Raw genomic sequence first — 69,970 nt, 5'->3', positions numbered from 1 at the left:
TAGAATCAGGAATATTTAAACCAAACCTCATAACATGGTCTCAAAGGACATTTGAAATGCTTTTTCCCATGGCAGTAACTCTTCCCTTCTCTGAGCTGGTAAAAAAGCATCCGTAACATTGTCGTTTCCAGTTTCTAAAACCACACTGTGTCTGAATTAGGTTTGGCTGTTCTGGTAGAAATCCCAAACCACCAGTGGCTTGCAATGAACTGTCTCTCTCCTGTGCAAAGAGAGGAGAAACAGTGGGAAAGGGGGGTCCGCTCCTCACAGGTCTCAGTGACCCCGGCCTTTCCCAGCTTGTCGCCCCACCAAGCCTAAGCTCTTGTCCTTGTGTTCATTATCCCAAATGATTGTACTCATATTACTAGCCGGCAAAGTAAAAAAAAAAAAAAAAAAAGGTAAAATAAGGCAAAAGGCACCCGTTGAAGAAGGTTTCCAGCTACTGCCAAGAGAATGTGCGTGTGTGTACGGGGTCAGTCAGTCATCTCTGACCCCGTGAACTGCAGCCCACCAGTCTCCTTTGTCCGTGAGACTCTCCAGGCAAGAACACTGCAGTGGCTTGCCATGCCCTGCTCCAGGGTATCTTCCTGACCCAGGGATTGAACCCGAGTCTTCTGTGGCTCCTGCATTGCAGGTGGATTCTTTATCACTGGGCCACCAGCAAAGCCCGTCAGGAGACTCTTCTGCTGCTTACATCCTTCTGGTCAGAATGTCATCACTTAGCTACAAGGGGGGTTGGAAAATGTAGTCCCTTTTTTTCCTGAACAGCTGCACTCACAGTTAAAAATTATATTTCTAGGGAAATGTCCTGGTGGTCCAGTGGTTATCGCTCTGGGCTTTCACTGCCCAGAGTCTGGGTTTAATCCCTCGTTGGGGAGCTAAGAACCCGCGAGCCATGCGGTGCAGCCCTCCCTCCCCACCACACAAACCTTCAGTTGCATTTCTGTGGCATACGCTCTAGGTCCTATGTTCTTAAATTTAATGTCTCTTATCAATTTTATCTGGAATTTGAATCACCATTTGAGATGATGATACGAGACGGTATAAAATCAGCATTAGAAATGCCCTGTTTTGTGATATTCACACTCTTTTACCAGTAATTCTGCTTTTGGTAGTCCCTACACTAAGTAATTAACTCAAAATTTCAGAAAAGCTTTTAAACAAAAATAATACTCATTGCATAGTTATATATAATCATGCATAATAAAAGGAATCAGAATGCCAAAATATGAGAGACTGATCAAATAAACTATGCAACATGTCCTTAAGGAAATAATATGCATCTTTTAAAAATTATGTTTATAGGGAATTCCCTGGTGTTCCAGTGGTCAAGACCTGGTGTTTTCACTACTGGGGCCCAGGTTCAATTTCTGGTCAGGGAACTAAGGTCCTGTGAACCACATGCTGTGCAAAAAAAAAAAAAAAAGTTTACAATGAATTCACAGTAACTTAGAAAACTGCTTACTCAGTTAAATAAAAATATAGGGATATAAACTTGCAGTACAGTTACAACTAACCTATATATAAAAAAGAAACACAGAAAACAAGCACACAAAAATCAAACATCAAAATCCAAACCCCAGTGGCTTTTTGGTTAATCAGAATTTTGATGACTGTTTTTCCTACATTTATTTATTTTCCAATTTTTCTTCCTTCTTAATATTATATTATCTCTGGGCTTCCTAGTTTGTTCCATTGATCTATATTTTTGTCTTTGTGCCAGTACCATACTGTCTTGACGACTGTGGATTTGTAGTAGAGCCTGAAGTCAGGCAGGTTGATTCCTCCAGTTCCATTCTTCTTTCTCAAGATTGCTTTGGCTATTCGAGGTTTTTTTGTATTTCCATACAAATTGTGAAATTATTTGTTCTAGCTCTGTGAAAAATACAGCTGGTAGCTTGATATGGTCATCAAGACAGTATGGTACTGGCACAAAGACAGAAATATAGATCAATGGAACAAAATAGAAAGCCCAGAGATAAATCCACACACCTATGGACACCTTATCTTCGACAAAGGAGGCAAGAATATACAATGGATTAAAGACAGTCTCTTTAACAAGTGGTGCTGGGAAAACTGGTCAACCACTTGTAAAAGAATGAAACTAGATCACTTTCTAACACCATCCACAAAAATAAACTCAAAATGGATTAAAGATCTAAATGTAAGACCAGAAACTATAAAACTCCTAGAGGAGAATATATGCAAAACACTCTCCGACATAAATCACAGCAGGATCCTCTATGACCCACCTCCCAGAATATTGGAAATAAAAGCAAAAATAAACAAATGGGATCTAATTAAAATTAAAAGTTGTTGCACAACAAAGGAAACTATAAGCAAGGTGAAAAGACAGCCTTCTGAATGGGAGAAAATAATAGCAAATGAAGCAACTGACAAACAACTAATCTCAAAAATACACAAGCAACTCCTGCAGCTCAAACAACTAATCTCAAAAATATACAAGCAACTCCTGCAGCTCAATTCCAGAAAAATAAATGACCCAATCAAAAAATGGGCCAAAGAACTAAACAGACATTTCTCCAAAGAAGACATACAGATGGCTAACAAACACATGAAAAGATGCTCAACATCACTCATTATCAGAGAAATGCAAATCAAGACCACAGTGAGGTACTATTTCATGCCAGTCAGAATGGCTGCAATCCAAAAGTCTACAAGCAATAAGTGCTGGAGAGGGTGTGGAGAAAAGGGAACCCTCTCACACTGTTGGTGGGAATGCAAACTACTACAGCCACTATGGAGAACAGTGTGGAGATGCCTTTAAAAATTGCAAATAGAACTGCCTTATTGCCAGGATCCAGCCCTGGTGGATCCAGGGTAATTTGAAGAGGAGATGGAGTAGGCGAGGAAAAACTTATTTATTTAGAAATATAAAAGAGAGATTAGGAAGAAATAGTGTAGTAGGAAATTTAGTGGAGAAAAGAGGCTGAATAACTTGGTTTACCTGGAGAACTAATAAAGTTCCAAGACAAGGAACTTGCACCATCTACGTTAGGCCACCGGTGGCCGTTTGAATAGCGGAGGGTGCCCCGCCTTGGGCTCCCTCTCTCATGGATCTTAGAAGCCGGGGCAAGTAAGTAGACATGGTGAGCCTCCACGCCCCAGATGGGAATTCAGCCAGAAAATAGATTAAAGAAGACACGGGGGAAACCAGTCCAGTGACTGGCCCATTCTCTATTGTCTGGAAAGGCCTTATATACTTTTGATTTTACATAGAGATCAATGGATAATACAAAATTACGCAGCATCAGCCGCCCTGACTCTTACTGAGACCGGGCTTTTTCTCTGCATACCTAGTTGTATACATAAGTCTTAGGTGATTTACATCATCTTCCAGCCAGAAGGCCAATTAACATTTTACGGCCCTTTTCTGATAAGGGTTTGCCAACCCGAAGACTTATTTGCCTTAACAGTGTTGTTCTTCCCAAAGTCTGGTGCCACTCTCAGAAAGCACTAAATAAAGTTACGTTCTTACATAGCAAGGATACAACACTTTATAACAAGAAAGTGGAGTACAGTGATTTATAACAAAGAGAAAATTAATTAACTCAAAAGTCTAGTATTGTTAACATCAAAACTACTATATTCCTATTTCTGCATCCCGATTACATTGATTAATATCCTCCCAGGTGCCTAAAAGATAAAGGATATGGAGGCCTGGCAGCAAACATTAACTCAACAATGGAACCCTTCACCAAACTAATTCTTAGCTCTAATAGGCTCTATACCTTTAAGATGTTTTAAGCTTCGTGCCTCTCAAGGTTGGGGGCGGTAAACAATCCATAAGTTGTAAAGTCTGGGCAGACCGGTCAGATAAGTTAGAAAGCCATCAAAGGGTTTTAAGCAGAGACATTCTTTTTATATGCAGGAGACTGTTAACTGGAGCTCTGAATTAACTCTTCCCAGAGAAAAGGTGGTAATATCAGAAGAGTATAGTATAGGAGATAGTAAAGAGACAGATTTTGGTTTTGGGGTAGATGCTCAGACAGAGGACCCCTTGAGACCTGAGTTGCCTTGCCCATCAGGCCTCTCCGCATGGGTGGGATCTCCTGTGCTGGCTTCCGGCACCGTATGACCCAGCAATCCCACTGCTGGGCATACACACCGAGGAAACCAGAATTGAAAGAGACACGTGTACTCCAATGTTCATCGCAGCACTGTTTATAATAACCAGGACATGGAAGCAACCTAGATGTCCATCAGCAGATGAATGGATAAGAAAGCTGAGGAACATTTACACAATGGAGTATTACTCAGCCACTAAAAAGAATACATTTGGATCAGTTCTAATGAGGTGGATGAAACTGGAGCTTATTATACAGAGTGAAGTAAGCCAGAAAGAAAAACACCAATACAGTATACTAACATATATATATGGAATTTAGAAAGATGGTAATGATAACCCTGTATGTGAGACAGCAAAAGAGACACAGATGTATAGAACGGACTTTTCAACTCTGTGGGAGAGGGAGAGGGTGGGATGATTTGGGAGAATGGCATTGAAACATGTAATCTATCATGTAAGAAACGAATCACCAGTCTATGTTTGAATCAGGATACAGGATGCTTGGGGCTGGTGCACGGGGATGATCCAGAGAGATGATATGGGGTGGGAGGTGGGAGGGGGGTTCAGGACTGGGAACTCATGTACACCCGTGGCTGATTCATGTCAATGCATGGCAAAACCAATACAGTATTGTAAAGCAAAATAAAGTAAAAATAAAATTAAAAAATATATATATCATATTAGAAGTAATAAATCCATCCTATTCTTTCGTCTCTCTAGGTACCTACATTCTACCCACCTCATCGAGCTCAGTTTAATTCTTCCTCCTAGAGAAAAGCTTTCCCTGGTCACCCCCTGTCTCTTTTGTACTACTGTTATTACCACTCAAAATGGAGAGCCAGCTTTTTTGACTTGCCATCATCAAGGGGAATTCTCTGCTGGAAGAGCTGGGGTCTCAAGGGGGCTAGATGTCCCCTTGCCCTGCTCCTTGGCAGATATGACGCCGTGCCATGGTCCAGGCACACTAATCAGGCGAATGAAGCATGGGATATGCTTTAAAATGGTTCATTTCAGGGGACGCAGGCTAGAATAGGCAAAATAAATTTGTTCGTGAGTTGATAATTGTTGGAAAAGAGTGATAGATGCATGGTGATTCAGTATATCATTACCTCTACTTTTGTTTTGAATTTTCCATTTTTAAAAATATATATACTTAGAATTTATTCCAGGTTCTAAAACTGGCCAGTTATGCAATTTCAACAGTTCATTTAATTAGGGTTTTAACAACTGGGAACAAGGCCATCAGTAAATTTTAAGGCAGGAGGCAAATGTTATCACCTGCCCCAGTAAGGGCTGTTTCAATTGTAAGCGAAGGAAAATCTGATTCAAAATGGTTTAAACGATTTATTGGATCCCATATATGAGAAGTTGGAAAACACTTCTCACTTCAGCTTGTTAACCTAAAACAATAAACAACCAGTAATTTTTATCAGCAAAAAAGGGGTTTATTTGGGGGCAGCAAAAATTACAGTTTGTGACATGCAATTGTGGAAAACCACACGCAAGTCCCAGTAAAGCAAAAGAGGAAAACTTTTATAAGGGAGAAGGGGAAATGGAGAGGAACTATTATAAAAGTCCATTAGAGGAAAACGGAGTTTTCCAGAATAGAGGGTTTTCATTGGCTGAGCTGTTACCAGACAGTTCAGTTCCATCGCTCAGTCATGCCCAGAGCTTTGCGACCCAATACACTGCAGTGTGCCAGGCCTCCCTGTCCATCATCAGCTCCCGGAGTTCACTCAAACTCATATCCATCGAGTCGGTGATGCCATCCAACCATCTCATCCTCTGTCATCCCCTTCTCCTTCTGCATTCAATCTGTCCCAGCATCAGGGTCCTTTCCAATGAGTCAGCTCTTTGCATCAGGTGGCCAAAGGACTGGAGTTTCAGCTTCAGCATCAGTCCTTCCAGTGAATATTCAGGACTGATTTCCTTTAGGATGGACTGGTTGGACCTCCTTGCAGTCCAGGGGACTCTCAAGAGTCTTCTCCAACACCATTCAAAAGCATCAATTCTTCGGTGCTCAGCTGTCTTTATAGTCTAACTCTCACATCCATACATGATGACTGGAAAAACCATAGCTTTGACTAGACAGACCTTTATTGGCAAAGAAATGTCTCTGCTTTTTGATATGGTGTCTAGGCTGGTCATAACTTTCCTTCCAAGGAGTAAGTGTCTTTTAATTTCATGGCTACAGTCACCATCTGCAGTGACTTTGGGACCCCCAAAATATAGTCTGTGCAGCCTATGACTATGGGCAAGAATGCCTTATAGGAAAGGGAGTAGCCATCATAGTCAACAAAAGAGTCCAAAATGCAGTACTTGGACTCAATCTCAAAAACAACAGAATGATCTCTGTTCGTTTCCAAGGCAAGCCATTCTGTATCACAGCAATCTAAGTCTGTGCCCCAGCAAGCAATGCTGAAGAAACTGAAGTTGAATGGTTCTGTGCAGACCTACAAGACCTTCTAGAACTAACATCCAAAAAATGATGTCCTTTTCATTATAGGGGACTGGCGTGCAAAAGTAGGAAGTCAAGAAACACCTGGAGTAACAGGCAAGTTTGGCCTTGGAGTACAGAATGAAACAGGGCAAAGGCTAGCAGAGTTTTGCCAAGAGACCACACTGGTCATAGCAAACACCCTCTTCCAACAACACAAGACAAGACTCTACACATGGACATCACCAGATGGTCAACACTGAAATCAGATTGATTATATTCTTTGCAGCCAAAGATGGAGAAGCTCTATACAGTCAACAAAAACAAGACCAGGAGCTGACTGTGGCTCACATCATGAACTCCTTATTGCCAAATTCAGACTTAAATTGAAGAAAGTAGGGAAAACCGCTAGACCATTCAGGTATGACCTCAATCAAATCCCTTATGATAATACAGTGGAAGTGAGAAATAGATTCAAGGGATTAGATCTGATAGACAGAGTGCCTGAAGAACTAGGAGGTTCTTAACATTGTACAGGAGATAGGGAGCAAGACCATCCCCAAGAAAAAGAAATGCAAAAAGGCAAAATGGCTGTCTGAGGAGGCCTTACAAATAGCTGAGAAAAGAAGAGAAGTGAAAGGCAAAAGAGAAAAGGAAAGATATACCCATTTGAATGCAGAGTTCCAAAGAATAGCAAGGAGAGGTAAGAAGGCCTTCCTCAGTGATCAGTGAAAAGAAACAAAGGAAAACAATAGAATGGAAAAACTAAAGATCTCTTCAACATAATTAGAGATACTAAGGGAATATTTCATTCAAATATGGGCACAATAAAGGACAGAAATGGTATGGACCTAACAGAAGCAGAAGATATTAAGAAGAGGTGCCAAGAATACACAGAAGAACTGTACAAAAACATCTTCACAACCCAGATAATCACAGTGGTGTGATCACTCACCTTGAGCCAGACATCCTGGAATGTGACACCAAGTGGGCCTTAGGAAGCATCACTATGAACAAAGCTAGTGGAGGGGATGGAATTCCAGTTGCACTGTTTTAAATCCTGAAAGATGATACTGTGAAAGTACTGCACTCAATATGCCAGCAAATTTGGAAAACTCAGCAGCAGCTACAGGTCTGGAAAAAGTCAGTTTTCATTCCAATCCCAAAGAAAGGCTGCCAAAGAATGCTCAAACTACCGCACAATTGCACTCATCTCACACATTAGTAAAGTAATGCTCAAAATTCTCCAAGCCAGGCTTCAATGGTATGTGAACCGTGAGCTTCCAGATGTTCAAGCTGGATTTAGTAAAGGCAGAGGAACCAGAGACCAAATTGCCAACATATCCGTTGAATCATCGTATAAGCAAGAGAGTTCCAGAGAAACGTCTATTTCTTGCTTATTGACTATGCCAAAGCCTTTGACTATGTGAATCACAACAAATTGTGGAAAATTCTTAAAGATATGGGGATACCAGGCTACCGGACCTGCCTCTTGAGAAATCTGTATGCAGGTCAGGAAGCAACAGTTAGAACTGGACATGGAACAACAGACTGGTTCCAAATAGGGAAAAGGGAAAGGAGTACATCAAGGCTGTATATTGTTACCAGGCAAGGATAATAATTTTTCTTCTTTCTGCAGGTAGTTCAGTTCAGTTCAGCTCAATTCAGCCGCTCAGTCATGTCCGACTCTTCACGACCCCATGAATTGCAGCACACCAGGCCTCCCTGTCCATCACCAACTCCCAGAGTTCACTCAAACTCACATCAATCGAGTCAGTGATGCCATCAGCCATCTCATCCCCTGTCGTCCCCTTCTCCTCCTGCCCCCAATCCCTCCCAGCATCAGAGTCTTTTCCAATGAGTCAACTTTTCGCATGAGGTGGCCAAAGTACTGGAGTTTCAGCTTTGGCATCATTCCTTCCAAAGAACACACCCAGGGCTGATCTCCTTCAGAATGGATTGGTTGGATGTCCTTGCAGTCCAAGGGACTCTCAAGAGTCTTCTCCAACACCACAGTTCAAAAGCACCAATCTTTGTTGCTCAGCCTTCTTCACAGTCCAACTCTCATATCCATACATGACCACAGGAAAAACCATAGCCTTGACTAGAAGGACTGTTGTTGGCAAAGTAATGTCTCTGCTTTTGAATATGCTATCTAGGTTGGTCATAACTTTTCTTCCAAGGAGTCAGCGTCTTTTAATTTCATGGCTGCAATCACCATCTGCAGTGATTTTGGAGCCCCCCCAAAATAAAGTCTGACACTGTTTCCACTGTTTCCCCACCTATTTCCCATGAAGTGATGGAACCAGACGCCATGATCTTCGTTTTCTGAATGTTGAGCTTTAAGCCAACTTTTTCACTCTCCTCTTTCACTTTCATCAAGAGGCTTTTGAGTTCCTCTTCACTTTCTGCCATAAGGGTGGTGTCATCTGCATATCTGAGGTTATTGATATTTCTCCTGGCAATCTTGATTCCAGCTTGTGCTTGTTTCAGTCCAGCATTTCTCATGATGTGCTCTGCACATAAGTTAAATAAACAGGTGACAGTATACAGACTTGGCGTACTCCTTTCCCTATTTGGAACCAGTCTGTTGTTCCATGTCCAGTTCTAACTGTTGCTTCCTGACATGCATATATGTTTCTCAAGAGGCAGGTCAGGTTGGCTGGTATTCCCATCTCTTTCAGAATTTTCCACAGTTTATTGTGATCCACACAGTCAAAGGCTTTGGCATAGTCAAGAAAGCAGAAATAGATGTTTTTCTGGAACTCTCTTGCTTTTTCAATGATCCAGCAGATGCTGGCAATTTGATCTCTGGTTCCTCTGCCTTCTCTAAAACCAGCTTGGACATCTGGAAGTTCACGGTTCACGTATTGCTGAAGCTTGGCTTGGAGGATTTTGAGCATTAGTTTCCTAGCATGGTAAAGCAGTGTCACTTCCTGCTGGAGACTCAGGATCCCTCTCTCCTGTTGGGATCTGAACTGTTTGCGCATGTACTCACACTCAGTCGCTCAGTGGTGTCTGACTCTTTGCAACCCCAGAGACTGTAGCCATCCTGATTCCTCTGTTCACAGGATTCCCCAGCTAAGAATACTGGAGTGGGTTGCCATTTCCTACCACATGCCATGTCCTACCGCACGAGCTCTCCTATTTCTGCTCTCCTGACTCGTTTTCGTAGGGTTTCCCTTTATCAGGTTTCACGAGGTGTTGTTTGACCCATGTCCTACCGCACGAGCTCTCCTTTTTCTGCTCTCCTGACTTGTTTTCGTAGGGTTTCCCTTTATTAGGCTTCACGAGGTGTTGTTTGGCCCATGTCCTACCGCACGAGCTCTCCTTTTTCTGCTCTCCTGACTCGTTTTCGTAGGGTTTCCCTTTATCAGGCTTCACGAGGTGTTGTTTGGCCCAGGGCTCAAACACGCCGTTGCACTGGCGCACTGCACCTGTCTCTCGGCTCTGCCTTCTGCCAAGTTCGCTTTATCCCTGGACTTCACACGGTGCTTCCGCAGGCTCACACCTGCTCTGGTTCAAGTCCAGCAAAAACAAGACAGCAGCCGCTGCTGTTGCCACCCACTCTCCCATAAACACACACTCACACACACTATTACATTCATTTCTGTATCCCAGCATCACCCAACACCGTCCATGTGCGTGTAACAGGTTCCACAAACACTTCTAAATGTTTTATTGAACGGAAAACTTTTTGCCAGTGTGCAACTTCATGGCCAGCCAGGCAGACTTGGAAAAGGAATTTTGTGACACCATGGAGAGAAATTTCTTTAGACGATTCTGATGACCAATGTCTGATAATCCCATTGGGGGTAATACCATTTGCCAGGCTTCCCAAGAGGTAAGTCTTTCGAAAAAAAAAGGAAAATCCTCTTTCTGTGGAATGATTAACAATAACAACAGCTAGTGTTGACTGAGGACTTAGTTTATAAGCTCTGCATTTCTTCATCATAATAACCCTTTTATTATGTTAACCTCATTTTCCGAATAAGGACCTTGAGGCACAGGACAATTAAGTCAATGACTGTAGGTCACCTGGTTAGTAGTGACGTGAGCCAGGATTGAATTCTGGTGACAGAGCTTGCTCTTCAACCCACTTTGCTTCTTGGTCTTGTCAATACTTCTAAGCACTCTTTTGAACATTCTCCCTTGCGAGTCAGCCTCCAGCATCCAGCAGTTAGTGTTACAAGTTCTCACGGGGGTCTTCCTAGGCCCTCCGCTTGCAGTCTAGACCTACTCCTGAGAATTGCATTAAGGCCCCTGGGTTCAGTTGCCATCAGTATCAGGACCACGTTTGCCTGTATACAGTTGACCCGTACCACGGATGTGGAACCCGCAGGTATGTGGAGGGCCAGCTTTGCACACTCTATCCTTGGATTTTGGTATCCTTGTGGGCAGGGTCCTAGAACTGTTAGGGGAACCTGTGACTGAAACTGCCTACCCTGGCCAGACACGATGTAACCACTTGCGTGAGTTATTTTACAACAGGAGGTCCTGTAAGGAAAGAAGAACTAACTACTACCAATCAGAAGAATTTGGTCGAGGTCAAAAGGAGAGAGGAGACTCCAATCCAGATGCCCAGACTTCTCACTGGAGTCCACCTTGGCTGAGTGAGGCGCACCACCAGGAAGGACCCTGAGGCAGAATGATTGGCCAGAGACAGCCCTCAGGGTAAGACCTGAGGCTGCGAGCCACGTGCCGGAGTTCTCCTGGGTTCCCTTCCCTTGCTACTGTCCGTCCAGGCACCGCTTCCCAACAAAGTCTCTTGCTTTGTCAGCCTGGGTCTCCTTAGACAACGGATTTCTAAGTGTTGGACAGGAGTCTGCTCTCAGGCCCTGGAAGGGGTCCTCTTTCCTGCAACAGAACTAATTCCCCATGGATACAGAGGGACAACTGTACAGCTGAAAAAGTGACTGTACTAGCTCAACCAAAGGGGGGCTTGCTGTCTAGTAAGATTGAAAATACACAATCCGGGGCTGGCACCGCAGCCTGCCATGTCATCAGCGTCCAAGGGACCCTAGATTGTTCCCCTCTACTTCCCTCATGTGTAGCTTTCATTCTCAAGCTCTTTTTGCCTTAAATAACAGGATAGATGCTCTGCCCCCAGCTTCAAATCCATATCCCAAAGCAGGTATATGGGGGAATGACAAAAATGCACGAAAGTCCAATCTATCACTTTGTATAAACTTTCCTGAAACTCTTACCTGGTTACTTCTGTTTACCTGTCACTGGTCAGAACTGGTCATTTCCAGCAGTCAGGAAGTCAGAGAAAGTATCTTTTACCTGGGACATGGTGTCCTGAACAAAGTTAAGACTCTGAAAGAATGAAGAAAATTAATATATATGCACACACAGTGGGATACCATTTAGCCAAGAGAAAGAAGGAAATTCAGCCGTTTGCAACAACATGGATGGAGCCTGTGGGCGTTGTGCTAAGGGAGACGAGCCAGCCAGACAAAGACAAACTGTGTGGTGTCACTTGTATGTGGAATCTAAAAAGGTGACCTCTTGAAAAACAGAGCCGAATGGTGATTAGCAGGCGCTGCGGGTGGGGGGAGCCAAGTGGATGGGGGAACTGGGAAGATGTTTAAGGGTGCAAGTTTGCAACTGGTAAATACGTTCTGGAGATCTAACGCACAGCAAGTAACCATCATCAACAATGCTGTAGCTATAAACTTCAAAGTTGCTAAGAGACTGAATTTTAATAATTCTCATCACAAAAAGAAATGACAATTAGGTAACATGATAGAGGTGTTAGCAGACACTACGGTAGGAACCATATTGCAACATACAAATTATCAACATAACACACTGCATACCTTACACAGGTCATATATCAATTAGATCTCAATTGGGGAGAAAAAGAAGAGAAATTATATTGGGGAGCCAGTTAATATGCCATTTATATACCACTGATCCCAAAGGTATAATTCGATCTCAACCCCTGCAAAACTGAAGTTGAGTTTGTGCTGAACTCTCTTCCCTGTTGCAAATCTATCCTCACCACTTTAGCTAGTATTCAGCTTTGTTTATCTTTGATATCATCTGTTGTTCAGGCATACATTCTCTGCCTTTTTTTTTTTTTACAGGATCCTTTGATCCTCAAATGTCCTTTATTTTCCATCGCAAAATCAAAGACTGTGGTTTCCTAATGTTTCTTAAGTAGGCTTCAGGCCCTTAGGCTGGAAAATCAAAAGTTAACTATTTCTTTCTGCCTGCAATCCTGTTTTAACAACTCCAATTCTTCCTATGACATTTAAGATGTTTCTGGATCAGTAGAGAAGAAAACCATGAAGATGACTATTTCAAAATATTATCTTGCTGTAGATACAGAATGCTTGTGGCAATAAATATTTGTTGTTTACTTACTGTTACTGGTTTATTATTCCCTGGAGAAGGAGATGGCTACCCACTACAGTATTCTTGCCTGGAGAACGCCGTGGACAGAGGAACCTGGCGGGCTACAGAATGTAGGGTCACAAAGAGTCAGGACACAACTGAGCGACTAACACTTTCACTTTCAGATGGAAGACATGCACAGGGCAAGGCGGGGGGTGAAGGGCACAGACCTTCCGTGTCCGCTCCGGGTGCATCACCCTCTCAGCACGTGATGTGGTCACCAGTCTGAAAGCTCTTAGGATCCTGTTGTATGGGGGTTTTGTGGAGGTTTCATTACACAGGCATAGTCTTTGCCCACAAGTTGGGGAAACCCGAAACACAGGGGCTTTTATTACTGTTCGACTCTCCCACCACTGCTAGGAAAACAGCACGCAGTTCAGCTCACCTTGCTGATTTGTTCTTGCCTTCTTTGAACAGGGGCTTCCCTGGTGGCTACACTGGTAAAGAATCCGCCTGCAATCTGGGAGACCTGGGTTCAATCTCTGGGTTGGGAAGATCCCCCAGAGAAGGGAACGCTACCCACTCCGGTATTCTGGCCTGGAAAATTCCATGGACTACATACACAGTCCATGGGGTCGCAAATAGCCGGACACGACTGAGCAACTTTCACTTCACTTCACTTCTTTGATCAGAGTGGTGGCCTTCCCAACAGGATGCTATCTGTTCACCTGATGACTGTGATCCATAAACTAAGCAACTTTTTGTTGGTCAGTTGAGAATGGTTTACAAGGCATTTACAGGGCACTGTCCAAGTAATGGCAGAATCTGGCAGCTCCTCATACAGTTTTAAAGTCAGTCCTAGGGGAGAAGAGGCTCCTTGCTTGTGAGTCCTTGCATTCCACTGATAGCATGATGCTGTATAAACCATCTCACTTTCAGTTCAGTTCAGTCACTCAGTCATGTCCAGCTATTTGCGACCCCATGAATCACAGCATGCCAGGCCTCCCTGAGTTAACTCAAACAACTCCCAGAGTTAACTCAAACTCATGTCCATCAAGTCAGTGATGCCATCCAGCCATCTCATCCTCTGTCACCCCCTTCTCCTCCTGCCCCCAATCCCTCCCAGCATCAGGGTCCTTTCCAATGAGTCATTTCTTCACATCAGGTGGCCAAAGTATTGGAATTTCAGCTTCAGCATCAGTCCTTCCAATGAACACGCACGACTGATCTCCTTTAGGATGGAATGGTTGGATCTCCTTGCAGTCCAAGGGATTCTCAAGAGTCTTCTCCAACACCATAGTTCAAAAGCATCAATTCTTGGGCACTCAGCGTTCTTCACAGTCCAACTCTCACATCCATACATGACCACTGGAAAAAGCATAGCCTTGACTAGACGGACCTTTGTTGGCAAAGTAATGTTTCTGCTTTTCAATATGCTGTGTAGGTGGGTCATAACTTTCGTTCCAAGGAGTAAGTGTCTTTTAATTTCATGGCTGCAGTCACCATCTGCAGTGATTTGGGAGCCCCCAAAATAAAGTCTGGCACTGTTTCCCCATCTCCCATGAAGTGATGGGACCAGATGCCATGATCTTCATTTTCTGAATGTTGAGTTTTAAGCCAACTTTTTCACTCTGCTCTTTCACTTTCATCAAGAGGCTTTTAGTTCCTCTTCACTTTCTGTCATAAGGGTGCTGTCATCTGCATATCTGAGGTTATTGATATTTCTCCTGGCAATCTTGATTCCAGCTTGTGCTTCTTCCAGCCCAGCATTTCTCATGATGTACTCTGCATAAAAGTTAAATAAACAGGGTGACAGTATACAGACTTGGCGTACTCCTTTTCCTATTTGGCACCAGTCTGTTGTTCCATGTCCAGTTCTAACTGTTGCTTCCTGACCTGCATATAGGTTTCTCAAGAGGCAGGTCAGGTGGTCTGGTATTCCCATCTCCTTCAGAATTTTCCACAGTTTATTGTGATCCACACAGTCAAATGGAAAAAAGAATTTCACTTTAGTTTATTTTAATTGTAGTATAGTTGACTTTTTAAAATTTCCATTTTATTATGGAACTCTTCTGGGCAATGCGCTCCCTGATAGTGTTTTTCTGATGTCATCCAAGACATCACAGGCATTTCAGGTATCAAGATTTTTTTCCTATCCTTAAATCTTATGGGCAGTTTTGATTAATGTTTGATAGCAAGCTAGTATTGCCCCTCAGATGGAAATTCACTAACCTGGCAGGTGCTCACAGGCTTTTGCAATGAGTCCCAGTCTCTGCGCCACACACAGCTACTGCATAGAGAATTTGCCCATGTCAGGGCTCCGGTCTGTACTCTATACTGTTTGAGCTCAGGCAGTCTTATTGGTTCCAACTTAGCACATCCAATGAATACTGCCTGAAGGGTCGACTTACACACTTTCTGTTTTCAGAAACAGTTCCCTAGTCAGACACAATGTCCAGCCCCATAATCATTCAGATAAAAAGGATGCAACCACTTCAAATATACAAATTTTCATCTAAACTTTCACTTTAACCCCATCAATCCTCACATCTCTAACTGTAGGTAAGGGAGGCGGTCCCCGCTTAGACATGATATCCACCCCTCAGAATGTTCATGTAAAGAAGATACACTCTTTTCACATAAAGTCCATGTCAGCCTTAGAATTTTCACCCACACCTTCATCTTCATCCTATCAGCCCGTTTATCACTGTATTCTTTCCATCTCACTGAAGCCTGCCTCAGGCGTCACTGATACATTTTGGTACCACAGTGCATGGGGCTTCCATGTCAATGAGTCCTAGGGTTTTCTTCTTCATGCCCTTATTTCACCCACTTAAGTACATAAAGTCTTGGGTCCCCTTTGCAGCAAGGGGATGAGCCTGGGGACTCTGGCCTTTTGTCAGGTGTGTTAAAGAAAAAAATCCAACTGAGTAAAATTTAAGATCTTACTGGCTTTATTCAGAAATAAATTGGGGAGCCTCAATCTAGCAATACATAGGAGCTTCAAAGAGCTGTACAAGGCAAGAATTATAGGCAGAAGGGAGCAGGAAGAAGGAAATTACACTGGGCATTTGCAGCCTGGTTAAGCAGGGTTTCTTTCCTCGCATGGAGGAAAGGGAAGTCTTAGAAGCGCTGGGCCAGGTAACTTGCACTGAGCAGCCAAAAGCTGATGGCCTGCCTAGGTTCTCCTTTCCTGGGAGAGCCCAGCATAAACACTCAGTGCAGTTTTGGTTTGCTGACAAGTGGCTTAGCATGAATGACTCCATCTTGGCCCTAATCTGGTTACTTTAACAGCCTTTATCTTGGTTCACTGCCTAGCTATTGCCCCATCCCAGGTCAGGTTTCTCATTGCAATTCTTCGTATGCCAGCTTCATAAATTAAAAAAAAAAAAAAAAAGTTCTTCAAACTGAAAGTAAATAGAATGAACTTATTTGGGTCCCACCAGGGGTTCCCTTTTGGACTTATTTGGAGCCCACTGGGGGGTGAGGGGGGTCCCTTTTGTCCACCCAACCTTCAATCCTGCTGTATTAAGACTTTTGTTTCAATCCAATCCAATGTCCAGTTTAATTCATCTAATTTCTGAAGTCTTCCACCCTGCTGGGTGGTGTTCCTTGACCCTCCGCCAACTTCAACATTTCCACATCCACTTGTTCATTAACCTGGTGTTTTATTAGCAAGTGCAAAGCCCATGAGGAGAAGCTGAGACAGCGAATTCAAAAAGGCTTCCGGGGTTATTGCTGATTTCGCAGCAGGAAAGTCACCTATGGTGCCCAGTGAAAAGGGCACCTCCTTTCAGTTCAGTTCAGTTCAGTCGCTGAGTCGTGTCCGACTCTTTGCGACCCCATGAATCGCAGCACACCAGGACTCCCTGTCCATCACCAACTCCTGGAGTTCACCCAAACTCATGTCCATCGAGTTGGTGATGCCATCCAGCCATCTCATCCTCTGTCGTCCCCTTCTCCTCCTGCCCCCAATCCCTCCCAGCAGCAGAGTCTTTTCCAATGAGTTAACTCTTCACATGAGGTGGCCAAAGTACTGGAGTTTCAGCTTTAGCCTCATTCCTTCCAAAGAACACCCAGGACCAATCTCCGTTAGAATGGACTGGTTGGATCTCCTTGCACCCCCCTTAACTATGGCCTTTATCATGACCTGGGTAACAGGTTGAAAATTAATGAACAGAACCCTCATTTAAAATGGAGTCAGGAGGCCAGAAGGGGGAGCTCTCAGGCACTAGCACTTGAAGTCAATTGTAGACCGTATAGGAAGCGATATTACCCTTGTATATCCAACGGGCAAAAGGTTAATACTTTACACCAAGCGCGAGGAGGAAGAATTTCTCCTTGTCCAGCAACAGCCCAGTCAATGAGAACTTGTCATAACTCAGCCAATGAAAAGCCCCTGTATTTGGAACTTCCGTGTTCCTCCAATGGGCTCTCTTTTGTTTTAATCTGGTGGTCAAGTCTTTTATTTATGTTTTTATTTTTGGCTGTGCTGGGGTCTTTGTTGCTGCGTGGGGACTTTCTCTAGTTGGGGCTAGCAGGGGCTACTCTTCGCTCTTTGTTGAGGCGTGTGGGGTGTCTCTCCGCTGTGGCTTCTCTTCTTGCAGAGCGCCGAGGCTCAGTAGTTGCGGTGCATGGGCTTGGTCCGCTTGCCCTCTGGAATCTTCCTGGAGCAGGGATCGAATCTGTGTCCCCTGCATTGGCAGGCAGAGGCTCCAGCACTGGACCACCAGGAAAGTCCACCAATGGACTCTATCTGCAACAGCTGTTCCCAGCTCCTCCTTTTCCTGTATTAAAAATAAAACCAAACAAACAACATTTTTTTTCTTTTTCTCAAGACCTGGTGCTTCATCAAGGATTTTATGCCCTGAATTGAAGTTCTTTGGTGTTCCCAAATAAACCCATTTTTCTGCAGTCTTATTGTTCTATACTAACACGGGCATGGCAACCCACTCCAGTGTTCTTGCCTGGAGAATCCCAGGGACAGTGGAGCCTAGTGGGCTGCCGTCTATGGGGTCACACAGAGTCAGACACGACTGAAGCGACTTAGCAGCAGCAACACGGGCGTATTCAGCAGGTAAACATCCCCAGTTATCATAAAGTCGGTCCCACACAGCTTGCATCAGAACATACCAGCTGTCTCATGTGTGATGTTCATTTGGAATTTATAGGGAGAGTCAGATAGCCTCCCTTCTCAGGGTAAACAGAGTTTATGTTGGCTTTCATTCACCAGACTGGTGTTTCCTTGGGAATAACCTACAAAGATTCTGGATCTTGTATAGCCATCTGTGATTATTCCATAGTGGTTGGCTTTCATTCACCAGACTGGTGTTTCCTTGGGAATAAACTACAAAGATTCTGGATCTTGTATAGCCATCTGTGATTATTCCATAGTGAGCTGTGGGTCCTCCATCAACCTAAACATGCCCTTCCACTTTGCAACCTTCAAAACCAAAGACAGTGCCCCTAAATTATTCTCGTAATCTATTCTACTAATGGTTCTACAGGAAGCTGATACACCAAAATAAGGCAGATTCTTCATACTATCCCCTCTTGTTTCCATAGTTTCTTGATTTTGCCCTCCACCAGTGTGGACCACCTCCATGGTGACCAGAGGTATTAGAGTTGCTCTGTTTTCCCACATAATCAATCCTTCCTTTTGGGGTAGCTTTGAGTCTAGAGGCTGAAGCTCAGACTGATAGATATCTGAGTTTGGTTCAGCATCAAGTTCTGATTCAGCACTCTTTTAATTTCATTTTAGTCTTTACAGGTAGTAATAACCAAAGGACTGCGTATTTGACTTTTTTTCGCATTAGTTTGTATTTCCTATGTATCCAGTGGACCAACTCCCCATGAATTTTTAACTTTTACTGTTAGTATCAATAACTTATTCTAGCACAGCAGCTGCTCCATACTGTGGGTGACCACGTGACCACCAGGGATTAAAGGTTCCTCATACCCCATTCTTTCACTTTCCCCTCTTCCCAAACCATGTTTCACTGAGCAAAGACTGTTTTAGCAAACACCATATTTTCTTCATACAATGAAAGAACTGATTTAACTCATAATACTTTTCATATCAAATGTGTGGGGTTTTTTCCCTCACCAACAACCAATTCTCTTTCTCTAACACCAATTAGGTGTCTTACAATTCAACTTAATTCTGACACTAACCACCTGAGTTAGCATCAGAAACCACAGGTTTAAGGGTTCTGTCTCATAATTCAGACACTAGTCACAAATGGGTGGTCAGGGTACCCACAGTTCAGTTCAGTCACTCAGTCGTGTCCCACTCTTTGCGACCCCATGAATCACAGCACGCCAGGCCTCCCTGTCCATCACCAACTCCCGGAGTTCACTCAGACTCACGTGCATCGAGTCGGTGATGCCATCCAGCCATCTCATTCCCTGTCATCCCTTTCTCCTCCTGCCCCCAATCCGTCCCAGCATCAGAGTCTTTTCCAATGAGTCAAGTCTTCGCATGAGGTGGCCAAAGTACTGGAGTTTCAGCTTTAGCATCATTCCTTCCAAAGAAATCCCAAGGCTGATCTCCTTCAGAATGGACTGGTTGGATCTCCTTGCAGTCCAAGGGACTCTCAAGAGTCTTCTCCAACACCACAGTTCAAAAGCATCAATTCTTTGGCAGTCAGCCTTCTTCACAGTCCAACTCTCACATCCATACATGACCACAGGAAAAATCATAGCCTTGACTAAACGGACCTTAGTCGGCAAAGTAATGTCTCTGCTTTTGAATATACTATCTAGGTGGGTCATAACTTTTCTTCCAAGGAGTAAGTGTCTTTTAATTTCATGGCTGCAGTCACCATCTGCAGTGATTTTGGAGCCCAGAAAAATAAAGTCTGACACTGTTTCCACTGTTTCCCCATCTGTTTCCCATGAAGTGATGGGACCGGATGCCATGATCTTCGTTTTCTGAATGTTGAGTTTTAAGCCAACTTTTTCACTCTGCTCTTTCACTTTCATCAAGAGGCTTTTTAGTTCCTTTTCCCTTTCTGCCATAAGGGTGGTGTCATCTGCATATCTGAGGTTATTGATATTTCTCCCACCAATCTTGATTCCAGCTTGTGCTTCTTCCAGCCCAGCATTTCTCATGATGTACTCTGCATATAAGTTAAATAAACAGGGTGACAATATACAGCTTTGACGTACTCCTTTTCCTGTTTGGAACCAGTCTGTTGTTCCATGTCCTATCTAAATTGGCTACAAATTGGGGGGTTCCTACAAATACCTCTCCAAGTTTCAATAATTCACTAGAACAACTCACTCAGGAAACATTCTTTCTATTACTGGTTTATTACTAAGGATACAACTCAGGAATAGACAAAGGGAAGACATGCATCGGGCACAGTATAGGGTGAGGGAGGGCAGTTTCCATGTCCTCTCTAAACACATGGTTCTCCCAGCACCTTGATGTGTTCACCAATCCAGAAGTTCCAATAACTAGAAAGTTTCATTTGAAATACTATTAAATGAAAAAAAGGTAGAGCATAAAATATACATGATGATTAAAAACATAAAAAAATTAAATTTCCGTATGGTTCCTGAGCTTGAACTCTTCTTGACCCCAGAAGAAGGTGTGAAACTGTACCATGAATCCAGAAAAAGTATTTGGAGAGTTAACTATTTTTTACAACTGTATTCAGATAACGATCATCAAGGATAGAGACAAATCAGCTCAAGTGACTAATGGATTAATGAAGAAATCAAAGAGGAAATCAAAAAGTACCTACAGACATGTGGAAATGAAAACATAGCAATCCAAAACCTATATAACATTAAAAAAAAAAAAACTCTAAGGGGAAAGTTTATAGTGATACAAGCTAACCTCAGCAAACAAGAAAAATCTCATACAAACAACCTAACTTTACGCCTAAAGGAACTATAAAAAGATCAGAGCAGAATTAAATGAAATGGAGAGGAAAAACAGGATCAATGACACTAAGAGTTGGTTCTTTGCGTCTTTTTAAAAGTATGTTAGCAACTGTTTTTATTGTATTAAGATTTATCTGTTGGTGGCTGCTCCGGGTCTTTGTTGTTGCACACAAGCTTTCTCTAGTTGCTGTGAGTGGGGGCTACTCTTTGCTGCAGTGCGGAGGCTTCTCATTGCAGTGTCTTCTTTCATGGAGCACAGGCTCTAGGCACACGTGCTTCAGTAGTTGCAGTGTGTGGGCTCAGAAGTTGCAGCTCAAGGGTTCTAGAACTCTGGTTCAGTAGTTGTGGCACATGGGCTTAGCTGTTCCATGGCAAGTGGACTCTTCCTGGGCTAGGGACTGAACCCATGTCCCCTGCATTGACAGGCAGATTCTTTACCACTGAGCCACCAGGGAAGCCCAAGAGCTGGTTCTTTGAGAAGATTAACAACATTGATAAATCTTTAGCCAGACTCATCAAGAAAGAGAGAAGGCCCAAATTAATAAAATCAGAAATGAAAAATGAGACATTAAAACCAACACCACAGAAATGTAAAGGATCATATTATTAACAAAATTGCTATGAAAAATTACACAACAATAAAATGGACAACCTAGAAGAAATGGACAAACTTCTAGAAATGCACAATCTCTCAAGACTGAATTAAGAAGAAATAGAAAATATGGACAGACCAATTACCAGTATTGAAGTTGAATCAGTAATATTAAAACTTCCAACAAACAAAAGTCCAGGACCAGATGGCTTCATAGATGAATTTTACCAAATGCTTGGAGAAGAGTTAACATCTATCTTCCTCAAATAATTCCAAACAATTGCAGAGGAAGAAACGTTTCTGAACCCAATCAACAAGGCCAGCATCACCCTGATACCAAAACCAGATAAAGCTATCACACACACACAAATTAAAGACCACTACCACTGATGAACATAGATGAAAAATTCCTCAACAAAATATTAGCAAATTGAATTCAACAATACATCAAAAAGAGCACAGACAATGATCAAGTGGGATTTACCCCAGGGATGTAAGGATGGATCAATATTCACAAGTCAATGTAACACATCATATTAACAAACTGAAGAACAAAAATCATATACTCATCTCAATAGAAACACAAACATTTTATTTAAAAGCTTTTGATAAATCCAAAATTTAATTCATAATTAATTTAAATTAAGTTTAATTAAATTCATAAATTCATGATTTAAATTTATGATTAAAAACTCTCCGGAAAGGGGATATAGAGGGAACATACCTCAAGATCATAAAGGTGATGTATGACAAGCCTATAGCTTAACACCATACTGAACAGTGAAAAGCTGGGACTTTGTTGGTGGTCCAGTGGTGAAGAATCCACCCGCCAAGGCAAAGGACATAGGTTTGATCCCTGGTCCAGGAAGATCCCGTATGCGAGGGAGCAACTGAGCCCAGGCAGCACAACTACTGAAGCCTGTGCCCCCTAGAGCTCTGCAACGAGAGAAACCACCACAGTGACAAGCCCGCGTACTGCAATTGGAGAGTAGCCTGACTCACTACAGCCAGAGAAAGCCCACGTACAGCATTGAAGACCCAGAACAGCCAAAACCAAACAAATACATAAAATTTAAATGTTGAAAAGCTGAAAGTTCCTCTAGGATCAGAAACAAGACAAAGGTGTCCCCTCTCTCCACTTTTATTCAACATGGTGTTGGAACTCCCAGTCACAGAAATCAGACAAGAAAAAGAAAGAAAAGGAATCCAAACTGGAAAAGAATAAGTAAAACTGTCACAGTTTGCAGATGACATGCTACTATACATAAAAAATTCTAAAGATGCCATCAAAAAATGAATAAAAAATTCATCAATGAATCTGGTAAATTTGCAGGATATAAAATGAATATACATAAATTCTGTTGTGCTTCTAAAAACGTAACAGTTTCTTTAACTATTAGAAAGAGAAGGTAAGAAAATAGTCTCGTTTACAATCTCATCAAAAGGGCTTCTCAGGTGGCTCAATGGTAAAGAATTTGCCTGCCAATGCAGGAGTTTAATCCCTGATTTGGGAAGATTCCCACATGCTTCAGAGCAACTAAGCTTGTAGGCCTTAAGTATTGAGCCTGTGCTGTGGAGCCTGGGAGCCACAACTACTGAGCCAACACGTTGTAGCTACTGAAGCCCCCACGGCTCGAGCCCACACTCCATCCACGACAGAAGAAGCCGCCGCGATAAGAAACCTGAGCACCTCAACTAGAGAGCAGCCTCTGCTCAGCACAACTAGAGAAAAGCCCAGGCAGAACAGAGACCAAGCACAGCCAAAGCCTAAACAGATAAATAAACGAAATGAAATCTTTAAAAAGTAAAACTGCATCAAAAATAATAAAATACCTAGAAATAAACCTAATTAAGAAGGTAAAAGATCTATAGTTTGAAACTACCAGATGCTGATGAGAGACATTGAAGATGACACAAACAGATGGACAGATACACTGTGCTCACGGGCTGGAAGAATTAATATTATTAAAATGACCATGCTCCCCAAAGCCATCTACAGACACAATGCAACACTTATCAAAATACCAATAGCATTATCTGTTACAGAACTAGAACAAATAATTCTGTAATTTGTAGGGAAGCACAAAAGATCTTGAATAGTCAAAACAATCTTGAGAAAGGAGCACAAAGCTGGAGGTATCAGGCACCCTGATTTCAAACTATACTACAAAGTTAAGAGATCAAAATAGTATCATACTGTTACAAAAATAGACACGCAGATCAATGAACAGAATATAGATCCAGAAATCAGCCTACATTTATCTGGGCAATTAATCTCTGACAAAAGAGGCAAGAATATATCATGGCAAAAAGACAGCCTCTTCAATAAATGGTGTTGAAAGAACTTGACAGCTACATGCTGAATATGTCTCACACCACAGACAAAAATAAAGTCAAAATGGATTAAAGACTTAAACGTAAGATCTGAGACCATAAAACTCCTAGAAGAAAACATGACCAGTACACTTTTACATGAGTCTTAATAATATTTTTAATATACATCGCCTCAGGTGAAAAAAAGCAAAAATATATAAATTGGGCTACATCAAATTAAACAACTTTTCACAGTGAAGGAAACTGTCAACAAAATGAAGAGACCACCTACTGAGGGGGAGAAAAACTTTGCAAACAGTATTTCCTATATGGAGTTAATATCCAAAATATACAAAGAATACATACAACTCAACAACAAAAATGCAAAAAACAGCCCAATTAAAAAGTGAGCAAATACCCTCTCGACAAGATGGTACACCAGCAGTACCGGCGAGCGTGCCTCCTGCCGCCCCACCCAAAGCCCCCGCTGCGACCTCGTCCCCGGCCCCAGTGCAGACCCCCGTCTCCCCGCCCAGTTGCTGTCTGGCCCTGCCCTCCCAGGCCCCTTCCCCGGTGGCTGTGTGGTCATCTTGGCCTCCATTGTGGACAGCTACGAGCGACGCAACGAGGGAGCTGCCCGAGTTATCTGGACCTTGCTGGGACCCATTGACATGTACTCAGTGGAAGTCACCAGTTGCCTTTCAGTGCCACACAGTGACTCAGGAGATGCGGTGACTGCTGACATGGAATTCGCTAAGAACATGTGTCAAATGCACAGGAAAGTCTCTCCAGAGGAGCTCATCCTGGGCTGGTACACTTCAGCCCCCGACATCACGGAGCACTCAGTGCTGATCCGTGAGTACTACAGCCCAGAAGCCCCCAACCCCATCCACCTCACGGTGGATACAAGCATCCAGGCCTCATCAGCACTTTAATGCATGTTCCCCGGAGGACCGTGGGGGCGATGGTCACCCTCTGATGGTGAAAGACCCATGTTAGACACTGGGCGCGTTGGAGCTGACCTGACCTGTTTTAGCCCCTACCGGGTAGTCAGCCTCTCCAGGGACCTGCGGCAAGTCGGCGGCCCCCCAGCACTGTGTTGCAGTGCACAGAGGACTCGCTGTCTGCAAAGGTGTCAGCCAACAGTACCCTGGGCCACTTCTTGATGAGTCTGGTTAACCAAGCGCCCAAAACAGTTCCTGAGGACTTTCAGACTATGCTCAACAGCAACATCAACGACCTGTTGCTGGTGACCTATCTGGTCAACCTCTCGTAGTCACGTTGCCTGCAATGAGGAACCTGTGAATCTGTGAAGGCAGCCCTCCTGCCATGCAGGGCCCCAGCCAACCCTGGGCCCAGGATGGAGGGAAGGAGAAATGGTATCTTTGTGGTTTGAGTCACTGACTCAGTCAACTGCTTGTGACTCTAAAGAAACACAGACTACCTTTTGTAAGTGAAAGAAAACAAGTGAGCAAATAATCTAAATATTTTCCCAAAGAAGACATACATATCGCCAACCAGCATATGAAAAGATGCTCAACAGCACTAACCAACAGGAAAATGTAAATCAAAACCGTAAGCAACAAGGACCTACTGTATACCATAGGGAACTATATTCAGTGTCTTGTAATAACTTGTACGGAAAAAGAATCTGAAAAAGCATATATTTAAGTTGAATTGCTGTCAACTTTTCGCCATTAAATGTATATGTGCGTCTATGAGTGTGTATGTGTGTACGTGTGTACACACATATCACTATGCTATACACTTGAACACTGTAAATCAACTATACTTCAAAAAAAAAAATCCACAATGAGATATCACATCGTAGCTGTCAGAATGGCTACTGTTTGTTTTTTTAAATATAGAATGGCTATTCCTAAAAGACAACAAGTACCAAGTGTGGGTGAGGGTGTGGAGAAACGAGAACTCTTTTTTATTGTCAATTAATTTTTGTTTCTTTATGTTTGACCATGTCGGGTTTTCACTGTGGCGCATAGGTGCTTTCTTGCCGTGCACGCGCTTTCTCTGGCTGCAGTGAGCGGGAGCTACTCTCCAGCTGGGGGCGCAAGTTGCTCGTCGCGGTGAGCTCTCTTGCAGAGCATGGGCTCTAGCGCGCGTGGGCTTAGCTGCCCTGCGGTATGTGGGGTCTTAGGCCTCAGACTAGGGATCAGAGTCCCCTGCGTTGGCAGGTGGATTCTTAACCATCGGCCCATGAGGGAAGTCCTGAGCAACGACAAGTCTTATAAACTGTTGATAAGCATGTGAATTGTGTAGTCACCACAGACAATAGTATAGAGGTGCCTCAAAAAGTCAAAAATTGAACTACCAAACGATCCCTCAATTTCACTACTGGGAATTTATCTGAAGAAAATGAAAACAATAATTAGAAAAGATATGTGCCGCCTATGTTTACTGTACCATTATTTACAATAGTCAAAATATGGAAGCTGCCGGAGTGTCCGTCAATCAATGAATAAAGAAGATATGATATATATACATACACACACAGACACACACACAATGGAATTTTACTTTGCCCTAAAAAGGAATGAAATCTTTCCATTTGCCACAACGTGGACAAACCTAGAAGTTATTATGCTAAGTGAAACAAGTCAGACAGAGAAAGATAAAGACTGCATAATCTCACTTATGTGTGGATTCCAAAACACAAAACAAGTGAACAAACTCAACAAAACAGAACAATAGATATAGAAATAAGCAGGCGGTAGCCACAGGGGAGGTGGTGGGGGGAGGAGAGAAATAGGTGAGGAAGATTAAGAGGCTCATATTTTCAGTTGCAAAATAAATGAGTCATGGGTATGAAAATTATAGTGTGGGGCACATAATCAATAATTATATAACATCTGTGTATGGTGACAGATGGCAACTACACATTGTAATGATCATTTTGAAACATATAGAAATTTTCAATCACTGTGTTGTCTAACATGAACTAACATGGCATTGCCTTGTAGGGTAATTATACTTCACAAACAATGAACAAACAAGCTCATAGAAACAGAGATCAGATTGGTGTTTACCAGAGGTGGGAGGCAACCCACTCCAGTGTTCTTGCCTGGAGAATCCCAGGGACGGAGGAACCTGGTGGGCTGCCGTCTATGCGGTTGCACAGAGTCGGACACCACTGAAGCAACTCAGCAGCAGCAGAGGTGGGAGATGGGGTCGGGGAAACCGGACCAATTATAAAATAAATAAGTACAAGGGATGTAGTGTACGACATAGTAAGTATAATTAACGCTGTTGTAGGGGGTTCCCTGGTGACTCAGCAATAAAGAACCCACATGCAGTACAGGAGATGTGGGTTTGATCCCTTAGTCAGGAAGATCCCCTGGAGAAGGCAATGGTAACCCCCGCCAGTGTTCTTGTTTGTGAAATCCCATGGACAGAGGAGCCTGGCAGGCTACAATCCATGAGGTTGCAAAAGGGTCTGATGCAACTTAGCGACTAAACAGCAATGTTTTACACGGCAGTTGTTAAGAGAGTAAATCCTAAGTGTTTTCATCACAAGGCGAATATAGCTTCTTTCTACTTATTTCATTTTAAACCGATATGAGATGATGAATGTTCACCAAACTCATTGTGGTGATTGTTTCATGGTACAGAGAGATTATTAAAGACCTTTAACTTAAAACTGGGAGGAAAGATTCCATAGGAATCAAAATTGGAAGAGATTATTCTTAATCTCAGTAAACCCATTTCCTCATAAATAAAATAGGGTGGTGTTTTTAGGTGCCCATTTCTTGGGGTTGATGTGAAGAATAAATGGGATGAGGCATGTAAACACTTGCCCCAGCGTTTCGTACATGGGAATGGTTAGTTATTAGCAGTGTGTATGAAGAAATGTAAATCGTTGTAAGATGGAGAGTCAAGAAGGGCAAAAATACTTTTTTGTAAAGTTGTTTCAAGATCAACCAGTGATAAGAAAATAATTATCAGAAAACGTTTTTAACTTAAAACAATACCAAGTATCTGTGGATGCACTGGAGTCCTAGTATCTCCAATAAGACTTGGCATATCAAGGAACTCATCCAGACTCTAAGGAGATAACAGAAAAAAATGCAACCCAAGCTAGGTTTCAAGTTGGGCCGTGCTAAATGTCAAATAGACGTAACACAAATGATACAACGAACATGCCCCAGGCAAGAGTCCCCCTAAGGTTATCGAGTGATCTGAGAGACGGGTGAAAGGATTGCGCAGTGAGGGGAAGTCTGACATCACCCAAGTCCCGAGTGAAAATGGAAGCATTAAACTAGAGAGGCACTTCTCCACTACTTAGGTAGGTTCCAGGCTGCTGTGTGACGCTCAAATTTAATTTGGTTTGTCGAGTGCTGGCCATGTGCTTTTAGGTACTGGGAAAGCCACAGGATCTGAAGATGAGTGAGATGTGCTCTGCTCCCAGAAGAGCTCTCCAGTCTGATGGGGGAAAACACGCAAGAAGGCAGTGGTGATCCCAGGGAGTCAGTCTCTGAGCCGCGAGAGCCTCAGTCATCTGGGGACAAGGTGGCAGTGGGCTACACTCAGGGAAGACCTGCCCAGGTAGCTGAAGTAGCCTGAAATAGAAGACAGATTCATTTTAAGACAGAGGGCTTCTTTCTTAAATTTAATTTTTCTTAAAAATAGTTGATTTACATGTTATATTAGGGTCAGGTGTATAGTGAAGTGATTCAGTTATATTAACACATATGCATATGTCCATTTTTTTTAGATTCTTTTCCCAAATAGGTTATTACTGGAGTATGGACTAGAGTTCCCTTTGCTAAGTAGTAGATCCTTGTTGATTATCTGCTTTATATGTAGTAGTGAGTGTATGTTGATCTCAAACTCCTAATTTATTGCCCCCCCCCCACAATTTTCCCCTTGGGTAACCATAAGTTTTGGTTTTGAAGTTTGTGAGTCTGTTTCTGTTTCGTAAAGAAATTCATTTTTATAATCTTTTTAGATTCCACAGGTAAGTGATATCATATGATATTTGTCTCTGACTTATTTCACTTAGTATAATAATCCCTAGGTCCATCCCTGTTGCTGCAGATGGCATTATTTCACTCTTTTTTATATCCCATTCTTATATGCATCACATCTCCTTTCTCCATTCCCCTACTGATGGACATTTAGGTTGCTTCCATGTCTTGTCCGTCATAAATGAACATTGGCATGCACGTTTCCTTTCAAATTATGATTTTCTCTGGATGTATGCCCAGGAATGGGCCTGCTGGATCATGTGAGAGTTCTGCTTTTAGTTTTTAAAGAAACCTCCATCCTGTTCTCCAAAGCGGCTGTACAAATTTATGTTCCCACCAAGAGTGTAGGTGTAGGAGAGTTGCCTTTTCTCCACGCTTTCTCCAGCAGTCTTTGTGATCATGGCCATTCTGACCAGTGAGAGGTGATTCCTCATTCAGAAAGCTTCTCATATTGGACGCTCAGCCTACAGCCTGCCTGATTACCTACCCTCAGCATAGGCTCCATAAGGTGCAGCCAACCTCGCAACAGATGGCCCTAAGCCACAGTCCTTGGGAGAAATGCAGTTCCCCTCGCTGTCACTGAAGGTGCTGCTCCCAAGACTTCTGCTACAGTGCACTGCTACACCTCCCGAAAAAGCTGAAAAGAGAGCAGCGCAGAAGAAAAACACGTTTCTGAAATGAGAAAGTGTGGCCGGGAACTCCTTGGCGGTCCAGGGGTGGGGACTCTGCCCTCTCACTGCTGAGGGCCCGGGTTTGAGCCCCAGTTGGGAACCAAGATCCCACAGGTCAGATGGCATGGCCTAAAGAGAGAGAGAATGTGACAAATTTCACGTGCAGACAAGGCCAAAAGTGAGTGTCACTGAGGGGTGAAATTCCAGAGAAACAGGCTGTTCCCTGCCGCAGCAGTGGACAGAGGGTGTTGAACTCATCTCTGCTTGTAGTGAGCGCTGAGGGAACTCAGGGATGAAAAGAATCCCTGCCGCCTCTCAGCCACCAGCCTGCAGTCACTCCCTACGGTGAGCCCTGAGGAAACTCAGGCTGTGAAAACGCAGGGTACTGGCTCCAGATAGCTGAGCCGCATAGCACGAGAGTGCTTCTGTGAGCCCATGTTTCTGCGTCTCCCTACACATAGCTTGGGTTTTCTTTCTTTCTAAATATAAATTTATTTATTTTAATTGGAGGTTAATTACAACATTGTATTGGTTTTGCCATACATCAACATGAATCCACCACGGGTGTACGCGTGTTCCCCATCCTGAACCCCCCTCCCCCTTCCCTCCCCATACCATCCCTCTGGGTCATCCCAGTGCACCAGCCCCAAGCACCCAGTATCATGCATCGAACCTGGACTGGCGATTCGTTTCATATATGATATTATACATGTTTCAATGCCATTCTCCCAAATCATCTCACCTTCGCCCGCTCCCTCAGAGTCCAAAAGTCTGTTCTATACATCCGTGTCTCTTTTGCTGTCTCTCGTACAGGGTTATCATTACCATCTTTCTAAATTCCATATATATGCGTTAGTATACTGTATTGGTGTTTTTCTTTCTGGCTTACTTCACACCGTATAATAGGCTCCAGTTTCATCCACCTCATTAGAACTGATTCAAATGAATTCTTTTTAACGGCTGAGTGATACTCCATTGTATATATGTACCACAGCTTTCTTATCCATTCGTCTGCTGATGGACATCTAGGTTGTTTCCACGTCCTGGCTATTATAAACAGTGCTGTGATGAACATTGGGGTACATGTGTCTCTTTCAATTCTGGTTTCCTCGGTGTGTATGCCCAGCAGTGGGATGGCTGGGTCATAAGGCAGTTCTATTTCCAGTTTTTTAAGGAATCTCCACGCAGACACTGGTCTCCATAGTGGCTGTACTAGTTTGCATTCCCACCAACACTGTAAGAGGGTTCCCTTTTCTCCACATCCTCTCCAGCATTTATTGCTTGTAGACTTTTGGATCGCAGCCATTCTGACTGGTGTGAAATGGTACCTCACTGTGGTCTTGATTTGCATTTCTCTGATAATGAGTGATGTTGAGCATATTTTCATGTGTTTGTTAGCCATCTGTATGTCTTCTTTGGAGAAATGTCTATTTAGTTTTTTGGCCCATTTTTTGATTGGGTCGTTTATTTTTCTGGAATTGAGCTGCAGGAGTTGCTTGTATATTTTCGAGATTAGTTGTCAGTTGCTTCATTTGCTATTATTTTCTCCCATTCCAAAGGCTGTCTTTTCACCTTGCTTATAGTTTCCTTCGTTGTGCAAAAGCTTTTAATTTTAATTAGGTCCCATTTGTTTATTTTTGCTTTTATTTCCAATATTCTGGGAGGTGAGTCAAAGAGGATCCTGTCTTTAATTAGCAATAATCTTTTGATATTCAGCCTACCGGCCCTTTGTTACAAAACTTCTACATAACCTGGCTCCTGCCCCCATCTCCACCTCACCTCCTCGGAGCGGTTCTCTCTCTCAGGGTTACCTGAGACGCTGCCTCCCATGCTTGAAGTCCTACAAAATTCCTGCCCAATAAAGCACAACTCTCAACTTTTAGGTTGTGAATAACTCTTTAGTCAACACCACACAGAGCCAGTGACATACGTAGGTGCCTGCAACAGCAAACTCAGGGGCCACACAAGCTGGAGGCGGCCCATTGTGTTCGTCCCTCATTCCTGCCCGGGGATGGCCGGTCGGCCAGCAAACGGGTGCACCTTGAAGGCCTGCTCTGTACCAGGGCCGCGGGAAGTAATCACCAGGAGCCTGAGGATCGCAGGGTGCAGGTAGAGGTCAGGTGAGAGTGAGTAAGGGGGCTTCTAACCCAGCCTGGGGGAATCCAGGGAGGCTTCTGAGAGAAGGTCATGCGTACGCTGAGACCTGAAAGACGAGTAAGAGGGTGGGGAGGGGCAGGAGGCCTTTCAGCAAGAAGGACACATGAGAAGTTCAGTGCTGGGTGCTGAGCAGGGGGAGGGGAAAGGCCTCTTCCCTGCTTCTGGCTTTACGTTTCCTCTGAAGACTCCGAGGTCTTGCCCTACTTTAATCCTCTGCGAAGAGGAAGGCTGAGTTCCCCGATGGGTATCTATTTTGTGTCTGTCTCAGCCTACCGACAGTGATGCTATCTATCTGCGAGGAGTGACTCACCTGGGCCCCTGCTACTTGTGATGAGTCTCCTCTTTCGCTACTAGAGCCAGTTGTTGTGGCTGGACCAGTTCCTATGGTTCTGATCATGACTGCACCTCACAGCAACACTCAGGGACATTTGAAAAGACAAGGGTTATTACTCACAAGACCTGGAGGGTATAGGCATATCTGGGGCCACACTCTGAGGTCATGGCTAAAGAGAGCACAAAGCTGGATTCTGCCTTTCTTGGGGGTCAAGGTGGGGTGCCTAGTGTTTCATGAGTTCACTCTTTATTGAAAGTGAAAAGTAAAAGTTCAAGTGTAGTCACTCAGTTGTGTCCGTCTTTGTCCCCAAGGGCTGTAGCCCGCCAGGCTCCTCTGTCCATGGAATTTTCCAAGCAAGAATACTGGAGTGGGTTGCCATTTCCTTCTCCAGGGGATCTTCCTGACCCAAGGATCAAACCCAGGTCTCCTGCAAGAATTTTTTTTTACCATCTGAGCCATCAGGGAAGTCTCACTCTTAATTGGCGAATTTAAAACATAGGAATGGAAATGAGACACATAGGAGCAGGAAGGGAAAAAGCAGGCTGTCTCAAGTAGTCAGTTATCTAGGTCACCCAGAGCTTTCTAAAGGGGGAACTCCACAGGTGGGGTGGTCTGGCTGTTTATGTAGCCATGTAGCGAGCAATGTGCTTTCTCAATCAAATGTTTAATGTCAGGCACCTATGATGCAACATATAAGCTACTTGTCTGGCACTTACACTACAGTATCATTCAAAGTTTAGTGCGGGAAATAGCACTGTAGATATTTTGGGCAGGGAAGGGTTTATCAGGTTTCACTGCCCACCCCTTGACTGGAAAGACTGGAAGGAGGGAAGAGCTGGCTCAAGGAGAGGGCATCCATGGGTGAGTCTAAGATCATGGAAGGACTGGTGCACAAGTGAAGCTCCTACCACTGGAGCCTCCGATTTCACAGAGATCTCCATAGTTTATGTCAGGGCCTGCTGCTGCTGCTAAGTCACGTCAGTCGTGTCCAACTCTGTGCGATCCCACAGACGGCAGCCCACCAGGCTCTGCCGTCCCTGGGATTCTCCAGGCAAGAACACTGGAGTGGGTTGCCATTTCCTTCTCCAATGCATGAAAGTGAAAAGTGAAAGTGAAGTCGCTCAGTCATGTCCAACTCTTAGTGACCCCATGGACTGCAGCCTACCAGGCTCCTCCATCCAGGGGACTTTCCAGGCAAGAGTACTGGAGTGGGGTGCCATCGCCTTCTCCGAAGTCAGGGACTAGGAGCCGTCAGATAAGAAGTTGTCGCCCCAGGGGAATTCCCTGGTGGTTCAGTGGTTAAGAATCTGCCTTGCAATGCAGGGGACACGAATTCGATTCCTAGTCAGGGAGCTAGGATCCCACATGCTGAGCGAGGTACAGCTAAAGTCACGCATGAGAAGCCCGTGCCCCACAACTGCTGAGCCCACACGCTGCAGGGAAAGATCCTGAATGATGTAATGAAGATACCTCGCACTCCAGTTAAAGACCTGAAGCAGTTGAATAAAAAAAATAAATAAAAAGCAGCTACCACACCAACCGATCCTCCATATACAAAGGAAAAATGGATGCTGGAACATTGCTACAGAAAAATCTCATGATTCCATAACCTGGCTTGCCAGATAAACAAATAAGGGCCAGCATCTAACTTCCACCTTACTTACCACCAGAACCCTAGGTGCAAAGACTTCTGTGAGTATAGTCTAGCTTTCTGACTCTGCACTCAGGAAGGTGCCTATGAGGGCGGGCTGGAAGGTAACAGCTGATTCACGGTGTTCATCGCAGTGGGGCACAGATGCCGGTCTACATTTCTTGACCAGGTTGAGCCTATTTACCCTAGATCCTGGCTTAGGGGATTTGGTTTTCTTTTTTCTCTCTACCAGTGATAGAGCCAGAGTCAGAGGACAAAGTCTAAGTGGTTAAATCCCCCTAGAGGTCCCACTAGGGAACTGTGAGTAGAAAAAGCATGGGAGACCCCTGTTAGTTAGTGATCACTCAAGAAAGCACATTTGCTTGGGCACGAAACCAGGGAGGCTTGCTTAGCGACAAAACCATGCGACAGAGGCACAAGATGTGCCCCCAAACAATGATACAATAGTGGCAGGAGCCCCATATCCTGAGCAGAGAGCTCAGCAGGTTAATAATCCCTAGGACGTGCTCTCTGCACACGTGAAAAACAAGATTCGTGGACCTAGCTTGGCCATGCAGGGACAAGAAAACTGCCCTGGTCAACCTGGACAGGAGCTGATGATGGAAGCATGATGTCTACTCAAGAAAGACCAAGAAGTTCTTCACCCCCTCCCCACCCTTCCATTGATTAGAAAACCACAGCCCAGGAAGTTCTTGGGGAAGCACCCCTTGCCTACCTGCTTGTAAGCCTCACAAGCCTCTTATTGTAATAAACCACTTATCTATCACTTTGTCTCTCGCTGAATTCTTTTCTGCACTGAGACGTAAAGGGCTATGGTACTGGAGCTCTTCGGAGCCCCTGAAACAACACCAGATGGTTTCACTAGAATGAGCAAGAGGCAGGGTCTGCCCTACACACTGCATCGTTCCCTTGGGTGGGCTGGTTCAAGGTCAATTAGCAAGTGCATTCTGATTCAAACCCTAAGCTCTGTCCCCTAATCTATTTTGGTTTTCTTATCTGCTGACTTTATCATGTTGTTTTCAGTTGTTTCAGAACTTGGGTGAGAACAGGATAAAATTTATAGGGCCCTCCCAAGGAACACGTCTTCTAATATGGCTGCAGGGAAAAGTGATGGGATAGAGAGGCAGGAGGCTGAAGAGGCCCCTGATTCTATTAGGTCAGAGGCCCTTGGACTGCAAGGAGATCCAACCAGTCCATTCTGAAGGAGATCAGCCCTGGGTGTTCTTTTGGAAGGAATGATGCTGAAGCTGAAACTCCAGTACTTTGGCCGCCTCATGCGAAGAGTTGACTCATTGGAAAAGACTCTGATGCTGGGAGGGATTGGGGGCAGGAGGAGAAGGGGACGACAGAGGATGAGCATCACCTGGATGGCATCACCAACTCAATGGACGTGAGTCTGAGTGAACTCCGGGAGTTGGTGATGGACAGGGCGGCCTGGCGTGCTGCGATTCATGGCATGCTGCAAAGAGTCGGACACGGCGACTGAACTGAACTAACTAAGGATTTTGGAGTTGAACCTAAGGCCACGGGGGAGCCCCTTCTGCTGCCTCAGGTGTGTGAGACTTGACGAGATCCTGAAAGTCTTACATCACCATGTTTCCTCTGCCCCTTCTCTTGACAAGAAGAGTTCCGAGGCGAAAAAAGATAGAGGGAGGCAGTAGAAAGTGAGTGTTAAGCCACCTGGTAGACAGTCTCTCAATGGCTGCCAGGATGTCTGCTTCCTGTATTTACATCCTGTGTAATTTCCTTCACCTACACAGGGACAGGACCTACTGACCTGCTTCTTAAGAACAGGCAATAAGATAACATTCTGGGATCAGGCTATGAAGGAAGGTGACCTCCACCTTGCTCACCTTCTCTCCCTGACTCTTCTCTCTCACTTGCTCTGATGAAGCAAATAAGGAGTCCCTAGGTCCTCTCTGGACTTTGCTTTTTGCTAAAGTGGTTGGTCCAAAAAAAAAAAAACCACCCCAAACAAACAAAAAGCAAAAAGTGGTTGGTTCATCCTACAGCAGGGGACCACAGCAAAAATCTAGGCACCCCTGCCATTAGTGAATAGGGCCCCAAGGAAGGTTCCCAATGCAGATAGCCCACGACTTGCGACAGTTTGCCTTCCAATTCTCTGATGATGATGCAAAGCAAATTGCATTCAGTAGAAACCATACATCAGATTTTGCTTTCTTTTTAAAATTATTTACTTCTTTATTGACTTGTTTTCAGTTGCGCTGGGTCTCTGCTGCTGCGCGCGGGCTTTCTCTGGTTGCGGTGAGCAGGAGCTACCCTTTCTCTTGGGCTCCGTAGTTGTGGCTCTATGCCCGAGAGTGTGCAGGCTCCAGCAGTTGAGTGTAGGCCCAGCAGTTGCAGAATATGGGCTTTACTTGCTCCGAGGCAGGTAAAATCTTCCTGGACCAGGGGTCGAACCCATGTCCCCTGCACTGACGGGGGGATTCCTATCCACTGCACCAGGGAAGTCCCGTCCTGTGCTGAACTGTGCTCTTTCCCTGGGTAGTGATACTTGGTGCAAGCTCTCTTGGAGTGCTGGATGGTGGCAGCAGCCACAGCTCCCCGGTCAGCCACGTGATCATGAGGTCCCGACGACCATTCTGGTTTTCACTTTCAGTACAGTAGCGAACAAATCACATGAGGAAGTCTGTACTTTATTATACAATAGCTCTATTGTATTGTTAGATGATTTTGCTCAACTGCAGGCTAATGTAAGTGTTCTAAGTTTGTTTAAGATAGGCTGGGGCTACGCTAGATAAGGTAGGTTAAGTTAGGTATATTAAATGCAGTTTCAACCTATTATTTTATAACGTGTGATGGATTTGTCAGGATGTAATGCCATCAAAAGGCGCCTTCCAGTTGAGGAAGATCTGTTCTTATTGCTCAAGATCCCAGCATCTACCTCCCTTAGGCAGATAAACAACTAAACAGACCATATGGATCCATGACATCCAATCTTCCAGAATAAAAACTAAGGGAACAATCTAGAAGTTAACCAAACAAACAGGATGGGGAATGAGATTATTCTATAACTACCCTCATTCAAAGGGTGCCCGCATTCATACGCATAGACAAGCAAGCATGAAAAATACCTATAACCAATCTCCACTAAAATGGAGGAAATTAACACCAAAGACAGATGAAATAGACGAGGAACGGTCCTTGGAAGGTTTGCACTAGGCAGTTCTAAATGCTTTGCTCCCACTCGAAGAAACTAAAGCAAACACGGAGTTCATGAAACAAAAAATTGGGAATCAGATGAGAAGACAAGAGTTAATAAGGTGAAATAGCCGGTCACATGAGTAGGGAAAAATCAATTTCCATCCTACAAATGTTATGGAATCCCCAGTCTTGTGGGCCCTTCTAATCAGAAACACAGAGGAAATTTAATTCTGGAAAACAGTTTGGCTGAAGTAAGTTGGAACATTACAAAGACTACGGTCGACCCCTTTTTAACTTGGTACCCACACATTGCCTGAAACCACATTTACTCTCAAATAGAGACAAAAACCACGCCATGCTTCTGTTTAACACGACACACCATCCCTTTTACAACCAAAACCATTCTAACATCATTCCCAGGAAAGCATCAGGGTCAGGGTCCCTTTTTTGCCTTTGGATAATGTTCATTCTTTCCCTAGCTGATTTACACTTCTGTTTTGACATCCTGTAACTTAAAATACTTACATATAAAGTGATTATGAGTCACGTCAGATTCAATAATGATAGAGGAGATAAAACCATTTTGGTTAATATTTATTAAAATATATTCACATCAAAGTAAGGAAGAAATACTTATAACTAATAACTATTAGAGGCCTCATTCCAGAGCTGGTCACAAGGCCACCTGCTAGTATATACAACTGCTATGATCTACTATTCATTTCGTATTTCTTTCGCCTTCAGCAAGCACCTCAGTTGTTAGATTCTTGCCTGGCGGGATGACTCCAGCCTTTTGTGAAGTCTGGGACATTCACTGTCTAAACTGGGGTGTTGTAGTTTTCCGTTTATCTTTTAGTTTTTAAACTGATGTTTAGTTGACTTACAATGTTGTGTTAATTTCTGCTGTACAGAAAAGTGATTCAGTTATATTTACATATAGATTCAGTTATATATATATATTCTTAAAACTTTTTTTCCATGATTGTTTATCGTAGGATACCAAGTTCTCTGTGCTGTACAGTAGGATCTTATTGTTTATCCCTTTTCCATTGGTCTTAATCAGAGGATATGGGAGTACTAAGAGGCACCCCAAAGGGTCTCCTGCAGAATCCCTTCTCACCCCCACTGTGTAGCAGCAACCCATTTTCCCCTTACTAGTCTGGTCAATCACCCCAGCCAATACTTTATTGATTCAGTGCCCAAAGATGCCAGATGGCAGCTTCAAGTTCCAATTTAATGCAGTCTTTGTTGCGTCTCCCAGTGAAAGTGTTTTCCCCTTTGTAATGAAGAGCTTTAGACCAGCAGATGCTAAAGCTGCAGAGATGGGAAGCAAAACTTTGTTGGATCGTTAACCCTGAGAAGTCTGACGTTCGTATTTATCGCTTGATTCCTGAACTTTGGAATCCAGGGTACGGGAGAAACTAACGTTGATTTAGAGCATTCACCGCCAACTGGTGGACACTGCCCCAGTCCTGCCCGGTGTCACCACCTACGCGGCAATATAACTGAATCTTCAAAAAGCCATCCAGTCAATCATCTGTCAAAGGGGTTGCTTCAAGACGATGGGGAATAAGGACGGACCAGTGAATTCCGAGAGCGAGAACCCACGGCTGCATTTCATTTGTTGTGAATTCCACGATGGCGGACGAGGCGTTCTGGAAACCCACAGAAGGCAGTTTTGGCAGAAGCCTTGTGGGCAGTGAAATCTATGTCCAGAGCAAGCGGCAGTTCCAGCAGGAGAGGCTGGCTGCCTCTTCCATAATGAAAGTGGTTCAGGGTAATCAGCCTGATGCCAGGTGGCTGGCTGAGTCGTTGCAACAATGGTGCTACGTTAGGGGCTCGGTGCCGCCTCTGCTGCTGGTAGATTGGGCACTCAGCAGTACATGTAGCCAGGTCAGTCTTGATGGACACATGCTCCTGGTACTGAGCCCATCTGTAGCCCCCATCATAGCCAGGACCACTTCATTCACGAGCTCACAGGAGTTGCTAGGGAAACGGGCGCTGTCTGCTGTCTACCAAATGGGTCGTCCCAACCACTCAATTATTAAGCCCTTCCCCTGCCCTGTGATGAGCAGTCTATGGAACTGCAACGTCTTCCTGCTCTGCCATTCAGAAGGCTCTATCCTCAGACCTCTTCTTCAGACCTTTCCATTTTTCCGTTGTGCTCCTCCCAGGTCCACTCTCCAACCAAACCATGATTTGGTGCAGACCCTTCCTTCCAGCCCCTTCTCCTTGCAGGCAAAATGAACCGACAGGTGAGCTGCCCCAGGTTCTCCCCACTGGGAGCACTCCCCTTCACCACCGTCTGGGCTGTGCTGGAGAGGAGCTTCAGTGCCAAAGCCGCTCACCTTCAGGTGATGCACGCAGAACCATCTGAAAACCAACCTGAGACCCTTCTTCCTGAGTCCACTGGCAGAAAGTCTCCATGAAGGCATGGGCACAGCTTGAGAGGATATGGTGTAGCAGCAACAGAGGCCTTAGGCAAGTCTGGGAATTGGTTACAGGATATCAGGGCAAGAGACTAACCTCCTCAGGCGGCGACAGAAGGGATTCCAGTGGCAAAAAAGCTTTGCAGTCCCAGCTTCATTAGACTCTGCTACGCATATGACATATTCTAATGCTTAAACTTGCATTCCTTTCCCCAGCACACCCTAACTTCCAACAAAAAAGACCCTGTGTGGTTGGGGATTCAACTTGTCCACTTCAATGTCTCAAGGGCTCCTAAGACTCAGTAACTAGCTATACTCATAGTTAAATTTTTTCCCAGCAAAAGATACCCAGCAAAAGCAACAGAGACTGCCATTCATTGGCGGAGTCTCGGGGGACCCAGCACAAGGCTCTCCGTTCTTCCTGGTCCACTCAGGAGTAAACACACAGCACACAGGACTTGCTCTCTCCCCAGCAGCAAACCAACTCACGGGGGAAAGTGTGGAGCACCGCCCAGGGAAGCCTGTTTTAGCATCAGGTCAGAAGGGGCTGGTCACACAGGCGTGACCCATTCTAACTCTTTCCCCACACTCAGCAGGATAAGACTCTGGGCTGGGTTTTCAAATCCTCAGCTCCACAACTATCAGAAGTGGTATTTGTTTCAAGGCTATCATCGAAGCCTTTGCAGATCATAAGCCATGAATTAAAAGTCCCGAACTCAGCATTTTAAAAATGTTACAATTCTCTGACCTAACCAGTATACTTCTAGGGAATTTTTGTAATAAAATGATAAGGATGTGTGTAAAAATGTAACTACTCACCGTTTATAAAAGCAACAAACTAGGAGAAGGCGATGGCACCCCACTCCAGTACTCTTGCCCGGAAAATCCCATGGACGGAGGAGCCTGGTGGGCTGCAGTCCATGGGGTCCCGAAGAGTTGGACGCGACTGAGTGACTTCACTTTCACTTTTCACTTTCATGCATTGGAGAAGGAAATGGCAACCCACTCCAGTGTTCTTGCCTAGAGAATCCCAGGGATGGGGGAGCCTGGTGAGCTGCTGTCTATGGGGTCGCACAGAGTCAGACACGATTGAAGCGACTTAGCAGCAGCAAAAACTGCTTATGGGCAACAACTGAGCATTTAGTAGGTAAATTACGGTACACCTATAACATTGAATGCCCAGCACACAGTAAAATGTTATAGGAGAACAATTTATTGACAGGAAAAGGGGTTTAGGACATACTGATGTGTGAACAAAGTAGACCATGACATAACACAGCAATGATTGTGTTTTTGTAAAAAAAAATACGTATGTATATATAGCAAAAAAAGGGCTGTAGGAAGAACACTTAACTGGTAACAGTGCTTGTCCCTGGGGAAGGAGCATAGAGATATTTATTTGGTTCTTTGTTTGCATTTCCAGTTTTCTCTGTAAGTCACACAATTTGCTTCTATAAGAAGAAAACGTTAAGCTATTTCAACTCTTCATTTTGATTAAAACAGATCCTTTTTTTTTTTAAAGTTTTCACAAGCAGAAATGATTGGCAAGTTGCTACAGAGGCAATGATTCTGTTCTCTGCCAAAGCTGACGGGAACTTTCACAATCAGCCCAAGTCGGCTTCTCCCCGGAGTCAGACTCGAGGGGAGAAGGGTGGTTCCTACAGCACCAGACTCCTCACAGGGGCTCCCGTGCCCTGAGGCCAAGCAGTTCCCCTGCAGCCAGCCCAGGCCATCCTATTCTTGGTGAGTCACCAGCCTCATCATTTTCAGGGCCGTTTCCGGTTGGTCGGAAGGAACCTGGAAGCAAGGAGGATCCGCGTTAGTGCTCCCAGTTCCTTGCCTGGGGCTGGGGTCAGGGCTGGCTCTGAGACCCTGCTCCAGGAAGGGTCCAGCTTTCTGACAACACCCTGGGAGGACAGCCGCACCTGGGTGCCATCCTCAAGAGAGCACCCTTTCCGTGAAACGACCCCCGTGCTGGACACATACTTTCCCGAGCTCCCATGCTGCTGGGCTGCAGGGGTCCAGAGGAAACATGCCTCCTTTTCCATAATTCCCAGAGCCACTGCTGCTGGAAATGCACCCCGCACTGCGTGCAGCCTTACAGATGACTGAGCTCTAATATCTCTCCCTCAAACCGTCAGGGAGGACTTCCCTGGTAGTCCAGTGGTTACAAATCCTCCTGCCAAAGCAGGGGACACAGCTTCGATTTCTGGTCTGGGAAGATTCCACATGCTGCAGGGCAACTCAGCCCTTGTAGCCCAGGCTACTGAGCTGGTGCTCTGGAGCCCACAACCTGCAAAGACTGAAGCCTGTGTGCCTCGAGCCCCTGCTCTGCTACGAGAGAATCCACTGTTTTTCTCTTGTGAACCGCAACTAGAGAAAAACCCAGCACAGTCAAAAAATCAGATAAATAAATAAAACAAAACGGTACAGCCGTTAAAAAAAAAAAGGCAAAAAACGTTAGGGGAAGACAATTCCTCCCTCTCTCCTATTCAGGACAAACTGTCCAGAGGAAAGCAACATTCAACTCGTTTAACCTGAAGAGCAGAGGGTAGAGACCCCAGCATTAAACCTCTCAGCAGATTGACTACTTCAGTGAAGCTCTAACAGAGCTTCACCAGAGACCCTGAAACACACCAAGCCCCACGCACCTATGAGACCAGCGCATGTGGCTCCCGCCACCCCCAGAGCCGTAGACGCTGACTCTCACCATGTGTCCAGCTCTGAGAATCCAGTAGAAGGCCAGGTTCTTGTAGGACTTCACAAAGGCAGATGTTTCTGAAGATTTGGGGTCACTGTGCAGGGGCTTCCACTTCAGCTGATTGAATTTGGGCAGTTCTTTCCATTTCAGTTCTCGCATCCAGGACTCCTGACCTGGTGAGCGGGACAAAGCATGGCCCAGCATGAAGGGCTGAGAAGAGCAGAAACCGAAATTCGGGTCCTTTAACTCGGCACAGAATTCGAAAGCTGGGAGGCACAGAAAATGCGCTCGGGATCCTCCTAAAATGCAAACTCCAGCGTAGAACCCCGGGCGGGACCTGAGACTCTGCATTTGCAGCACTGCGTGCCCCAGCCACAGCCAGGCTGCCCAGGACAAACCCGACAGCTGTGCTTTTTGCCCATGACCCTCCCGTGGCTCCCCCACTCCGAAGGAAGGAGCCAGGGACCTCTGGAGGCAGACAGGGCTGCCAGGAGGACAGAGAAGCCCCAGGTAGGGAGACGGCGGACCGTGTGGGGGGTTCATGGAAGCAATGCAGAACCGTTTCGAAATGTCCTCAGTGATCTCGGCTCACGAGTCGCAGAAACATTCAATGCTGCTCACACTCGCCAGATCACGTGCCTCAATCTGTCTGAGCCTCTCCCTGGCCCTCCTGAAACCAGGAGGTGGGCACAGGGTGGCAGCCAGCGTGGCCGTGACCCCACAAAGACCACGACCCCTGGGTCCTCAGCTTTATAGGGTCAGCAGCCTCCCCTGCAGTGTTACCCTGGCCTGGACACAAAAAGAGAGGTTTTCCCTTAGCTAACTGGGGTCTTTGTCCAATGGTCAAGGAAACGTCTTCTTTCTAAACTTGGAGGTGGGGGTGGGAATTATCCTTTTCTTTAATCAGACCTCTAAAGGTCAACATTCAGAAAAACTCAACATTCAGAAAACTAAGATCATGGCATCTGGTCCCATCACTTCAGAGCAAATAGATGGGGGAAACAGTGGAAACAGTGTCAGACTTTATTTTGGGGGGCTCCAAAATCACTGCAGATGGTGACTGCAGCCATGAAATTCAAAGACGCTTACTCCTTGGAAGAAAAGCTATAACCAACCTAGACAGCATATTGAAAAGCAGAGACATTACTTTGCCGTCAAAGGTCCATCTGGTTCAAGTTATGGTTTTTCCAGTAGTCATGTATGGATGTGAGAGTTAGCTGAGCGCCAAAGAATTGACGCTTTTGAACTCTGGTGTTGGAGAAGACTCTTGAGAGTCCCTTGGACTGCAAGGAGATCCAACCAGTCCATCCTAAAGGAAATCAGTCCTGAATATTCCTTGGAAGGACTGATGCTGAAGCTGAACCTCCAATACTTTGGCCACCTGATAAGAAGAACTGACTCATTGGAAAAGACCCTGATGCTGGGAAAGGTTGAAGGCGGGAGGAGAAGGGGATGACAGAGGATGAGATGGTTGGATGGCATCACCGACTCAACGGACATGAGTTTGAGCCAGATCTGGGAGTTGGTGATGGACAGGGAGGCCTGGCGTGCTGCAGTCCACAGGGTCGCAGTCTGACACGACTGAGCGACTGAACTGACTGACTGAAGACCTCAAAAGAAGGACCAGCTGGACTTCTCTGAGGGGGTCACAACCTCAGGCAGCCCTGCCCTCTTCAAAGAGCCAAGGTCAGAGGTGGATGCAGGTAACGGAAAATGGCCTTTCTCCTGCCACATCAATATCACTCCCCACCCCCCAGCAAGGGGCCAGTTCTATCCACGACACCACCTCCTCAATCCCCTTGGACCGGTTCCTACCCATGGTGTCCACGATGAGGTCGAGCTGTCCATTATACACGGTCACGTTGACCCCGGCTTCCAGCAGCTCGTCCACAATGCTGACGACCGGCTTCATGAAGTCCCCCTCCATGTTCAGGAAGACGAAGGAGGCCTGGCCTGTACAAGGGGAAGGAGAAAGAGAGAGCGGCTTGGAACCTGCCTGAACAAGAGACACTCTTCAGTCCAGAGCCTCCAGGACCCCAAGAGTGACCGCCACGCGCCACATGGGGAAGACTGAACACACAGCTGCCTCCCCAACAGAACCCGCTGGCCCAGAAATCCATGCCCCAGGCTGGCCATGCAGAAGACCAGCACCAACAGCGCATACGCTCTGCTCACTCGGGTGCTTGTGACGAGAGCAGATGCCGTTTGTCATGAGGGTTGGAAATAGAAAGAAGGCCAATGCCCGAGGAAACAGGACTGATCTCCTTTAGGATGGACTGGTTGGATCTCCTTACAGTCCAAGGGACTCTCAAGAGTCTTCTCCAACACCACGGCTTTGGGGTTAGCATTAGTTTTCCTCCTTTACTGAGTAACACCAAGGCTAAGGTTTCTGATTTTTGTTTTCCCCCAGGGCCAGGTGTTAAGTTCTGAACAAGTAGGGCTAACAGAAATCATCAACAAACCGGCCCTGAACCTAGCTGGAGCTTGTCCCTGGTACAGCTGCATGGATGACCAACCCTGGGCAACAGGGGAGGTGGTCTGCACAGGATTCTTGTTGGATCCCTGACCATGTTGAAAAACAAGGGCAACAGCCACCACTGACTTTTATCTGCCAGTCACTGTGCTAAGTATGTCCTGCGTCAGCAACATCCCATGGCCTTCCTTCATCAGCTCTGTGCAAGGAACATGAGGCTCAGAGAGGCTGAGAAACACGCCCTGGGCAACACAGCCCATGGCAAGCTGGAACAGCTACACACACCTGGCAGACAGCCTGGGCTCAGGACACTGAGGGTGCCCAGAAAGGAGAGTCTCCTTTCCAGACCCTACACAGGCACACCCAGAGCCGGGGGAGTTCGCTCTTAGCAGTTTTCATCTGCAAAAGTCCCTGTGACGAGAGAAGCTGGGGCCAGACGACACAGCCATGAGGGTAAGAGGAGGCGGCTGAGCTGACAAGGTGTGTTCTCGTGAGCCTGGCCTGCACCTGGCCTCCCGGGGGTACTCACATCTGCTCTTCCTCAGCGCCACAGCCCCCCACGGCTGTCTGCACCCCTCACGGCTCTGAAACCGCATTCTTTTATTTGAGTGAACTTTCCCTTCATTTCTAAAAAACTCCAGCGGGTGATGGGGACATGAAGACACCAGGTCTAGGGTGAGTGTTCTGCTGACCTCTCTGAGGGTTGGGAGGCTGGCCCAGTCCCAGTCTCTCTGCAGCTGTCAACGTTCCACCCCACGGAGCATAGCTTTGGGGGCTCTTGGACATGAATAAAACCCTCCTAAGCTTGGCGGGTTCCCCCTCCAGGAGCGTGGGAGTCCTGCTTGCTCATGGCTTCCCAGTAAGATTGAGCAGGAACTTACGCTACATTATTTCTCCCTGAGGACCCCCTATGTCCCCCTATGACCTTCAGACCAGAAGGCCACAGATGCCAGCCCTCATCATCCCCATCAGGATGCCTGCAGAGGCCGACCTGCTCAAACCCTGTCGAAAAATAAATTTTTTTTTTCCCAGTACACTCACAACGAACTGTGGCCTTGGGCATGGCTTTTTAAAATCTCAAGTTTTTATTACAGAAAAGTTCACACTGATATAGAAGTAACGAGGAGAGGGTGATGGTGATTCTCCTGGACCCACTCCTGGCTTCAACAGTGATCAACTTATAACCAACCGCTTCATTTCTTTGCCCGCCCGCTTCCCTCACCAATCCTTTATTCTGAACCACTTTTGGCACGCCACCCACTGTCTCTGTATGTCTGCCCATCTATCAAATGTGAACGGTAATAACGTTCTACCTGCAACTAAGCACACTATCACTACCAATAACACCCGTTCTGCAAATCAAGGCTTTGAACAGTCACCTCTTTCACCCCCGGCTCTACAAACACCACTTCATTAAGTCACACAAGTTACCTCCCCAGGTGCAAACATCAGGAATAATTCTGAGCTTCTTCCTGATGGGACCATTCATGAGCTGACTTAAGGGATCCTGCTGCAGACGTCTCACGTGGCGTTGGAAAAGGTGAACTAAAACAAACTGGTACACGGTGAGTCAAAGGACTGGAAACGAGACGAAGAGGCCCTCCCTCTTTCCTAAGCGGCAGGGACGCTGTGAGAGGGAGGCTTGCACCTGGAAGATGAAAAGCGGTCCCCTGATTCCCCCCAGATGGGGGGCAAGTCAGGCACGTGTTCCAAGTGGAGAGGCTTTATTGGCTTTGACTGGGGCATTTTATGTCCTTTGGGGCCAGTAAGGTTCTCCAGCACGGCCTAAGGAAATCAGCTGAGTGGAACCTAGAGGCCTCTGGCAGCTTCTGAATAAAGGGAGGATATCAGGCATTCAGCACCCGCAGGGAAGACAACTCAATCCAGCCTTCAGGAGGCTTAACATTGTAATTCAATGTGTAGAAGCTGGTTTCCAAGTTTCAAAAACACCGTGTAAGTGAAAGACTACCTCATGCATGATTCCATCTACGTGAAATGTCCTGAACAGGCAAATCTAGAGAGACAGAAAGCAGGTTAGTGGTTGCCTGAGGCTGGAAGTGGGAAAAGAAATTGACTGCAGACAGACATGTGGGATCTTTCTGGGGTGATGGAAATGTTCTAAAACAGGCTTGTGGTGATGAAACGTTCCAAATACACTAAAACCTACTGAATCATACAACATAGGTGAATGTTATGGTAGGTAAACTATATGTCAATGAAACTTTTCCAAAAATTGGTAAAGGCAGGGAGGCTGAGATATGGTCTCACAAGGTCAAGGTCCACTCACCGAGGTGTATCTGGGTGAATCCTAGCCTTGACGCCACTGCAGACATAGAAGAGTTCTTAGTTAAGATGTTATAGAAGTTCACCTCATCTGTGTTCTGAAACACACAAGAAATGAATTGGGTTGTTTTCTTTGTTTATCCATTACCAGAGCCGCAAAACAGTAAGGTACCTGGCTCCCCATCTTGTACAAGCACAGCTTTAATTTTGTACATTTACTCAGACCAGAAGGAAATAAGCTCTGGAAGCCCAGAGACCAGCAGTGCCAGCCCAGTCTCCTGGGGGTAGCTCATCCAAGGAGGGCTCCAATGCCACAGGAGAAAACCAAGAACCTGTGTGTTAATTTCCAGGAAGAATCTGCAGAGGGTCCTACACACTCAAGTCTTCAACCTGGGGATTCTTCCCTCCTGGCTCACTGTGGCCAGAATGCTGGCTGGCAAGGACCCCGACACTCACCTTGGCGGGACATATTCTTTCTTACAGAATCCATACTTTCAGCTGAGGGACAGGCAAGTCTTGCAGGCTGGGTGGCTTTCTGACCTTGTCATTGCTCAGACTGGTCAGATGTATTGTTTAGCTTGACATCATTTCCAGACTTGTGGGCAGTCTCCGGATAGACCCCAGCCCTGACAACACCAACCAAGGTCCCTTCACCCCCAGGGAAAAGCCAAGTAGGCTGGCCCGAATGCGTCCCCTCTTACCTGCTGAATGACCATTTCTGTTTTCTCCCAGAGCCTGGTGGCCTTTTGGTAGAGTCCCTTGTTCAGGGCATCCAGGACTTCCTCTGCAGCCTGAGACACCTCTGCCAGACCTTGGTCATCTAGAAGAGACTGGAATGCAAACAAGAACACTCTGACTTTGCAAGAGACAGAACCCCGGCATCGCTCAGGGTAGGGATGGGTAACAGAAAGAGTGGGCGGCAGGAGTAAGGGGGATGTCCATAGACAAGCACAGCGTAACAAGCGCTGTGTTTACTGATGATACCAGAAAGTGGCAACTGAGTCTAGGTGATGGGTATATGGGTATTCACCAAGATCGTTCAACCTTTCTGCATATCTGGAAATGTCTATAATAAAAACCAGGGCATATTTTAAAACGTGCATGTCTAGTACCTGGAGCAATGGGATAACTAGGTTGATGTTTTTTTAAATCTGTCCCCAAGGCCGGCTGTTGCTTAGGGTTTTCAACCTGATTATTAGAGAGGTCCCTAAAGGGCAGTGTCAACCGCACAGACAAACCCAACTAGCTTGGTTGCTCCTGCAGACAGACCCAGAGGAAGTCAGCTGGGCTGTCGGGGTGAGAGTCTGGGCTCGTCTACTTACCACACTGTACAGGAAAGGTCCCCAGGAGAGCACCGAATCTGAAGGACAGCACATAGGGACAGAGTGAGTTTTCTGTGATTGTTCCCCCTCAAAATACCTAACCAGCTTTCCTCACAAAGCAGAGAGAGACAGAAGCAAGATACACAGCGGCTTTGGGTCTGAAGGCTCCTTAACCCACCAGGGCTCATGTCTCGGTGGCTGGGAGGTGGGGTGAGGGTGTGGAACCTTTCTGTTGAGTCAGGACTAAAGGGCCACATTAATCTGGCCTGATACCGGCCCAGCCAGTGAGTCAGCGCCAGGGACGGCTCCACAGACAGGCCATGCGTGTGCAGCGGCGGTGCTTATCTGCACGCTTCTAGACTGTGATGCTTTAAGGTATTTCCCCGCCCTCTGCTCTGCTCTGCACCCTGCCCGCTCCTCCGAGGACACAGGCTTCTGCCAGGGAACTAATTAAGGACGAATACTGATTGCATTAAGTTTCTGGGGCTATACTGCCAATCAATTCATTTCAATTCCAAAAATACACTGAGAATTTAAAGGTGTGAGAATTGAAGTAAAGCCAATGACGAATTTTATGAGACAAATGTGAGTAAGACAACACCTAACTTCACAGAGAACAGTAGGCTTGGTTTGGACAAGTTCACAGTTACCGTAACTACATAAGGCTAGTCCACTGATAGAAGTGCCAAGGAGGTAGCAAGCAGAACTTTTTTTTTTTTTTTTTTTTGCTTATGTGGTTTTCTTTTGTTTTCTGTAATTTTTCCTAAATTGAAATACAGTTGACTTATATCAATGGAGAAGGAAATGGCAACCCACTCCAGCATTCTTGCCTGGAGAATTCCATGGACAGAGGAGCCCAGCGGTCTACAGTCCATGGGGTCACAAAGAGTTGGACACGACTGAGTGACTCACACACACTTTGACTTCTATGAAGGACCGTAACTTCTAGAGCACATTGGAATACGTGGCGCTCATGCTCTGTACTCAGTCACGTCTGACTCTTTGTGACCCCATGGACTGCAGCCCACCAGGCTCCTTTGTACATGGAATTTTCCAGGCAAGAATACTGGAGCAGGATGCCACTTCCTACTCCAATCATTAGGGTCGGGTAACAGAATAGCTTCTCCAAGAGGAGAAGAGAGTAAATGAAAACACAGCCCTTATATATTCAATGTCTCTCTTTTATATCCCTGACAGCCATCATACTGGAGAGGTTGAGCAACAGGAACACTTTTAGCTTACAAGAGGGCATTAAGATGACGCAACGGCCAACACACCACTCATTTGCTACAAAGCCATCGACAGCTCCCCCAAAGCCCAAGCATCTCAAAGTCTGTTTCAAATAATCTCACTTCTGCAGGATGTTTCCCTAGGTATTAACACAGAAATATGATTTGTTGGCCAAATACCTTTGGGGTTATGCAAGACAACACATTTTTTTTTTAAACTGCAGGACTTATCAGAGCCTTTAATGTGCCTGTGAACCTTGAGGAGGTGGGGCCAGTATTTGGCACTTCCAAAACTTATTTGGCCGTGGAGCCCTTTGCATAGCACTTCACTGGGCTGGTATTCTTCACGACACACCCTGAGAAATGCAGACACACCAGGTCCTGCAGAGACTAGCCGTCATTCTCCTCTCCAGCTAAACCATCAAGCCTGGGCCTCAGTTTCTTATAAAGAATCAACTGCAGTCCTCCAAGGCATCCGATTTCCTGCTTTATTTAGCCCAGGGATGGGTAAACCATTTCTGTAAAGGGACAAACAGTAAACGTGTTTGGCTTTGCAGGTCAGCTGTCTCTGTTGCAATTACTCAACTCTGTTACTGCAGGCTCCAAACAGATGACCTGTATTCTACAAATGAATGGGCACGCTAGTGTCCCAGCAAAAAGCTTATTTACTAAAGCAGGGTGGCAGGACAAACTTGACTTAGAAGCCGTAGTTTGATCCTGGATGTGTACCTATGATGGCCAATAGAACTTTCTGTAGTGATGGAAACGTTCTGTATCTGTGTGGTCCACAAGTCCACAGCCACCTGTGGCTACTGGATACTTTGAAATGTTAGCAGTGCAGACCAAAGACTGCGATTTTTATTGTATTTTAATTAATATAAATTTAAACGTCATATGTGGCTCAGTTCAGTTGCTCAGTTGTGTCTGACTCTTTGCGACCCCATGGACTACAGCATGCCAGGCCTCCCTGTCCATCACCAACTCCCAGAGCTGGCTCAAACTCATGTCCATCGAGTCGACAATGACATCCAGCCATCTCATCCTCTGTTGTCCCCTTCTCCTCCTGCCTTCAATCATTCCCAGCATCAGGGTCTTTTCCAATGAGTCAGTTATCAGGTGGCCAAAGTATTGGAGGTTCAGCTTCAGCATCAGTCCTTCCAAGGAATATTCAGGACTGATTTCCTTTAGGATGGACTGGCTGGATCTCCTTGCAGTCCAAGGGACTCTCAAGTCTTTTCCAACACCACAGTTCAAAAGCATCAATTCTTCGGCGCTCAGCTTTCTTCACAGTCCAACTCTCACATCCATACATGACCACAGGAAAAACCATAGCCTTGACTAGATGGACCTTTGTTGGCAAAGTAATGTCTCTGCTTTTGAATACGCTGTCTAGGTTGGTCATAGCTTTTCTTCCAAGGAGCAAGCATCTTTTAATTTCATGGCTGTAGTCACCATCTGCAGTGATTTTGGAAGCCAAAAAAATTAAGTCTGTCACTGTTTTCATTGTTTCCCCATTTTTTTGCCATGAAGTGATGGGACCAGATGCCATGATCTTCGTTTTCTGAGTGTTGAGTTTTAAGCCAACTTTTCCACTTTCCTCTTTCACTTTCATCAAGAGGCTCTTTAGTTCTTCTTCAGTTTCTGCCATAAGGGTGGTGTCATCTGCATATCTGAGGTTACTGACATTTCTCCCGGAAATGTTGATTCCAGCTTGTGCTTCACCCAGCCCGGCATCTCGCATGATGTACTCTGCACGTAAGTTAAATAATAAGCATGGTGACAATATACAGCCTTGACATACTCCTTTCCCAATTTGGAACCAGTCTGTTGTTCCATATCAAGTTCTAACTGTTGCTTCCTGACCTCCATATGGATTTCTCAGGAGGCAGGTCAGGTGGACTGGTATTCTCATCTCTTTAAGAATTTTCCACAGTTTGCTGTGAACCGCACAGTCAAAGGCTTTGGCATATCAATAAAGCAGTACATGTTATTCTGGAATTCTCTTGTTTTTTTGATGATCCAACGGATGCTGGCAATTTGATCTCTGGTTCCTCTGCCCTTTCTAAATCCAGCCTGAAGATCTGGAATTTTATGGTTCATGTTCTGTTGAAGCCTGGGTTGGAGAATTTGAGCATTACTTTGCTAGTGTATGAGATGAATGCAATTGTACGGTAGTCTGAACATTCTTTGGTGTTGCCTATCTTTGGGATTGGAATGAAAACTAATCTTTTCCAGTCCTGTGGCCACTGCTGAGTTTTCCAAATATGATGGCATATTGAGTGCAGCACTTTAACAGCATCATCTTTTAGGATTTGAAATAGTTCAACTGGAATTCCATCACCTCCACTAGCTTTGTTTGTAGTGATGCTTCTTAAGGCCCACTTGACTTCACATTCCAGGATGTCTGGCTCTAGGTGAGTGATCATACCATCATCATTATCTGGGACATGAAGATCTTTTTTGTATAGTTCTGTGTATTCTTGCCACCTCTTCTTAATATCTTCTGCTTCTGTTAGGTCCATACTGTTTCTGTCCTTTATTGAGCCCATCTTTGCATGAAACGTTCTCTTGGTATCTCTAGTTTTCTTGAAGAGATCTCTAGTATTTCCCATTCTATTGTTTTCCTCTGTTTCTTTGCACTGATCACTGAGGAAGGCTTTCTTATCTCTCCTTGCTTTCTCTGGAGCTCTGCATTCAGATGGGTATATCTTTCCTTTTCTCCTTTGCCTTTCACTTCTCTTCTTTTCTCAGCTATTTGTAAGGCCTCCTCAGACAACCACTTTGCCTTTCTGCATTTCTTTTTCTTGGCGATGGTCTTGACCCCTGCCTCCTGTACAATGTCACGAACCTCTGTCCATAGTTCTTCAGGCACTCTGTCCATCAGATCTAATCCCTTGACTCTATTTGTCACTTCTACTGTATCATCATAAGGGATTTGATTTAGGTCATACCTGAATGGTCTAGTGGTTTTGCCTATTATCTTCAATTTAAGTCTGAATTTTGCAATACGGAGTTCATGATCTGAGCCCCAGTCAGCTCCTGGTCTTGTTTTTGCTGACTATATAGAGCTTCGCCATCTTTGGCTGCAAAGAATATAATCAATCTGATTTCGGTACTGTGGCTATGGTTACCACATTGAACTGTGCAGGTCTTCTTGAAGGCATGAAGCAGGTCTGTGTATCTTTCCTGGCACGGAGCACAGCACCTGCTCCCTAGCAAGCAATTAATAATTGCACATGGAAGTGAACAGCAATTCTCCTCCAAAAAGGGAGTACTTCTGGGGTAGAGGAGCGACACGTAAGGTGCACGTGGACAAAGGGCCTCAAGGCTGGGCAGACAGACTCACAAGGGCAGGTGCGTCATGTGAGCTGCGCTCGGGAGATTCTGGACCAGAGAAAGAGGACCTGCAAAGGAGGAGGCTGACCTACTGGTCTCAAGGAGGAATGCACGGTGACGGCTAAGTGCTCGCTGCCTTCACGTGCATCCTGGGTTTAGCTGTGTGACTTTAGGAAAACTGCTTAACCCGAGTCTCAGTTTCATCACCTCCAAACCTGGGATAATAACACCAAGCATCCCATGGAGATGTCGTTAAGCTTCAGCAAAGTTAACACATATAAAGTGTTTAGCATTGTTAGCGCAGCTGAGATGAGACCCTTGAAGGGTGCAGGAGGCCAGTTCTGCCACTCTGAGCGAGACGCTTGGCAGGATACCCGCTGACCCCTTAGGTCTCGGGTCGAGGCTCCTGCAACGTCACAGTGTCCTAGGAGGTTCATCCAGAAAGGACACACAAAGGGCAGTCCTTTTCACAATGTGGACTGAAGGATGTCCCTGGCAGCCCAGTCACTCCCAGTGTAGGAGGCCCAGGTTTGATCCCTGGTCAGGGAACTAAGACCTTGCACATGGTGCAGCTCAGCCCCATCAACACACCTTTCCCAACCCCCACCCCTGCCCCCTGCCAAAAAAGAAATCTGAAAATGTCCTACTTACTGATGGGAGAGATCCAAGCGTCACCCAGAGCAACCCCGGCAAAGTTGCACTGGATGGCCCCTTGCTGAATAGCCTGAAAGAGAAGCCAAGAAACATCCTTGTCAAGAAGACCCAGGGGCCTCCCTCCCTTCCTCAACAGGAGGGAGTCACGCCTTAATACACGGCCTTTCCTGAGCACAGAACGCTTCTGCCCACCCGGGATGCTCTGGGTACCCAAAGACCTCAGACACCCACTAGAGGACAAAGGTAACTGCCCTGCCGCCCACCATTTGCAAAATGAACAGGAATTGTGAAGTTCTCCCAAGGGTGTTGGCAGGCTTTGTGTGGGGTCTGGTGTAGCCCCTGTCTTCTTTAGAAGGGACACAGGGAATATACAGAGTATAACCTTTACAAATTGTAAATCATTATATTGTTCATGAGAGTCTTCCCTATGGCTCAAACGGTAAAGAATCTGCCTGCACTGCAGGAGACCTGGCTTCGATCCCTGGGTTGGGAAGATCCTCTGGAGAATGGAATGGCACTCCACTTCAGTTTTCCTGCCTGGAGAATGCCATGGACAGAGGAGCCTGGGGGGCTACAGTCTGTGGGATCACAAAGAGTCGGACACTACTGAGTGACGAACACTACCACTACTATATTGTAAATAGGGAACATACAATATCGAACGTCAATTATACTTCAATGAAAAACAAAGGTCATACAAGTTCACTGTAAAATATTTACTCATAGAACTGCTGTTCTGGACTTCTCTTGTGGTCCAGTGGTTAAGACTGCCCCTGCCAATGCAGGGGACATGGGTTCCATCCCTGGCCCGGGAAGATTCCGCATGCCTCGGGGCAACTGAGCCCATGAACCACAACTCCTGAGCCCTGCAGCTCATGAGCCGCAACTACCGAAGCCCACACACCCTCAACCCGTGCTCCACAACAGGAGCAGCCTGTGCACCGCAACGAAGAGTAGGGTCTGCTCACTGCAACTAGAGAAAGCCCAGGTGTGGCCACAGAGACCCAGCGCAGTCAAAACAAAACACTGATGTTTTATGCAAGGCAGGAATCCAACTTTACTAACTTCCAAAGTAATAGCCATTTGTCTCCAAACCATTTGCTGAACCTTCTGTCTCTCCCTCAGTGACATGAAATACCACCCTATCATTTATATACGATCCTATGTTAAGTATGACATATAGGTATCACATACATACGTCACATGCATATACACCCATATATACAAGTACAGATAAAATATGCTTCCAGACTCTTTAACCTGCTACATTTATCTGTGTTTGTTGCTATGCCAGCACCAAATTGCTTCACTCAGCTGAACAGCTTGTTTAATATTGGACAGTGCCAACTTCACTATTCTTTTTGAAACTTTTTATGGTATTCAGACTTACTCTTACTTTCCATGTACAAGGTCCTATTCAAAGTATATTTAATTATCAGGCGGGTACAAGTAACATAATCAGTTTCTGTCTGGAACCAAACAACAGAGTCATCTTCCCTCTTACCTTCTGAAGTTCTAGAGCAATGCCAGCAGCCATCTTTCCTCCATAAGACTCTGAGAAAATGTAGAATGGAACACTCTAGGAAGAAAAGGAATTTATAAAGAATTAAATATCCTGAATGCCTTTTTTTTTTTTTTCCTGAATGCCTTTTAATTCACATGAATCCATTTCAAATTTCTACTGCATGTAATGGCCAGGCAAAACAAATCTGCTTCTGTTTATCTTTCCTCCCATATCTGATTTTTATGTTTCAGGAGAATACTGGGTGCAGGGTCATTCTTTCAAGCTAAAACCATCTTTAGAGATGACAGAAACAGAAGCCTACAACCTGATCCCTGGGTACAAAAAGGTTTTCTCTGGAATGAGCTGGGCGTGTAACTCTTTGCGGGTGTTTGCACCTGATGGATTCAGTGCTATGACCTCGAGCCCCTCGCTGAGCTGTTTCTGAGGCCCCCGCTTACCTGGAATTCTTTGTGGTCATCAAAGAAGACCTTGAGGAGAAACATCATGTCTGAAGTCACAGTGGCCAGGTCTTTGGCGTACGCATCAGCCTTGTCCACATAACTGAATCCAGCGCCCACGGGGTTATCCACAAACAGGAGGCTGGCCGACTGGAGCTACACGCCACCCCAGGAAAGTCAAATGTTGCAATCAGCCAGCCAGTCCCCAACTATCTTTTGATCATCTGTGAGCTCAACAAAAGCCACACATGTGAGGATATCAGTGTGGTTATGGTCTGTTATTAAAATGGGTTTAAAAAACATCTGGACTAGGGACACGGACTAGTACAGCAAAGAAAAGGAGAGCCAAGAAGCAAAGAGTCACATATGCAAGGAAGTGAGGCATCCAGGCTGTTACTTTCACACGATACGGACGTCCTGGATGTGATGCGCTAGCGCAGAGAGCTGTGCGGTGTCAGTCTGAGCAACAGCTCGAAGCAGGAGGCGCTAGCGCAGAGAGAGCTGTTCGGTATCAGTCTGAGCAACAGCTCGAAGCAGGAGGAGGTCCGGACCACACATATGCTTTAAGATGAACCCCGTTTCCACGTTGGCTGGCTTTGCGGAACACTACAAAAACAGAATCTATTCTACTACCTTTCCCACAGAAGTTTAGAATTTTATATCCTGAAGGATCCCTAGTAATAACACAGTCCAGCCATGTCCTTTACTGTTTAGGAAATCAAAGCCCAGAAAAGGCCCAGGACCTGTCCAGGGTCACAAAGCTGGATAGGTAATGGCAGCATCAGGACCAAGGCCAGCACCTCCTCACTTCCTGTTCCAGCTCTCTGCCCCAATCACGTGGCTCTCTTTGTCATGGGAGGCTCGGGGACAAGCCAGAGGGGGCATTCTGCTACTGCAAGTGGAAGTGATATTTCACCTGGAAGCATGTATAAATAAGAATGTTTCAGGCTGAGGGAAGAGCCTGTGCAAAGCCCCTGAGTCACAAGTAAAATCCACCTGAAGACCAGTGTGGAGACAGACAAGAAAATCAAAGGACTCTGAGGGGAGCTTCCGGAGGAGGCGTTCCTGCAGTGAGACTCAGGTGAACATGGTGAGCTGGGTGTGACTGGGTGGCCCAAGGAATGAAGCCGAGGCCCAGGAATCGCCCTTGCAAAGGCCTGAAGGAAGAGGGCACTGGAGAGGAGCTGGGAGGTGTGACTGGGGGCAGCAGGAGCCAATTTCTGTGTCGGAAACTGGATCTGGTCTTCCGGGAACCTGAAAGAACTGAGGAGGGCCTGGCATTGGAGAGTTTCACTCGTGTGGCCTGTAGATTATGGGGTGGGGGTGGGGGAGACCTTTGAAAGCACCCCCGAAAGGCAGTCAAAGAGGGGTGGATGAAAAATATTAACAACCTTGGGTATTAAACACAGAGCTACAAAAGGACCCAGAAATTCCCCCCCAAACTGAAACTAGGGGACCCAACCAGTATTTGTACGCTAATGTTGCCCGCATTACTCATCACAGCCAAAAGGTGGAAATAACCTAAGGGTCCATCAGCAGATGGGGGAGGGGCAGAGGCACAGAGCAGAGGGTGGCCACGAGCCCAGAGCCAAACCCCCACTCGCCGAGCCCCTCAGCACCTGGCAGCCTGGGGGCAGAGGTCGAGCATGGGGACAGCGGGACGGACCCCAGACTGGAGGGAGAAGGACAAGGGAGCCGGGGGGTGGGGGCTGGTCAAGAGGGGCTAGGTGAGAAGGTGAAGCTAAGAGTGAAGGCGGAGTCAGAGAACCAGAGGGGCGCCCGAAGGGCAGAAGACCAGGGGCCTGAAGTCTGGAGGAAGACAAGCGCTGAGATAAGAGAGGAGCAGGAGCAGAGAGAAAGGACTGGAGGTCGTGGCCACAGGGTGGGACTCTGGTGTCTGAGACTGTAGCAAGGTCCAGGTGTCTGCTAGAGCAGACGGAGGTTTCTGCAGGGAAGCGGAGAGTGACGGAGTTGGGAAGGTGACCGGTGCAGGACAAGCTGCCTTCAGAAATGGAAGCAGCTGGTAGAGAGGAGGCCTGTGGACAAGCACCCAAGGCCCCCCTGCATACAGAGGAAGAGGGCGGGGGTGGGGCGGGGCCCCTCAACCTGGGGATGGGATGGGATCAGGTGGGGTTCAGTCTGCGAGAGGCCACGTGGCACTGAGAGTTCGGGGCCTTCCTCACTGTACCCAAGTGGTCTTTCGTGGTTGGAGATTCCTATCAAGTGGCCCGATTTCCTCAAAGTTTCCAAAGCCAGTGCTGGAACCACCTGGACCACCCTGTGGAAGAAAGAAAGAACCAAAAATAAACTCGGAGAAAATGTCTGTCAAGCCTTCATCATTACAACAATGACCACACTCACTGCAAACGATTTATGACTCGGCGATGGCTGGGTCAGCCTTACACACAGGACACAGCTGGTCCAATGAACCAGGGATGCTGAAAGCTCAGCTTCTCTCTGCACCGGTGCTGAATCACATCTCAGAGACAGAGTTGCGGGTGAAGTAGAACAGGGCAGCTTTATCACTTCACCAGGTAATGGGGGACACAGCAGGCTAATGCCTTCAAAACCGAGCATCCCAACTTGGGGAAGACAGTGACAAGTTTTATATTAACCGAAATTGTTCAAAGAGGGTGTGATCAGCTCATGGACATTCTTCTCATGGGTTGGTGGTAAGGTAAGGAGTCAACCTCATCAACCTTCAGGTCCTACTGGTCTGGGGTCTACATGCTGGTGGGCGGCATACTATCATTAATCATTAACTTCTCCTACCTGGAGGGGGTTTCAGCATAAGCAACATTGCTCAAAGGTACTGTCGTATGTAATCTTTGATGACGCCTTCATGGATCACAGCCTTGTTGTGGCAAAGGGGCCTGTGTAACTCAATGAAGCTATAAGCCATGCCAGGCAGGGCCAAGACAGGTGGTTCACAGTGAAGAGTTCTGATGAAATGTGGTCCACGGGAGGAGGAAATGGCAAACCACTTCAGTATTCTTGCTGAGAAACTCATGAGGAGTATGAAAAGGGAAAAATATATGACACTGGAAGACGCTCCTGCCAGGCCAGAAGGTGTCCAATATGCTACCGGGGAAAAGTGGAAAGCAATCACTAATAGCTCCAGAAAGAATGACGAGACTGGGCCAAAGGGAAAATGACGCTCAGCTGCGGATGCGCCTGCTGGTGAAAATAAAGTCTGATGCTGGAAAGAATATTGCATATGAACCTGGAATGTTAGGTCCGTGAATCAAGGCAAATTCATATTGGGTATGACAGAAATCAAACTTTTACAACACTGTAAAGGGATCATTAATCAATTTTTAAAAAAGTCTGTATCTATCGGCACAGCTGGGAGAACTGGGAAGCTGCTTAGGAATAATAACATTTTGGGATGAAGTGATATTTACATCTCATGGAGACGAGTACCAGGGAACCCCCACATACTGGTAAGCAACCCGGCACCCCAGCTAGGACGAGCCTGTAGTTTCCAGAAGGTGAAGCAAGACTTCGTTTCTCCACCCCTCCCTAGACTGTGGATTCCAGGTGGGTGTGGGCCAACTTCTGAGAGACATTTTAGGAAGGATCCTCTGCCTGCCTTTCCAAGAACTTTCAACCAGTTTCTAGTCTTCAATCCTACCACCAGAGCTCAAGATTAACATGCAAATACAATTTAAGGAGAAGCAGAGGGTCCCACACTCAACACTGATACAAAAGGCTGAGTTCTTTCAAAATATCAATTTCCTAGGGCATGGAAGTCAGGTCGAAGAAAGGACTGGGAGGGGAGGGAGATGAAAGGCTGGTCAGGGTAGCTCAGTTTTTGCTTTCGAACCTTCCAGAAACACTTTGTATCAGCATATTGTCAAATGAGACTTTAAGAGCATCCAGTAAGGGTTCCTGCCCCTGTCTGGTTTGGGCTTAGTAGAAAAGGACCCCAGCAAAAGGCCAGAACCTCTCTCTCACTCTCTGATTTGGCTTCCTTGGCAATAACACTGCCTTTGTCTGCCTCAGAAGGATGCTGAATCCTGAGGTCTAGGAGACCCCGACCTCGCTGCTGAACCACATCAGTTCTGCACTGCTGAGCTGCGCGCCTTCAAAGGCGAGCAAGATGGTAAGTGGGGGAAACCTGGCCTCAACCTCAGGTCAGGCAGTAAAACTACTTTTACCTGAAGCCACATGATCAAGGGCAGCTCTGTGAAGTTCTTGTAGGAGCTGGCGGCATAATAGAGCCACCAGAACATGTGGGCATCCTTCCGGACAGTCAAATAACCCCAGACCTCGTTGCTGTTTTCCTTGGGCTGGCTGATGACAGCTCCTGAAACACAAACACGGCTTTCCTGAAGAATGTCCATGTCCTGGTAAATGCCAAGCCTAGGAGTGATGGCCGGGCTAGGTTCCAGGTCATTTGGTTTCTGTTTATGTATTTACTTCAATACATTGTGGAGAAAAAGAAAAAAAAATTCAACTTAGATTGAATAAATTTTCAACTTATGAAAAAACAAACCCAACTTAACAGAGGCCCAGGGGGCTGAAAGATTTCACATTTTCCTCTACACCCTCTGAAATGTTTGGATTTTTAACAGGAAAGCATGAAACATGCTCATAATTGTTTAAAAGAGAGAGATTTACATTTAGGCAAAAAAAATCTCAAAATGCATCACATTGATTTTGGTTTCTCATTTAGTATACAATTAAAGAGGCATCAACAAGTGAGTGGGGCAAAATTACTCAATATATTATGCCAGGGCAACTGTTAGCTTCCTTGAAGCAAAAAAAAAAAAAAAAAAAAAAGGAAAAAAGAAATATAGATCCTCTCTTAACACTATTAACCAAAATGAATTCCCAGTGGATCAAATATTTCATTTTTAAAATTTAGATGTGAAAAAAATATGAAAATAGAGTTGAATGTTTTTTTGACCTCTGGATGGGGAAATGATTTAAGCAGACTTCCAGAGACTATAGAGCAAAATAGCAAGTGCTGAGGACAGAAACTTGTTACATTTCTATACAATGAAAATACAAGGCAAAACAACAAATAAAGATCAGAAATAAATATGAAGAAGGGTACTTCCTTAATCATTAGATCAATTAAAAAGTATAAGATATTTGCAACAATCACAATAGTTGACAATGCCTAGCAAGGAAGTGGCAACCCACTCCAGTACTCTTGCCTGGAGAATCCCATGGGCGGAGGAGCATGGTAGGCTGCAGTCCATGGGGTCACTGAGGGTCGGACACGACTGATGTGACTTAGCAACAGCAGCAGCAGCAGCACTTACTAGGCATTCAATAAATAACAGTAGTCATAACAACAACAAAAGTAAGGTCTTAATAATTAAATGGATAAATGCCACAAGAAAATAATTCATGAAAACAAAAATACAAATGTCATAAATAGGTGAAAAAATCACTAATATTCAAAGATATGAAAATTAAAGCAATAGTGAGGTTACTAAAAAATCTTTGCTTATTTGACAGATGGCAGCGGCTCTATTTGCACGAGACAGGAGACTGGCCTCACCACTGTGGGAAAAAGTGCATACTGGCACATAATTTTCTGAGGAGGCAACTTGGCAGAAAATTTATAGAAGCCATACATATATTCTTTAATCCCACAACTCCAATTTTCCTCCAATTTAGAGTTAACCAAAGTTAACTTTTTTAGCATTTGCAAAATATGTATCAGAAAAGAGTAGGTTAAATACATTAACTATGTCACCTTTGCTAAAGTAATAACTTCCAAGCTGTGATACCTTTTCTTTTCTCAAATACCACTCTGTGGGTAAAAAAGGCTAATGTCAAACCGTAACGAAAGCATGATCCTTGGTTACCAGAGTTTTCTGCTTCTACTTCCTCTTTTTTGAATGTCATGCCTCTGTGGCAAGTGAAAGGACAAAAACTGGTCCCCAAAATAAGAGAGAGTAGGTGAGGAGACAATGTTGTTTCAAAACTTAATAAGGATGGAGATTAAGGCAACCAGAAAGTGGTCTGATGAGCAAAACAGAAAGGCTGGAAAGTTTATTTTAGGTATGGCTGTAAGATAATACATACCAAGTAACACAAAATTACAGTCTCCTTGAAAATGGCAGATAAGGCTTGGTCTGTTTTAACTTAAACTCTGGCACTCCTCCCTTTCCTGATAGTGTTTGTTGTTGCTGTTTAGACCCTAAGTTGGGTCCAACTTTTTTGGGACTATAGCCCACCAGGCTCCTCTGTCCATGGGATTTCCCAGGCAAGAATACTGGCTGCTGCTGCTAAGTCACTTCAGTCGTGTCTGACTCTGTGCAACCCCATAGACGGCAGCCCACAGGCTCCTCCATCCCTGGGATTCTCCCGGCAAGAACACTGGAGTGGGTTGCCATTTTCTTCTCCAAAGCATGAAAGTGAAAAGTGAAAGTGAAGTTGCTCAGTCTTGTCGAACCCTCAGCAAACTCGTGGACAGCAGCCTTCCAGGCTCCTCCGTCCATGCGATTTTCCAGGCAAGAGTACTGGAGTGGGGTGCCATTGCCAGAATACTGGAGTGGTTGCCATTTCCTTTTCCAGGGGATTTTCTCAACCCAGGGATGGAACCCGCATCTCCTGCATTGCAGGCAGATCCTTTACCGCTGAGCCACCAGGGAAGCCTCCCTGCCAGTGACCACTGTTAGAATCTGATGGGCAACCTATTGGATAGTTCCCAGGCAGAAGCACAAGAGTCATATGATCCCCATTTTACAGAAGGGAAAACAAGTTAAGCAACTGGCCTCAGATCACAAGACAAGTCTGTGGCCAGTTGGAACTCTCAGTTCTTGATTCAGATCAGGAGTCATTTCGCTTGAAGAAAAGACTGAAAATCAACTTGCAAGCCATCATATTAAACACGAATTTGTTTTTGTCAAAAAGGACTTCAATGAGGGAAGATATTATCTTGCCTGTTCTGATGAGGTACAGGGAGAAAGTCTTACTCTCAATAAAGTGTCCCATTCTTGGTATTATTTTTTAGAGTCTTCTGGACAGAGTGTTTCAGCTGAAAACAACTTTATAATCTCATTTTGCAGCCAATCACGGCAGGAAGAGGGAGGTGGCCCTTAGATAGTGGAAACTTCATTGATCATCAGCTTCTCCAAACCTTACATGTTGCAAAACTGCTTCTAACTACGCGCAGGGGAGAAAGGAAGCATCAGAATACCCGGAGTCAGAAAAAAGCAGAAAAATAACTCCGAATTAAAAAAACAGTGAGTTTCAAAAGCGAAATAATGCCACAAGGTTGAAACAGGGGGAAAGGAATATGATTTAAAAAGCACAAACCCACTAACTGATTCTCATCCCTGGAGGAGAGAAGGAGGCACCGGGCGCTGAAGCATCTTTTGCCCGAACCTACCCGTGCTCAGGCCCAAAAGCAGCAGCAGCAGCAGCAGCAGCAGCGGCACGGGACACCTTCGCGAGGCCAGCTCCATGATGAATACCTCCCGACTGCATCAGCTACCGGCTAGTCTAGGCGCCTTACCACGTGACTCCGGTGGGTGGAGCAAAGCTGGGCGGGCGGAGGCGGGGCCTGGTCGGGGGCGGAGCGGGGATTCGGGTGGGCGGGGCTTGGGAGAGGCTTAGTGGGTGCTTGGGGAGACGCTTGGGCGGGCAGAGCGGCTGGCCCCATTCCGGGCGCCCTCTGCAGATCGGTCCCACCGGCATCTCTGCAGCCGCGCCCAGGGTGTTCCGTTTTGCCCCGCTACGCCTGTCTTTCCGTTTTGGGGACAAGCAGACAGGAAGAGGCGCTTAATGCATTGATTTGACTTGGTTTGTACCACAGGACTGAGACGCTACAGAGAAATAACCAGAGGACCGTTCTTCCTGCGCCGCCCATCTCTTCCTTCCCCAACAAAAGACCTTTCCTTTCCAACTGCTGCATCTGCCCCAAATCAGATTAAGAACGGTCAGATGGTCATTGGAAGCTGTGGGCTTCCATTTTCACAGATTTGTTCTTAAAATTATTTTTCCTTTAAAATTACGTATATTATAGACATATTGGAAATTTGGAAAAAATTTAGACACTACTTAAACATTGTTAGCATTTGAGATTCCCCCCACCCCAGTGCTTTACGTCATCTTTTAAAATACAATAGTAAATGTTTTTTATTTTGTTTTTTTCTTGGTAATTTGTCATCAGCTTAATTCTGTGTTGTTAACATGACAACAGTCATTTCAAACAGGCAGTTAGAGGTTTGGGAAGGGGAAGGGAAAAAAGGATGTAAGTGTGTGTGTGTAGGTCATTTTTATCTTAGGGTGTACCGATAAGTCCTCTTACAGCTAGGAAACAAAACTGTGCAGGGCTGTGTGAGGGTCAGGTTACTCCTAAATCAGTTCAGTTCAGTTGCTCAGTCCTGTCCTACTCTTTGTGACCCCATGGACTGCAGCATGCCAGGCTTCCCTGTCCATCGCCAACTCCTGGAGCTTGCTCAAACTCATGTCCATAGAGTCAGTGATGCCATCCAACCATCTCATCATTTGTCATCCCTTTCTCCTGCCTTCAATCTTTCCCAGCATCAGGGTCTTTTCCAATGTGTCAGTACTTCGCATCAAGTGGCCAAAGTATTGGAGTTTTAGCTTCAGCATCAGTCCTTCCAATGAATATTCAGGACTGATTTCCTTTAGGATGGACTAGTTGGATCTCCTTGCAGACCAAGGGACTCTCAAGAGTCTTCTCCAACACCACAGTTCAAAAGCATCAATTCTTTGGTGCTCACCTTTCTTTATGGTCCAACTCTCACATCCATTCATGACCACTGGAAAGACCATAGCTTTGACTAGATGGACCTTTGCCGGCAAAGTAATGTCTCTGCTTTTTAATATGCTGTCTAGGTTGGTCATAACTTTTCTTCCAGTGAGCAAGTGTCTTTTAGTTTCATGGCTGCAGTCACCATCTACAGTGATTTTGGAGCCCAGGAAAATAAAGTCTGTCACTGTTTCCATTGTTTCCCCATCTACTTGCCATGAAGTTATGGAACTGGATGCCACGATCTTAGTTTTCTGAATGTTATTTTAAGCCAAATTTGTCACTCTCGTCTTTCACTTTCATCAAGAGGCTCTTTAGTGCTTCTTTGCTTTCTGCCATAAGGGTGGTGTCATCTGCATATCTGAGGTTATTGATATTTGTCCCTGCAATCAAATAATGGAAATAGTGACAGACTATTTTCGGTTGGATGGCATCACCGACTCAATGGAAGTGAGTTTGAGTACGCTTGGGAGTTGGTAATGTACAGGGAGGCCTGGTGTACTGTAGTCCATGGGGTTGCAAAGAGTCAGACACGACTGAGTGACTGCACTGACTGACTACCTTCTGATACTCATCATAATTGTTTTAAAATAATCATTTGTGCAGTTATTCATTTTAATTTTCTTTTCCCCGCTAATCTGTGGACTCCATGAGACTGGGGATCAGGCCGTACTGGGTGGTTGGCCAAATAGGAGCACAAAGTCGGATTTGAGAATACCCTGTGAGAGCCGTGTGGGCCTATTGAAACTACTCTGCCATGATCTTAGGGAGGCAAACAGCATTTTTCCTTTTTCCAAGTTTAAGATAAATTATACTTTTACTGTATGTAAGGCCTCAAAGGCCACAGCATATTCAGGGAGCTACAGTCTGGGCCTCCCTGGTGGCTCAGATGGTAAAGAATCCGCCTGCAATGCGGGAGACCTGGGTCTGATCCCTGGGTCAGGAAGATCCCCTGGAGGAGGGCATGCAACCCACTCCAGTATTCTCACCTGGAGAATCTCCACGGACAGAGGAGCCTGGCAGCTACAGTCTATGGGGTTGAAAAGAGTTGGACGCAACTGAGCGACTAAACACACAGCACAGAGTCATAGGGGGATTGTTGGAGAATAAAGTATAAGGGGATTTGGGTAAGTCTGGATCTGAAGGTGGGATCCTGACTACTGCTGCTGTTGTTTAGCCCTCCTGGCTCCTCTGTCCCTGGGACTTTGCAGGCAATAATAGTGGAGCGGGTTGCTATTTCCTTCTCCAGAGGATCTTCCCAACCCAGGGATCAAGCCTGCATCTCCTGCATTGGCAGGCACTGGCAGGTGAATTCTTTACCACTGAGCCACCAGGGAAGCCCCTGACAAGCTACCAATTCACTGCCAGTGGTGTGAATCTGGAAAGAGGTGTAGGCAAGCAATCTCATTACCAGATCTGTGTGGCAGGAAATTTTGTTGCATAATTGCAACAAAAGTGTCTTTTCTCTTCTTCGGGGCTAATTTCCTGAAGGAATAGGGCTAAAGGGCACAGCAACTGATTTCCAAAACTCAAACAGGATCATAGCAGGCAGGGAACCATAACAAAGCCCACAAGTCAAGAAGGAAGGAAGGTACAAAGGGCATGACAAAGCTGAGTGAGGACAGGAAAATATAGGAGAAGAAATGGACTGGAAACAGTTCTTAGGAGTGAGGAAAACCCAGAGAAGCCAAAGCTATTTTTCATGCTCCCTATTTTCAGCTTCAGTTTCTAAGTTTAAATCCAGCAGGTGCTACAACAGGGATCCACCTCTATACGTGGGGTGTGTCAGAATGCAGCTTGTTTTTCAAATTTCCAAACTCATATAAAAATAAATTAGGAGCCAGAGACAAATGAGCTTGCCTAAATCCATTTATACTTGTCAGCCAGGACACGGCCTTATATAAGGAAGCCCCACCATTGGCAGGAGCAGTGAGGCCTCCTTGCCACTCCCACCTTTGGGTGTTAACAAAGCCCAAGTAAGGAACTCGGACTTCGGTCCCCAACTGGCAGAATCTCCCCTCCCCACCAGAGCAGAATCAGAGAAAGCCAGCAGGATAAGATCTGGAACGTCCGACCATAATGTGAAAATGTTCAGATTCCAACTTCTTCAATTTCATACCCAGAACCAGTAAGACATCAGACTGAAAAAAGACAATTAATAAATGCTGACACTGAGATAAGGGAGATGTTAGAATTATCTGACAAGCATTTGAAAGCAGACAAGATTATCACATTTGAAATGAATGAAAGGATAGAAAGACTCAGCAAGGAAATAGAAAGTCCCAGCAAAGGAATAGAAGATGCAAAGAAAAACCAAAAGGAAATTTTCTTGTGTTTATTTTTGTTTCTTTTTAAAAAGTTTTTATTGAAGTATAATTGATTTACAATATTGTGCCAATCTCTGCTGTACAACAAAGTGACTCAGTTATACATATATAGACATTATTTTAAAATATTCTTTTCCACTATGGTTTATCCCAGGATATTGATATAGTTCCCTGGAGGACCTCCTGTACAGTAAGACCTTGTTGTTTATCTGTTCTGTATGGAATAGTTTACATCTGCTAACCCCAAACTCCCAGTCCTTCCCTTCCCCAGCGCCCTCCCCTCTTGGCAACCACAAGTCTATGTTCTGTGAGTTTGTTATGTTTCAATTTTTTAATTAGCTAACTAACTTTGGCTGCACTGGATCTTCACTGCTGAGAGTGGACTTTCTCTAGCTGCAGTGAATAGGGGCCACTCTCTAGTTGTGATACGCTGGCTTCTCACTGTGGTGGCCGCTCTTGTTGCAGAGCACAGACTCTAGAGAGCAGGCTCAGAAACTGCGGCCCCTGGGCTTAGTTGCCCCGTGGCACCTGGAATCTTTCCAGACTAGGGATCAAACCCGTGCCCCCTGCATTGGCAGGCAGAGTCTTACCACCAGACTACCAGGGAAGTCCTATGCCACGTTTTACTTTCCAGGTATAAGTGATATCAGATGGTGCTTGTCTTTCTCTTTCTGACTTACTTCGCTTGGTATGATAATCTCTAGATCCACCCGTGTTGCCACAAAAGGCAATCTTTCATTCTTTTTTATGACAAATGCGCTGGTCATAGCAAACACCCTCTTCCAACAACACAAGAGAAGACTCTACACGTGGACGTCACCAGATGGTCAACACCGAAATCAGATTGATTCTATTCTTTGCAGCCAAAGATGGAGAAGCTCTATGCAGTCAACAAAAACAAGACCGGGAGCCGACTGTGGCTCAGACAGGAACTCCTTATTACCAAATTCAGACTTAAATTGAAGACAGTAGGGAAAACCGCTAGACCATTCAGGTATGACCTAAATCAAATCCCTCATGATTATACAGTGGAAGTGAGAAATAGATTTAAGGGTCTAGATCTGATAGATAGAGTACCTGATAAACTATGGACTGAGGTTCGTGACATTGTACAGGAGACAGGGATCAAGACCATCCCCATAGAAAAGAAATGCAAAAAAGCAAAATGGCTGTCTGGGGAGGCCTTACAAATAGCTGTGAAAAGAAGAGAGGCAAAAGAAAAGGAGAAAAGGAAAGATATAAGCATCTGAATGCAGAGTTCCAAAGAATAGCAAGAAGAGATAAGAAAGCCTTCAGCGATCAATGCAAAGAAATAGAGGAAAACAACAAAATGGGAAAGACTAGAGATCTCTTCAAGAAAATTAGAGATACCAAGGGAACATTTCATGCAAAGATGGGCTCGATAAAGGACAGAAATGGTCTAGACCTAACAGAAGCAGAAGATATTAAGAAGAGGCGGAAAGAATACACAGAAGAACTGTACAAAAAAGATCTTCACGACCCAGATAATCATGATGATGTGATCATTAATCTAGAGCCAGACATCTTGGAATGTGAAGTCAAGTGGGCCTTAGAAAGCATCACTACGAACAAAGCTAGTGGAGCTGATGGAATTCCAGTTGAGCTATTTCAAATCCTGAAAGATGATGCTGTGACAGTGCTGCACTCAATATGCCAGCAAATTTGGAAAACTCAGCAGTGGCCACAGGACTGGAAAAAGTTTTCATTCCAATCCCAAAGAAAGGCAATGCCAAAGAATGCTCAAACTACCACACAATTGTACTCATCTCACATGCTAGTAAAGTAATGCTCAAAATTCTCCAAGCCAGACTTCAGCAATACATGAACTGTGAACTCCCTGATGTTCAAGCTGGTTTTAGAAAAGGCAGAGGAACCAGAGATCAAATTGCCAGCATCCACTGGATCATGGAAAAAGCAAGAGAGTTCCAGAAAAACATCTACTTCTGCTTTCTTGACTATGCCAAAGCCTTTGACTGTGTGGATCACAATAAACTGTGGAAAATTCTGAAAGAGATGGGAATACCAGACCACCTAACCTGCCTCTTGAGAAATCTGTATGCAGGTCAGGAAGCAACAGTTAGAACTGGACATGGAACAACAGACTGGTTCCAAATAGGAAAACGCTGTATATTGTCACCCTGCTGATTTAACTTCTATGCAGAGTACATCATGAGGAACGCTGGACTGGAAGAAACACAAGCTGGAATCAAGATTGCCGGGAAAAATATCCATAACCTCAGATATGCAGATGACACCACCCTTATGGCGGAAAGTGAAGAGGAACTAAAAACCCTCTTGATAAAAGTGAGAGAGGAGAGTGAAAACGTTGGCTTAAAGCTCAACATTCAGAAAACGAAGATCATGGCATCTGGTCCCATCACTTCATGGGAAATAGATGGGGAAACAGTAGAAACAGTGTCAGACTTTATTTTTTTGGGCTCCAAAATCACTGCAGATGGTGACTTCAGCCATGAAATTAACAGTCACTTACTCCTTGGAAGGAAAGTTATGACCAACCTAGATAGCATATTCAAAAGCAGAGACATGACTTTGCCGACTAAGGTCCGTCTAGTCAAGGCTATGGTTTTTCCTGTGGTCGTGTATGGATGTGAGAGTTGGACTGTGAAGAAGGCTGAGCGCCAAAGAATTGATGCTTTTGAACTGTGGTGTGGGAGAAGACTCTTGAGAGTCCCTTGGACTGCAAGGAGATCCAACCAGTCCATTCTGAAGGAGATCAACCCTGGGATTTCTTTGGAAGGAATGATGCTAAAGCTGAAACTCCAATAATTTGGCCACCTCATGTGAAGAGATGACTCATTGGAAAAGACTCTGATGCTGGGTGGGTTTGGGGGCAGTAGGAGAAGGGGACGACAGAGGGTTAGATGGCTGGATGGCATCACTGACTCGATGGACGTGAGTCTGAGTGAACTCCGGGAGTTGGTGATGGACAGGGAGGCCTGGCGTGCTGCGATTCATGGGGTTGCAAAAAGTCGGACACGACTGAGTGACTGAACTCAACTGAACTGAATACTCTGTTATATAGAGGACACAGCCTCTTTCTCTCTTCCTCAGTCGACGGACATTTGGGATATTTCCATGTCTTAGCCAGCGTGAACTTAGGGGTTCATGGGTATTTTTTAATTCAAGTTTTGTCTGGGTATACACCCAGGAATGGGATTTCTGGATCATATGATAATTGATCTAAAACTAGAACCTATTTTTAGTTTTCTGAGGAACCTCCACACTGTTTTCCACTAATAGTGTCGGAGGGTTCACTTTTCTACACACCTTCTCCAGCATTTAATTTGTAGACTTTTTAATGATGGCCATTCTGACCAGCATGAGGGGATACTATTAGGCAGGAAGTTAGCTGAGAGCAACCAGAAGCAACCCTTTCAGCTAAGGATCTAATAGCCACCTAATCCCATCAAACAATTCACCAACTCCATGCCTAATAAGCCCCCACAAGTACTCCAGAAATAGTCAGGGGGCTGTAAAACACTCCCATCCGCTGACTGGCTGGACTTTTCCTGTTCTAGCCCATGGGCACACAAATCACACCGAGTATTAGTTGCTCAGTCGTGTCCACTCTTTGTGACCCTATGGACTGTAGCCCACCAGGCTCCTCTGTTCATGGGATTCTCCAGACAAGAATACTGGAGTGGGTTCCGTCTCATTATCCTGTGCTAAACTAACCTTGGGCAGCCATTAGACTCATTAACTGCTCACAGATAGTCCCTGAATACACACATATTATTAGACTGAATTATGGGAAGGACCGGAGAAGGTGCTGGCACCCCACTCCAGTACTCTTGCCTGGAAAATCCCATGGACGGAGGAGCCTGGTGGGCTGCAGTCCATGT

The 69,970-nt window shown here is 45.3% G+C and overlaps 1 protein-coding gene and 1 pseudogene across 2 annotated transcripts; one reads left to right on the top strand and one right to left on the bottom strand.

Annotated features, from left to right (window-relative positions):
* Positions 1–24,048: 24,048 nt before the first annotated feature.
* On the top strand, positions 24,049–24,980 carry LOC101123391 (eukaryotic translation initiation factor 3 subunit F-like; annotated as a pseudogene).
* A 15,271-nt stretch (positions 24,981–40,251) lies between these two features.
* On the bottom strand, positions 40,252–62,466 carry SCPEP1 (serine carboxypeptidase 1). 2 transcript variants are annotated; one of them, XM_004012387.5, is made up of 13 exons: positions 62,371–62,466; positions 59,177–59,325; positions 57,205–57,294; positions 55,017–55,172; positions 54,559–54,633; positions 53,052–53,124; positions 47,836–47,873; positions 47,215–47,343; positions 46,518–46,611; positions 45,662–45,775; positions 43,573–43,710; positions 41,767–41,930; positions 40,252–40,853 (listed from the first exon to the last, which is right to left on the bottom strand). In XM_004012387.5, the coding sequence occupies exons 1-13, from the start codon at positions 62,444–62,446 to the stop codon at positions 40,791–40,793; spliced, it is 1,359 nt and encodes a 452-aa protein (XP_004012436.2). In that variant the 5' UTR covers positions 62,447–62,466; the 3' UTR covers positions 40,252–40,790. The 2 variants fall into 2 exon arrangements, with proteins under 2 accessions (XP_004012436.2, XP_060251088.1); XM_060395105.1 differs by having other exon boundaries at positions 40,252–41,930.
* Positions 62,467–69,970: the final 7,504 nt, after the last annotated feature.

The sequence above is a fragment of the Ovis aries genome, chromosome 11 (genome assembly GCF_016772045.2).
Source record: "Ovis aries strain OAR_USU_Benz2616 breed Rambouillet chromosome 11, ARS-UI_Ramb_v3.0, whole genome shotgun sequence".
Classification (NCBI taxonomy): Eukaryota; Metazoa; Chordata; class Mammalia; order Artiodactyla; family Bovidae; genus Ovis; species Ovis aries.
Note: the sequence above shows the minus strand (reverse complement) of the source record. Positions and strands in the feature narration are given on the sequence as shown.

Bases quoted from the DNA above. Each gene is read 5' to 3' on its own strand.
- SCPEP1 (XM_060395105.1), bottom strand. From the start codon at position 62,446: ATGGAGCTGGCCTCGCGAAGGTGTCCCGTGCCGCTGCTGCTGCTGCTG. The intron at 57,295-59,176 runs GTAAAAGTAGTT...TTTCTTCCACAG, and splicing joins CCTTGATCATGTGGCTTCAG to GGTGGTCCAGGTGGTTCCAG. The intron at 43,711-45,661 runs GTAACTTGTGTG...CCCCTTGTACAG, and splicing joins TGATGTTTGCACCTGGGGAG to GCCAGGCCTCCTTCGTCTTC.